At 35.3% G+C, this 72,089-nt stretch overlaps 1 protein-coding gene across 1 annotated transcript; it reads left to right on the forward strand.

Annotated features, from left to right (window-relative positions):
• The first annotated feature begins 3,301 nt into the window (after positions 1–3,301).
• Positions 3,302–9,124, forward strand: LOC106623831 (uncharacterized). The gene is made up of 3 exons (XM_014243450.3): positions 3,302–3,378; positions 4,037–5,285; positions 5,404–9,124. Exons 1-3 carry the CDS (start codon positions 3,303–3,305, stop codon positions 7,817–7,819), a joined length of 3,741 nt encoding a protein of 1,246 aa, XP_014098925.3. The 5' UTR covers position 3,302; the 3' UTR covers positions 7,820–9,124.
• The last annotated feature ends 62,965 nt before the right edge of the window (positions 9,125–72,089 follow it).

Here is a 72,089-nt window from a genome sequence, read left to right on the forward strand (position 1 = left end):
AAAAAGTTACAAAGAGAGATTAATATACTAAAAATTTTATATTTTAAGTACCACCTTTATGTGCCATATATTTAGAACTAATTTTATAGTGTGAACAAGACACATCAAAATACAAAAAATTGTTAAATTTTAAATTTCTATTACAAAAAAATTATTTTTAAGTGCCAACCTAATGTGTGCCATTTTTTAAATTAATCGCACCTTTCAGAGAAATAACCAAAATAGACTGAGCACATATAAAATTTTATTGAAAATTAAATTCTAGGTTTTTTGAGCGTCACCCTAATTTACTTTAATTTGAAACGAATTTTTTTATTTCGAAAGAGGCACTGAAAAAATTGCAAAAATTTGTTTATTATTAAAAAAAAAAATAGTACCGCCCTAATACACATGTGTATGCTTGTGCAACAATTTACTGTGTTTAGCTCTGCTGTCCATCAAATTGTGTTTAATTTTTCCGCATGTTGTGTACCCGTTATCTAGTTTGGCTAGTTGGTGCGCTTTGTTTTGCGCTTGCCATATTTCAATTTTTCGCATATTTTACTACTTTTGGGTGTTGCTAATATCGTCGTAGTTTGATTTTATTTCCATGTTTTATTTATTAACTATGTGCTGTTTTTTCTTGCATGCGTCTTGAATTTCAAACATTTTCAGTGAAAACTGATTGCAGCAATCAATCAAATAATTTTGTATGCAAACTGGATTTATGGCCTTTTAGCGGAAGATTTTGAAGAAGAAGGCGCTTGTAGTAATTAATTTTTAGAAAAGATTTCGTTTTGGTAATGAAGCGAAATTGTTTTGGAAATGATCGCTAATAGCGCTGTTTTTTGCTCAAATTATAATGAGCGCAGATTGTTGTGCAAATCAAAACAAAGTACGCCTTCAAATGGAGTTAGGCCTATTTGGAGGCGTAACCTTGAATGAATTTTTTGCAAATATTTTCTGTAAATTATGGAGGCAACATCAGTTTGCCTTCGAGTCGAAAAGTGAAACTGAAGTCTTTTCTAGCAAACCCAAGACAAGAGAGTTATACTTCCGATTATCATAAATTAAATTTGTGGATCAAATCGTCGGAGATTTTAACTTTTAACAATCAGTGGGAAAAATTATTGCATATAAGGAATTAAGGTAGTTTAGGCATTGGTTTGATCCTCTCACTAAGGTCACAAACGATCTTGTTTCGACAATTGTAAACTTTGTGATGTCCCAAACTCCCTGTTATGGATCACAAGACCATCATAATATAAGGAGTGGAGGACTGCGCTTAAAAAAACATGTAGCAAATGAAACTCCTATGGCAAGTCTCACTCGAGGATTTATTTATGGAACTCCTTCGAAGCAAACATTTACTAGAAAAAAAGGAAAAGTTCCGTTAGACCTTAAACACATGCCATTTTATAGAAAAACAAGAAAAAACGTTAACTTCTGTTGCACCGAAGCTTTAATTCGCTACAAAAGATTCCTTACAAGAACTTGATTTTGATCGGATAGTTTGTATAGTAGCTATATGCTATAGTGAATCGATCTGAATAGTTCCTTTGGAGATTGCTTTGGATAATAACCCGTGCAAATTTGGTGAAAATATCTAACAATCATCTTTGTCAGATCGTGTTAGACCATTGACCTTTTTGGATTTCAGTCTTGTCTTTGAACTCGCTTAAGAACTCACCTTTGTTACCCGAAACTAGTATCTGAATTTGATGAGCAATTACTCAGAATTCATCAAAGCGTTATTGGAACACGGTTTATGTATATCAACTTCGTTTTTTATAGCACACATTCCTTTACATTTTCTATCAAATAACTATTTTATAATAATTCAAAGGAAATTGACTCCCACACACTTCATTCACCCAGATTCCATGCAGGATTTTGAAAATGAATTTAAGACTTAAGAGATATTATATCCAAATCTGTAAATAACATATATTAAACACCTTAAACTATCCGGCCCCTAAGTTCCCTAAAGCAATATTTCCACTATTGCGGTATATTTTTAGGACAACAAATAGTGGCAAACAATCATCGAAGTTGACAGAAAACAAAAAAAGCATTACAAATAGCCTCACATGCAGAGACATAAGGCAACACATGTTTCAAAAATATAACTAAGGCTGTCTAAATTGAAAAGGACACGCAATTTATGAATGAAATGTTTCCTTTGGGAGTTGAGGCAGTAGTTTGAGGTAGACTAATAAAATTTATGCCGCTTTATTACCGTTATTATTTGTCGTTATAAATAATAGACAGATAGTTGCGTTTAGCTTGAAGCAAGTTTACGTATCGTAGCATTATGTAGCTAAGGCTATGCGCATTATGGAATGGCATGCTAATACTTTCATAAAGTGGCAGCTAAGACACCCAGCTAGGATAGAAGGAATTAAGCAGCTTGTGTTTTATTGAGTTTCGTAGAAGAAAAAGGTCCTTGATGAACTGTAAACTTCTTTTCAAAAGGCGCCTCAATTACCCTCTACAGCTCCATTACCTTACATTAGCAATCAAACAAGTAAGAATTACATATTTATACATCATACATAACGGTATATATTTGTACACATTACTACACAGGCATTAATTGCATACCTAATAACCTTACACTCGTAACCCAATCTGCAAATACCACAAATTGTTTACCACCCCCATTAGCTGGTTGATTGCCCCGGTCGCCGTTGGCAACGCAAACATTCCAACACAAAACAGAAAACGAGGTGAAGCAATAACAGGCAACTATGCCGACGCGCAAACGAAGGCTAAGGCGAAAAGTGTAAGGAGCAAGACAAAATAAAAAGTGTGACACGAAAGCTCCTGTCGTCTGCCGAGGGCTTGTTATCGAACACATGGCTCGGTCAATTGATTGCTGGCGCTTGTTTAGTTTGTTGTTGGGTTGACATGGCACTGACGGAATTTGCAGGAAACACGGAAAACTTTGTTAGTTCAGTGTGTAGGCGTTGGCACGCGGCCGCTAATATTTTTGGTGGTGATTAGATATGCCAAGCGAATTATGGATAAATTTAAGGAAGTCTTACATTTAGTGCGGAAGCGTATATTAAGGTGCAGAGCAGTGTGTATTTGAAAAAATAAAAATAAAATATTAAAAATGCGTTTTTGCCATGAAACTATCGAAAAGTGTTCCTGTTACTAAATATAAAACACAGTTAATTTTTGTTGTCAAGAAATTGCCAAATTCTCCGGCACTGTGCGGAGCTATGTGTGTAGATGTAAAGTATTTATAAATTTTCGCGTTATTAAATTATATTGAGCCAGCTGTTAGATTGTCTGATTGCGTGTAATTAATAATCGTTATGATAACTGGCGCCGAGGGTAGGCAAACGCACACACTGTTGGACTTAAAGAAGCAGCAATGGGCGAAGGAGCGTGGTAAGTGTTGTCTTATAAATAATTTATGTGATATATACTTTACTTTAGAATATACTTTGCACCTAAAATATAAGCTATTGGATAATGCCATTTTTCAATGTTATTCGTATTTAAATTACTTTAGTACCGTTGTTGAGTTTTAATATATAGTACTAATAACTGTGAGGTGATTAGACTACCGCTGAAATGTTCGAATTTAATTATATAATTGTATTGAAGATATGGTGTGATAATGCGGAAAATTTCCCATAAGTTTTGTGAAGGCTCAAAGCGCTTCCTCGATATATGAGGATCTTTCGATCCGTGCCTAAAAGTTTTTTGCATTAAAAAGTATGGGTATTTCAGCATGAATATTCCTGTGTACTCCGTCGCGCGGATAAGCCCCGTGATGAAACCAAACTACTGCAAATTTTATATACTTTCTACCTAGGTCTTACAATTCTCTAAATTGAAGTTTTTTGAGTTTTCTATTGTCAATTAAAATTCAGTTGCGAGGTTTAATCGAAAGTTTTAATAAATCAGAGGGCTCTATACGTCAAAACTGATATTTAGGGATCTTTTTTAATATTTAATTTTATTTATCTACTCTCACATTATTTTATGTTTGATTAAACGTCGTCAACGATTTCTAATAATTCAATATGTCTTATTATCTCAGAGGAAATCGCCCGCATGGACGAGCTTATCTCTTCCTCCCACCATCATCAGCACTCAACTATGGCATCGTCGCATCATTCGCACAAAATCGAACGCACCTCCATACGCACCTACTATTCGAATATGGATGTGAGTAAACAGCGCAGCTCGCGTCAGCAATTATTCCAACAACAGCAACAGCAACCACTACAACCGTACGCACCAGAACTGTTGCCACGTTATGCGCAACACAACGTCAATCCCTACGCCGTGCCGCTGACACAAAGCAATATGCCAGTGCAACATGTTGCACGACAGCAACAACAAATTTTACGCGGTGGCAACAACTATGACTATGAACTCGATCGATACGTAGATGTGGTCAATGATGAGCTGGGCGTTGATGGTGATTATGAAGATGACGATTGTGGCTACCAACGCATGCGACCGCTGGCACGACGTGCTACCTTCATGCCACATGCGACAGGACGTCGGAATCACACGACCAGCATGATGTCGCAAATACCAGGACAACGCAAATATGCCTACGACGAGATGACGTTGCCCGATGCGGGTCTACAGACGGCCAAAGCACGCATGCAACACGCACCCACACTGCCCCAGCAGCAGCAGCAACCGCCGCTTGCGCCACAAATGCGCATACGCAGCCCAAGTTTGCCGATAATACGCCACCAGGACTATATTAAACGACAGGCGCCACAGCAGCGAATGGCTGGTGGCATGCCGCAACAGAAAATGCCACCACAGGCAACACAGTTAGCGCCAGCGGGGGTATGCGCCATTGGCATTCCTGTGGGTGCACCTAGCAACGCGCCCCATCGATCTAACAATCCAAACAATCCAGTGAATCCTGGTTGCCAGGAGGAAGACACCTCGGGCTATCGCAGCGATTCGCCAAAGAACCCACACACGCCGGAAATCTGGTATAACGATGCCGCCAGTTTGCAACGCAGCGGCAGTAGCACAACGAATAGTGGTTTGCTTGGCGCTAATGGCAGTGGTGTGGAGGTTGGTGCGGTACCCGTTGCTGTTGGTGTGGGCGGCGTTGTTGAGGGAGCCAACGAGTTGGCGAGACGCGCTAAGCGTGCAATAACAGGTCAACAACTTGCGAAATGTCAGAAACAACAACAAATGCAACAGTATGCATGCGATGAAGTGCAACAGCAGCAGCAGCAACAACAACTTATGAATTCCACCTACGTTGTGGCGCGTTCATATAACAGTGGCATGGACGACAGTTGCCAGGGCAGGTGAGCGGGCGCGTTTGTTTTATCGAAGTGTCTGTCAAGACGACGGTTTCTATGTTCTACTGTGCAACGCTAATACAACTATTTAATATGCATAACTTTTGTTTTATTTTTCTTGCAGCTATTACATGACGCCGCTAAGTCCCTCAAATCTCAGCCCACGCGACATTTCCACCTCCAATACATATCCCATACATCCGGGCGATCAGCACGAGTACTATGCCAACACAACAACAGCTCAACAGACACATGACGAGCGCGAACGTGCTAAGTGGTCTAATTATAATAACAATAATGAGTACACAGGGAAACCGATTAACGGTCCGAACTGGTTGAATCGTGGCCTACACGAGCTGAAGGAAAGCGAAGACGACACACAATCGATGCACTCGTCTTACTTACGCGGTCAGAACGCGCCCGTTGATCCCGTCACTATGGCCGAACGTATCGATAAACGACGCAAGGCAGCCGAGTATCACAATGCGATCAAACAACAGCTGCACGAGCGCGAAATGTTGCGAAAGTGGGAGATGGAGCGCCACAAGCAAGAGGAAATGTTGGAAGAGGAGCGTTTGCATAGACAGAAACAAGTGGAGGAGGAACGTTTGGAATACGAACGGCGACAGCAAATGGAGCGTGAAACCGTGCAGAAGAAGAAGCAACAAGCCATGTTGGATGCGATTGCAAAGGCAGAAGACGCGGCTAAGCAAGAGAAGCAACGCAAGCGTAAGCAACGTGTCCCGCCAATGGAGAAGGAGCAACAAAAACAGGAAGCTGAATCGACACTTGAAACTGCAGAGGCAGTAGAAGTTAAGTTGATAAAGGCGAAAGGTACCACACGCAATCGCGCCAAGAGGAGTGTAACAGTTCAACAACGAGATGACAAAGCCGAGTATGAAAGGCAGCCTGATAAAAGAGAGAAAACTGAGCGGACTCACGAAGTACAAATAATGCGTCTGCAGAGTGTTGAGGAGCCTGTGAAGCCATCCGCAACGCCACCTCCTAAAGAAGAGGAAGCTCGATTGAATGAAAATTCAGCAATGGAAACTAAACCGCAAGCACTTGCTGCAGATACTAAAAATGAGGAACGCCTGGAAGAGGATGAAGAAGAAGAAAAGGTGCTCATAGGCACACCCATAAACTTACGACGAATTATTAAGAAAAAAACCGGGAACGCCGCCGAAAATACGAAAGAGCCGAAGAAGCTGCACGTTAAAGCCGACTTGCCGCCCGAGAATGTCGCTGTTATCATGCAGCCAGCCACGCTTATACCGCTGCCTGTGACGACCGATATATTTGGACTACAAAATGCTATAGGGAATCTACAGATCGCTACATATTGGATGCAGCAACAGCTCAAACCGAATACGGCTGCCTCGACGATGGATTTTTCCAAAACAACTGGTGATGGCACACAACGGACGGCAACTTCAATCTCCACGGAAGACGGCTATCAGATGGAGAGTGTGGTTGAAGACGAGCGAAAGAGTGTAGAGGAAAAAGTGGATGAGAAAATAGAAGCCAAGTCAATTAAAAATATAGGTGGAAATTCCCAACCCGAAGAGCTGGCACTCATCCCACTAGAAGCCGGGCCCGCAGTTGCAGGTGAGCAGCACTTAATCGAACAGCTAGCGCATCAGGATGTGGAGACACAAACAGAGTTGCCACTCAATTGTGATCTCTGTCTATTTCATGACAATTTCTATAAAGTGTTACTGAAGCGTGAAGTTTCCACCACAACAACAACGCAGACATCTAAGACAAAAGATAAACCAGCCAAAGAGGCGGATAAAGATCAAGAAACGACAACTACGACCACAACCACAACGACCACGACGTTTAAGGCGAAGGCCAAAGACAAAGATAAGGAAAAAGACAAGGACAAGGATAAAGATAAAGACAAGGAAAAGGAAAAAGAGAAAGAACGCGAACGCAATAAGCGTAATCAGAAGGATGGTGTGCCACACAATGCAAGTCTCACCGTAAGTACACACAGTAACCACAATCACAGTCACAACCACAAAGTGGACGACCGCCCTAAGTGGGGTGTCAATCGGCCTGTCGTGCAATATGTGAAGGCCAGCGAACGCGATCCTTTCTATTTGCGCAATAAGAAGAAGCATAATAATAATCATCACGTCAAAGCGCCACGTTCGCAATCGGTTGATGCGCGGCTCGATAGCGCCGCCGCTGATGCTGAAGATGGTGAGACGGATCGTGATGTCGATAGCGCTGATGAGCAGGAGAGCTCGTCAAATGTGGAGGAAGGCTTTTTGTTGAAGGCACGCAATGTCTGCACGGAAATTTTACCCATCAAAACGGATGAGAAGGGGCGCATATTTTTGAATTTCCGCGAAGCAAGCGCCATTATGAATGAGGATGAGATCAAAGATAAGTTAAGACAGCGTTACTTTAATTTCGGTCGCATACTACCACGTCGCAGTTGGGCTTCGGCCACACAGCAGGGTTTGCAATTTAGAGCAATGGCTACGACAGCGGTCGCAGCGCAACCCACAGCGCATTTAGCTGATGATTAGCTAACACCTTTTTCGAAGGCAATTTATAGTAGAGCAGGGTGTATGGGTGAAGTTTGGGCATAACTAATTCGAAATAACTACACTACGTTATAGTTTCTTTTTTTAATTTTTTTTGTAGCAGAGAAAACATAAGCGGAAAGTGTTTTTGCCAAGTTGAAAATCAAGCTACTGCAAATTGGCGTACCGATTGTCACATTCCATTACTTAAAAAGTCTTCTTAGAAGCACATTTTCATTGATTTTCACTTTTTATTTATTTATTTTTATTTTCCCTCAAGATTTTAATCATATGCATTTTGAGGTAGCCAACTTATTTTCTCAACGTCTGTCTAATAATTCGTATGTATACATATTAATCCACACTCGCTTTCAATATCTGCCTAAATCTGAAAGAAACCGTTTTTCTGGTACTAAATTTGATGGGTTTTGCTTGCTTTAACCTTCGATCAACCAAAGATTTAATAATAGTCTTTATAACAGAAAATCTGTTATCTGATCCCTATGCCCCTTTTTCGTAGTTTCTATGTATAGAAAGTGCGTTGAGGAATGTATGAGCTGTGTAATTTACACACCTTTTCAAGATTCTATCTCCATTTGGTGAAAATATTACTGAACTTTACTGAGGTTGTATACAAAATGCTACTACTAGCTACTGGCGAAATTCGGGCAAGCTCCTAGCGCATTTTATGACTTCCTCTGTTGAAGAACTACGAGTACTGATACTCAGCTAAGTTTACTTTGATAGTATTTTATACTTATATTCAAGCCTTTTAAAAGTTGAGCTTAAACTAGAAATGCTCAAATTCGAATTTTTACTTGAATGGAGGATTTCACAAGGATATCAAATCAAAAGTTAATAACTACCTATACCTTTTGTCTCAAAAAAAATTCCGGTTTTCTGGAAGAAATTTATATTTGAAGACTGACTACATATTACTTGTAGCTCAATGTATCCGATTTTATCGAAATAATATTGTCTTTTGGCTGATTCTGACAGTCTTTCATTATTTTACCATTAATTCATTAAATAGGTATTGCAAAATAGAAATGACTTATTCCTAGGTCTGAATAGGTTGCCATCCTTTCTACCCGAAGCCATCGTATTCCAGTGGCGAATGAAATTAAGGTTACCATAAATGACATTGGAACTTATAAAACTTTGTCCTTAGCAATTAAGGAAAACGATAAAGATATAAGAACTTTGTATTTGAATACTCGCATTTAAACGCTCATGCTTACATATAATCATACACACATACTTACATACCCCTAATACAAGTAAAATAAAGTCTTAAAAAATACTCACACACCACAAACAATGAAGTTTATTTAGTGACGTTCTTGCAAAATTAACTGTGTATTACTGTTGTTGGTGTGTCTGTAAGTACCGCCACACGGCTGAAGGCCAACAGCACAACAATAGCGACAGCTGGCCAGCGAGCGGGTGGTGGGCACGCCATTGTTCGGGCGCATGCATACTCACATAATTTTCGCACCCCGATTCGCATGACATTGGCTTTCGGCATTTAGTGGTAAGTAAAATCGAAAAAAAAAACTAAACGAACACAAACTTTTAATTTATTTTATGTGGCATGCAACCTTTGTCATAGCACAACTATTACATGTGCTGCAAATAACTGCGCTTACGTGCAACATGTGTGTGCTTACAACTATATGTAAATATTATATACAGCAAGTTGATGTTTGGCAAGTTGTGTGTGTTGCAACCCCAAAACTAGAACAGTCATGTGACTTTATTTTCAATTGTTAAGTGAGTTTCGTATTTAATCTACCACGAACCAATGCCTAAGGTCAACATTATTATATTGCATTGAACTTGCCAACGCCACATTTGCGCAATATTTTATGTGTGGCAATGTGGCATATACATATAATGCTCAGCACGTTGCCGCCAAAGTCTCATTGCGTTTAACGGCGTAAATTTGAGTTGTTTGTCGCGATTTTCAGCACTGCTTTGACGTTGAATTATGCATAATTCCCGTAATAATTTCAGTTGCGAAAGATTACTTGCAACTAACTACCAATGAGCTTTGTTTGTGAAATTGCGCAAATGTTGCAGATTATGAAATTAGTATTCGAGGTTGAGTTACAATTTTTTTTTTTTTAAATAGATTTTAATAAAATATTGAAAAGTTAGCTTGAAGCGAACACTTGTGCATTATATTTAGTCTTGTAATACTACACTCGTCGGGTGCTTTTAGCAAACTTACTTACAAAATAATATTTTAACAAACTCTCTTTATTACTACAATATGTCTGTACAATGTACATATATATATAGAGTTCAAATAAGCATTTACTTAACTGCATAAAAGAAAATGTATAAACCTTTATAGTCGCACTAAACTCTGGAGGACAGCGCAACCCAAGTGTCGCTTATCATTTAACATTTGCTGGTCATTCGCTTGATTACCGTTGTTTTTTCCACCACCTTAATTATTGAATGTTTTTTTGTTTTATATCTTTTTGATGATGACGAAACTATTTTTATTGCAGTTTTATGGCTGCACACGTGATTTTGCAGAATTTCAGCATTCAGCGCAACTAAATGATCGTGCAATATACACATGTTATTGCAGGCAACAGCTAAAATGGCAACTAAACGGCAGCTTGAATTACATATGACAATAATGAGAGCCAATCATCGGACTACACTTGACTCTACTGCCATTAACTGGATGCATTAAACTGTATTTATATGACAAACAATTTTCTAAATCATCACAGCGCTGCATAACCGCTGAGTTGAAAGTTAAAACTGTGCAACATGACTTAACTAATTACATGGATTTTGCTGAAGAAGCAGTGGAAATGATGCACACTTTATTTGAATTCTGAGTTATTTTTCTAGTTAGCGGTCGGGGAGAAGCTGTAGTATACCTTGAATGTTGAAAATGTTGGCGATCAATCTCATTCTGCGGCTCCCTCCATATAATTTTTTACTGCTAGGTAGACTTTCTGTGGTGTATTTAGCAGGCAATATTCCCCAACTCTGCCCCAATGGATTCAAGTCTAGACTTATAGACGACGAATCGGCTGCAGCTACGAACCAGGAATAATGTTTTTAAGCCACTGCTTGGTGGTTTTTGTCTTGTGTGTGAGCTGAATCTTACTGGAAGGTCTAACACTCACCAACGAAGAGAGTATTGCTTAACTGCCTTACGACGCCTTTCAAAATATCCTGTTGGTACACTTTTGCTTATTTTTATTTGGCAAGTTATCTTCACAAAATTTAACATGAATTAGTACTCAAGACAATGCTACAGTCTTCGAACATATTGTTCAGATCAGATCACTGTAGCATATACTATATATGTATTATATGCCATACAAATTGGCTGATCAAAATAAAGATAAAGATCTTTTTTCCCTATTTATCCTATAAGAAATGCTGCTGTGATAACTTTGCCTCGGCGCGCAAGGTATGACTCATAAACCGTCATCCTCTAACATAGGTATATACACCAATATGTCTGCGCACGCGCACCTTCACAACCAGCTTAGTAAAATACTTGCATGCAAGTCACTAAAAAATTCAGCATAATTCGTGATCTCGAGGCGCAAAAAAGAGATCACGTCGCGCAGAAGGCGGAAGAGCGCCCAAACACACACCCCCTCAAAGGCACACACAGGTTAGTGTCATATAAAGGCTGGCATCATATTTGCATGCCGTTCGCATAATTCACACGATTTCGCTGGAAAGAATGATTTTTCGCGCATTAATAAGTCACACACGGTGTCTAGCATGTATATATGTGTATGCGTGTATGTATAAGCATGCGCGCTGAATACTCCCGCCTAGCAAATAGCCATAAAGTGCCCCACAATTGTGGCATGCCAGCAAGCGGAGTAGGTGTGCGAGTGTGTGTCGGTGCTGTTGCCAACAGGCGCCTGACCAGGCCAAACTGATCACACGATCATCAGCGAAATCACCACCAACAGCATCGGCGGCAACGATCAGTATGCAAAGCTGAACGATCGCTATCAACGAAAATGATGCAGCTACAAATGTGTATGGCGCACAGCAACGACAACAACAGCAATATAGACATGGGTATCATAAAAGTAGCAGAACACGGTCTTGAGCCTTTACATGTGCTGCGCCTCGCTGCAGGAAAATAATTTCCATACGACACACGCTTGTGCGCGAGCTTCTCGCCATTCGTCGCAGGCATGTGGAGACAGTAGCTGCCACTGTTGCGTTGGGCTGCCACAAATATTACACGCTGCATGTTGCACGCTTTCCATGGTGTATTGTCCATGAATATGGCGTACAACAACAAAAAAGGTGAGCCTTTATGTTGTTGGCTGTGCGTGTGTGTGTGCATGCTTGTGTGAGACCAGTCGATTTCGTGATAATCCATTATTAATGCCAATCAGCATATAAATTTTGTATACCGCCTGCAATAACAACAACACCACCAACAGCGACTCAAAATGTTCTTACGCTATTGTCTATGACCGTTGTAAGTATGCGTGTATGTGTGTATGTATAATTTCAATATTTTTTCGGTGGCTATTCGCGATTATCCGCTTGCTGCCCATTATGCTGCTGGTGTTTCGCCTATTATACCAAGCGCCGTAAAGCGAAAAGGTATTTTTTCGTTGGTATTGGCCAAATTTCTTTAAAAATTTCTGCATGTATCGAATATATAGTCAACTAGTAGACGCACACCATTTTATATGAAATCTAGAATAGGTCTTGGAGCTATCTTATACCCTTATGTCCTTTTATATATAAGAAAACTATATTTAATGGTAATTCCAGTTGAATTCAATTCCCTCAGCTTTATTCGGAAAACGGTTTTTGTAACTATTTTTGAACTCGAAAATAGCTTTAGAAGGTTATGTCAGGAAGGTCTTTGACTGCCAAAGTTAAAACTTTATTCAGATCAATAGCTTTACTTTAACAAAGCGCGGGTTCAAGGTATTGGTCGAGAGACTGGACTTCGAATAGCTTAAACCAAGTAGATTAGCTAATATTTATATTAGGGTTTAACTCAAGATAATAGATCTATCTTAAGTGCCTAGCGTTGAGGTATGGGTTCTAATTCGACCTCTCAAAACCGATTCAAACTAAAGAAGACGTTAGAGCTGTACTTTTTTTTTCGTCTTAGATCAATAAGTCAACCAGTTAGACCGCATAACTATTTTCAATCTTCTTCAAAAACATATACGCTTGGTACAACTTTATGCCGCTATAATAGATTTTTGTCCATAATGTTCTAATAATTACATACACACTTTCATTGTGTGTGTGTGCGTGCGTGTGCTTATGTGTGACTTGAGATTGTTATCGTATGGCGCTTATCGTGCGCACAATATCGGCGGAAATAACAGTAGCAGTACATATTTGTTTGCAGTGTGGCGATAGAAATCACAACAACAAAAACAGTAATAATATATACAACAACAACAACCGAAATATTTACAACAACGTTCAAATTCAGCCTGCTCAGCGTTTGGCGTCATGAGCAATTCGTCCGCTTGTCGCCTATTGGCGTGTAGTGTTCATGCCACGAATGCGCCAAAATAAAAATTTGCATGTCGCCAAAACTCGGCTATTGCTAGGCAGTGGCAGCACGGTGCACCGCTTGCCAACAGAACACGCAGCCAGTCAACTGTTAGATTTACAACAACTACATCATATGGCTTGAAAAAATCGATTTTGTGGCAAATTCACACACTCATACGGGCCATTTGTGGTGCACGAATTACGCGCAACAACTTCCTGCTACCGTTGTGCGGCTTTTACGGTGCAGCCAATGAGCTAACTGGGTGGCCGGCGTACGAAACTGCACCGAATTGCGGCGCAAACAATTTATGCGGCATTTATGCTTTATTCCGCATTACTTTGAATTTTTGTTTTCGCCGTGTAAGTATGTGCCTGTGTGAACATCTCATTGCTGTTGCTACTTGCATTTTATGGCACTTTGTGGTTTGCGGTTGCACCATTTGCCTTGCTTGCATTTGTAGCAGCAACAGCCGCTCGGCGTCCAGGTTTCGCTACATTATTCCACGCGTGTAAGCGGTGAGACCTCCCAAATCGTCGAATTGGTATATCGGATTAGCGTCAGCTTCTGTAGCGCAGATATGCAAAATTGTTGCACTGACCTTTGGCGGCATTTGCCTTTAAAGTTACCATAACTAGAGTGCTTTCTTTTCAATATTTTCAATTTTTTTTTTGTCAATTTGCTGTCAGTTTTTTGCTTGCTTCTATTCTTTTAGGTATATTTGTTTACTGGTCATAATTGCATGACATTTAGTTTGCATTTATGTCATTCAGTGATGCCTTAATTGGAGTGTACGAATGCCACAATTCTATCGATACCGAGACAATGAAGTATATGTACTAGGGACTCTTTGAGTTAGCAGTTTCAGCCGAGTTGTTTAATATTACAACAAATGCGTGCACGAGCCAAATATAGCTGGAATGAAAGCTTATGAAAATGGCCTGAAAAAGAATGACGTAAGCTTTCGAAGATTCGGAAGTAAAATCATATCGTCATCAAGTCTTTTTAAGTGAAGTCAAATGTTATTTTAAATAAATAATTTGAAGTTATAATATTATATATTTAATAGATCATGGAAATTTGTATATTTAAGGTAAGATTTCAGTTATAACAAAGGTAGTGATATCTTTCTTAATGCTGAATAAAAGGGGAAATAAAATTAAAAATAGTTGAATATATAAGATTAAATTATTAGGTTTCACTAAATTTCCACTTACCTTCTACAACAATAATTTACTGCTAGACAGTTTTTCTCCGCGCAAAAGTTAAACAGAGTAAACTTTCGGTAATAAATTATTCTCGAGAAAACATATATTTAATTCTCTGTAAAGACTTTCTTTATCAGCTGTTGAAAATATTCTCCGACGTGAGCCTATACACGAACCCAATAGCAGGATCATGTGCTTTCGAACTTGGTAAAGTAACTCGTTTGTTCTAGCAACCAATTACTAGGAGGGAAGTCAAATCGGCTGTATTCTCTAGTTCCAATCATTTTTATTTTAGCAGAAATTCAAAACACTAAGAACTATATTACTAAGACTACATATATAGCACACGAAGAAACAGCTAGGAAAACAATCTGCACCTCAGATCAGAAAAAAAACCAAATATCTAAACAAAGCAACAAAAACTAAAGCAACATCTTCAATTGACGAGAACAATGGTGACAGTGATCGAAATGTGTCCACCGCTTAACAATTGTGTGACAAGCCGAATGCTGCCGCAGTTAGTTGTATGCTAAAAACAACAATGCCTGACTGCTTAAGCTACAACAAAAACAACACCAGAAGCCATGAAAGCAACAGCAGCCAATGCCTTAATAAGAAGAAAATTGCAGTAATTTTTCTGCGTGAATTTTTATGCAATTTTGTTGCTGTTTTTGTAATATTGCTGCCACCACAACTAACTGCCCCAAATACGAGTAGCGTCCTACACTTGGGCGTTCTGCGTGCAAACGTGTGCTTATTGCCAACAGCCAGTTTCCCATGCTCTTTATCGTTTTATCGGCGAAGCAGACTTTTTACTGCCTCATTTGCCTACGTACGCGCAAGCGTATATGTGTGTTTGTATGCGTGTGATATGTGGGTTTAACGCCGACGCCAGCAACCTTAGCGGCGCGCTGTTGCATGTGATGCTCTTGTTAGCTGCGCTCTTTGCTTTATTACGAGCACTTTGTGGCCCATAAATTTAGCCGCTTCTACGTATGTTTTTGCTGTTGTTGTTATTGCCCAAAAGTGTAGTAAATTGTGTGGCACTTAAGTCAGCTGTCGCCGACAATGCTATCGCTGCTGCTATCACCGCCGCCGCCGCTGCTGCGGCTGTCACTCCTTTGCGGTCGCTCATGTAATGCGACAATTTGCATATGAGCGTATCGTTAAGCGTACAACAACAACAATAAAAAAAGTTTTTTTGGTTCGCATATGCCATTGCGCTGACTTTGATGAATGTTGGCGCGTTAGTTTTGTCAATTTTCCGCGAAAATCGCGCGCATGCGCATTCGCCTCGGCTCATACAATATTGTCGCAGCGTCACAGAGCATCACTTAGCTGGGCGCAACAGTTCCTGTTATGTCAACAACGAGTGCAGCATGCGAAATCTTCCGCCTAATAATGTGTATGTGTGTTTCCATATGCCTGCTACGCCGGCATATATATGTGTCTGTGCTAGTTGCATGCAGTAAATTGCACTCGAAGATGCAAAAGGGCCGATTATGTTTATTTACGGTCACAATATGTGAAATTAATGCGTCTCCTTTCTAGGCCAACCGACAAACGTCAATTGTGGGCTCGTTGAGTTGTTGCTCTTGTGCAATTACATACACACGCACACAAGTGCAACTTTTTTTCGCATATCGGCGTGTGTGTTATTGCTGTTGTTATGCTTATTATTGTTTAAACTATGAGCCGAAGTATTTTTGTGGGCGTTTATATAGAGCTAATTGCTAACTGCCGGCGAGTTCGTTGCCTAAGTCTTTTGCTAGTGAAGTCAAAACGATTTTAGTGTAGTCAAGTTGGACAAATGGGAACGCATTCTAAAAATTGAGATGAGAAAAATTTAGGTGGTACCGCACCTAAAGTTCATAAAAGTCCTTATTAACTTAAAACTAAAATGGTGACCTTCAAGTTTAATGGTTATAATAAGGTAATAAATAAGAAAATAAAGAACTAAATAATTTTAGAAATTAAAACCGAAAATTCGTTGTTGCTGTAGCAACTTAAAAAAATATAAACTATTTATGTTAATTATATAATTATGTTTACATATAAGAAACATTTTCAATATAACATATAATATATAATACGTTTTCAATGTCACATATATAAAAGGTTTTTTATATGGCTAATTTTTTATGAAATGACTAATCCACTAGCCTTCAGTGATAAATATGGGAAGAGAAAATGTTGAAATCATGTTTAATTTCCATGACGACACATATCTGCATACACTGTCTTCAAACGACCGTTATAAGTGCACTCAAAGATATCACAAAGAGAGAAATTACAACAAAAAATTTCACAAAAAGGTTTTATATATATGTAGTTGTATATACATTATTTATTATAACATCCCTCCCCTTCAGCACTTAAGTGGTATAAATAGTACGTTAAACGCGACGCTCGCAAATGTAGAAAAATCAGTGCAAAAACGTAAAAGTGAATGTGGCAAACAGCAACAATAACAATTCATGTAGCAAGCAAAATTAAGCGCATGAATTAAGCGGCAGATAAAAAGTGCGAGCGCAACAGAACGAGCGACATCATTACGCCACCTGATGACGGTCATTTGACACTTGCGGCACAATTTAAGTGATTTACTTACAAGTTGTCGCGCTACACGCGGATTTTGTTGTTGTTGTATTTTTTGCTTCTACGATCACTAGACTGCCAGTGCTACAGTTTGTCGCTTAATGCGGTTACACTTAAGGCTGCAAGTATGCGTGTTGTTTTTGCGCATGCGCCGCGCAATCACCCAAGGCGACAGAAAGCACATTCAATTTAGCCAGGTTTCACGCCTGCCACGACGCGGCCACCAGGCGCGCTTCTCACAACTCACACATCTGCGCCCAACCCAAGCAAATGTGTCTCATTAATAGTGCGGCATGCGTAAGCGCTTGTGGCTACGAACGCGTTTATGCGAATCAATTAGGCGTTGTGGTAAGGACATTTATATGTAGACACTAAGTTGACGTACTTCTTCGTGTGTTTAGTTATTTGTACTCTAATTGCTTAATAATTATTTTATTTTGCACTGCGTTCCATCACTTGGAAGGGACTGTGCCAAATGCAGCATAAAAACACCACATTAAATGAGCGGTCAATTTGTGTGCCGCAGGAATTAATATGTTGAAGTAAAGCACTGTTTTTATTGTTGTTGGCTTTGGGCTCGCCTTCCGTATTTCTGAAAACTCAAAACACTTAATTAATGGCCAGCATTTCCGCGCTCTTATGTTTTTAAAGATTTTGCAGACGGTTTTGAGAACAACTTGTACAGTCTCAGCTTAGAGTCAAACCCTGGGTTAGCAAGCGGTGGGTATCACCAGTATACTCTAGGTGGTTCAAAAACTATATCCTCATCCGTCAAGAAATTGTGCTGTTTGTTTTTAGTTTTCTTTGTCGATTAGTGATTAGCGACAGCTTTGCTCGGTCCTTTGCGAACTCATCATTATTAGACTGCTTCTCAACGTATTTCATTTAACTATCGTTGGTGCTACTAAAGCCGTCTCAAAACATTTGAGTCCAGTTTCATTTTACATATGTTACCATATTTATACTCATACCATTTCGAAATATTAATCATGCAGTTCCGGTTATATTCTAATCGTGAAACTATTACAAAAAAAAAAATACTACTGCAAAAAAAATTGCAGCCACATATGAAAATTTCATGTATAAAAATATGATCATAGCACTAAACAGCCACTGGCAAGATCCATGCAATGAAAACATTTCATTTATATGTATTTTTAATAAACACATGTCCACGCTTTATGAGCGCCCTTCAGCAGCAAGCACAGCGCATATGTGTATGTATGTATATTATTACTAGTCGTGTTATGATTTCCTCATTAGTTCAAATGTTCGCATGTAACAAATAATGGAGGCTGGGACTGCCGCTGCGGGGGCAAGTCCAGTTTCGAATGGCTGCCGGTTTGTCTAGACAATGAGCTCGCCAACTAACAATAAGGAAGTCAAGCGGCAAGCGATGCAACAATGTTTTTGCAATGTGCTGTCAAGTATATATAATTATATGTAGGTATATATATATTTACTCACTTTGCATACATTTTTTGCAATTACTACCATTTTAACAATCAAAATGCCTCTTCTCCCTTCTTTAACAAATTATGAGTTTATAATATTCGTGTTGATTTAAATAAATTCAGCTTTTGTTGTCGTGTTAATTATTTTCATAGTGCTTGCTATGCGCTTGTTAAATTGAAGTTTTAAATGAGTCTGCGTTGAATAGTTTCATATTTGCATATTTACAGCGCATGCGCATAAATTAAGTTTGCAGTCACCCATTAGCGGTGGAAAAATCAACTGGCGTTCAAATTAAGGCGGTGATGTCAGTTCACTGTGTGTGTAATTATGCATAATTCTTGCTTGCAAATTAAATATATATTTCACATGCAATTAGTCGGCGCAGACTTGTTGGCGAATTGTGAGAAGTTTCAGCAATTCTTTTTATATATTTTATGAAAAATATTGCGTCAAGTGTGAAACTTTTACTGCAATATATTGCAGTAATAGCAAAATCTATGGGATTGCCTAACAATATTGTTCAATAATATGCTTTCAATCCGGAACTTATGTCAGCTGTTGTGATAAGCAGTTGGTATTGGATATATTGGATAAAACGCGTTACTAGTTGCTAATACTTTATACTTTTTTGCTCACAGTTGCTCTGGCGAGTTCCACTAATTGGTATTTATATCCTTACTGGATATTTGGCTAAGCTTTTCATATTATTTTATGGTGCTGTTTAAGATATTGTTCATCAATTAGAGGCTTCTATGGTCCCTGAAAATCCAGTAAATTTTGTATTAACATTTAAAATACTGATTATCTCGAACTTAATCATGCCAATTTGGAAAATATAAAAATCTAAAACGCAGCTTTGAATCAATTCATTAATAACGAAATATTAAACGCACGAACGTCGCGCTGGAAACTCTAAGCTGCTTCTTAAGTATTTATAATTTCCAAAACGCATGTTGTTGTTGCAGTTTTTGGCACCTTTTAATTGTCAATTACTTTGGCTTTTCATGCAGCTGGAGGTCGCAGAGTCAGCTGGTTGCCATCAGGTGTTGCGACAGCCGTCAGAGATACCACCAAGTGGCCGCGCAGATACTAAATATGCTGGCAAATCACTGAGGAACGCTTAGAAAAAACATTTGCTGCTGCTGTTGCCATTCGATTTTCGCGCAAAACTCTATATTCTCTCGGTAACTACACAAGCACGCTGTGGCACAAGGGCAGTTATATTTACTTGTTGTTGCTGTTAATTTTTTTCTGCATTCTTTTTTAAGTATTTTTAGTTAGTGTGAATATCGAACTGCCTGTGCTGCTGTTGCTTAATAAGTAGCAAGGTTGTTGATTGTATGATTGCGGTTGTTATTCTTAGTGTTTTTCTGTTTTGTCGGTGGCATCATTATTGGCATTTAGCACATTTCAAATGAGCGCGATAAGAATTTAACATTTATCATTGCAGTTGAACGTTCAGATCTTATTATTTGTGTCTTCTTCTTTTGTATGTCACTCACACTAAAGACTTAAGCAACGAACCTGCTCTCCACTAACGTTGCTTTAAGTAAATATAAGCATTTAGATTTTGTATTTTTGTTTATAACTTCAACACCATTAGTTAGAAATTGTTATTTAATTTTTTATTTTTATCGAACATCGTTTGCTTTGCAAAATAAGTAACCGCAAATGCACTCTAGCTGGCACCACAGGCGGTCCAAACAATAGCAATATAATTATGATTGAGTTGTGTGTATTGATATCAATTAAGTATACTTAAATACTTTTTATTTTCCTTCTTAATAGACTGGAGTTTAATTTTATATGTGCAGGTTCCCTTTAACATGCGCAAATATAAATATTTATGTATATCGAAATGTGTGCATAAATGCAGAAGGCGCAAAATTCCGCTTCCACTTTTAAAAAGTTGTCATTCGATTTATGTTGCAGAGATGGCTTGCCATAAAAAAATTTTACATATAGCGATTTGCTTTTTATCGTTCAGCTTGTATGGCAGTTTAATGCTATAGTGGTCGATATCGGCGGTTCAGCCACTTCTTGGTGAGAAAAGAACGTATACAAAAATTCAGATTGATATCTTAAAAACTCGCGAACCAGTTTGCCTATGTACAGACAGACGGACATGGCTAAATTGGCTCAGCTCGTCATTCTTCATATTTAAATTCATACATATATAAATTTATTGGGCCTCCGACGTTTCTTTCTAGATATTGCAAACTTCTTAGCAAACTTAATATACACCGTTTAGCGTATACTACGTATAAAGAATTACTCTTTACCTCATATATCTGGTTATATTGAGGAGTTAAAGCGAAAGGGTAACATCTTATAGTGAAGAATATTAAAAAATTAAGCTTTTGCCTGTGACGGCAGACTCTTCAGCCAAAATATTACTTAAACTAAGAAAAAGCAATTTTCAACTATTTGGTCAGTTGGATTGCGACCGAATAAGTCTATAAAAATTTACTTTGCTCCTGTTTTCTATCTGGGTATCACAAATAGCTTCTAGTGCTAGTTGAATTGTTTTTTCAGCGACAAGCATTTCATTTTAGACTTTCTAAGAAAGTCTTAGAAAGTAAAATAATATATACAGTTTTAATTACTATTATTGGAAATTCTTGTTACCTAGTTGTTACTTGAAATACGAAAAAAAAACTCAGGCCGACAAAAGAATATTGTAAAGCAAAACTTTGCTCACAAAAATACTTTTCCAAAACTGTAGTCTCTTATCAATCTACCTGTAGACTAGTGTATTTTACCTCTTTCATTTCTATAAAAAAAAAACTTACTGGTTCACAAGGCAGAAATTCCGGACAGGTAGCCACTTAGTCCAGTTAGACTATCCCAACTAAGCGATTGGGTTATTAAATGTGATTTAGGAAAATAATAAATTATGATTAAAACAAATGAGATTGTGGAAAATTTATATACATACTTGTGGCCATATATTTATCAGATATACATCAAATATTTGTTAGATGTATCCATTTAGCTATGGTGTATGCTGCTTGTAATAAAGAGATCTAGTCTAGGTTGTACTAAGGTGCATATATGGGTGCATGTACACACACAGCCATACATATGTATATTAATACAAAAACAACAAGAATAGCGCAGCTACTGCTCAAAGATTTATGCGGTCGATTTGTTAATTTAAACATCTAATAATATAATCAAAGATACGCAACTTGATTTATGGCGAAATAAAATGGGCTGGCGACATTTATAAGCCATCAAAGCACACATACAAACAAACAGCTGTGTAATGGATTTAAAGAAGCATTGTCAGTCACACCAAGCGCGGTTAAATAGTGAAATTCTTTCACTCGTATGGATTACCTAATTAAAAACGCAAGCCAAAAGTATAAACTGAAATATTCAAACAATACGGTAACGCTTTCAACAAGCGGCCACAAATGACAATGAAAGCATTCATACTGCTTTCGGAGCAAAGCAAGCCACAGATACTTAGACAAACAAGCTGTAAGCCCAGTTGAAAGGCAGATTCAGATCAGCCACAGCAAACGAGGTGACAAAACTGGTGAGCTCACATAGTTGAACACGTAGAAAAAAAAAAATATATAGTAGTTCAACAATACGAATAGGGAGCTGGAGAAATGAAATCATCTAGCTGGCCGGTCAACTGTTACAGTATACTGTATACAACAACAACAACTAACGCGACATTTCAATTTTAATTAAGCATGATAAATGAGCTCAACTGTGGGCATAAATCTTCGCGCTTAAAAAATAAAGCATTCAACGCAAATACAAAGTGATATTCAATAAACAAGAAACACACACATGCGCATGCCTACAATGCAGCGAGTTACCTTTGTTCAGCCATAAATAAACTAAAAATGCTTAACAATAGACTAACAGCTAAGTGGCTAACCGAACTGAGTAACATTTATGCTTTATTTTTGTGTCTTTTATCAAAAACGCTGGTGACTTTTTTAAATTTCTCGTTCGATGAGCTATTTGATAAGGTATTTGGTAAAAAAACGCGAAACAAACAAAGCAAAAAAAATGTAGAAAACCAGCTACAGCATTAAGGTAGACAATGGCAAGTGTTAAGGCGTTAAGCTGTGGAGAAAATTGATTAGAAATTTATGCAAGAATTTTTTGCTGTGAGTTTTTGTATAACTTATGTTTATTAAAATACACAGAAACGTGCTTTATTGACATCATAATTTAGGTATTTGTGTTGGTGATTAACAATAATATTGTTAAAATGATTTAATGAAATTTGACAATTTTGATCATTTTTGTGTTATTATTATTGTAATTTAATTTTTTTAAATATATTGTATAGTTGATTTTTTTTTTCATAATTTAACTTATTAATAAAATTTAAATTTCTTAACTTTATAATCAAAATTGATACTTTGTTGTAGTTTTTTACCAAATAATCACTTTATACCAGTTCTTCGATGTGATTTGACACTAATGCGACTTCTTTATAAACAGATGACTTTAAAAAGAGTTAGGTACATAGAAATTTCCATATATGTGATGTGATAATATGTTCAAGTAATGTGCTGTCGTTGCGGTAGTCACTTGTAAAAAATTGCAAGTTAAAATTTCTTTTTATTTAATCATATCACCAAATAAATAGCGATAATCTATAAATAAAGCTATAAACCAGTTCTGTGGCGTGATTAGGCGCAAACGTGATTTGATTATGCAATAAAATCTTGAACAAAACTTAATAAAATATTATAATTTGTATGTAAAAATGTCATACTCTGCCGAAAAAATCGATTTTCATCAATATATGATGTGATAATATATTGAAGTGATGTGTTGATGTGATGTTGCGATTATCACAAGTATTAAATTGCAGATTAAATTTTTTTAACACCTCAGTAAATAAATAATATAATCTAGACATAAAGCTGTAAACCGGTTCTTTGGTGTTTATGTGGAATTTCGATTGTTAATAAAAGGAAGACTTAAGCAAAAATTTAATAAATTACGTTTACCAACTCTTAAAAATATTAAGATTTTCCGCAAAAATCTATTAGCGTGAACATATGATGTGTCATAAAATTGCACGGATGTGTTGATGTGATCTTGCGATAATCAGATGCATTAAAATTTATTTTGTAGACGATACACACACGTTATGTGATTATGTGACAATGTGATTTGCCCATTGATTTGAATTAAAACAAAAAAAAACATTTATGAGTGTGTATTTCTATAGTAAAAAAAATACTTAGTGATAGTTATTAAAAGATGTGTTTATAGTTGCATATTGATGATTGAATAAGCATGTAGGACTCAACACAGTCATTGTTAAGAACCAAAAGACTTTTGTTACGTGACAAACGCTTAAAACTTGAATATTCTTCGCCATATAACAATCCAATACTACTTTTGTTGAGGTAGTGATGCTGCCGATGAGTTGATGAAAAATATTAACAGGTCAGCTTTATAACTCTCATTGAAAGTTGATATATTTTATGTGACTTCTTTTATTGCATGTTATTGAGATTTTTATTGTATAAAATGTTGTTGATGCTATGATGTAAAATCTTGATATGATGTGATATCGTGGTTGCCATTACATGATATGATTATTTTTAGTTTGTTGTGCTAGTAAAAAATTACAATGTTATGTGCTGATGTGATGTACTCAGGCGATGTACCATATTTTTATCTTAGATTACCTTGGATTTTATTGTTATGCGACTGTATATTTATATATCATTGACTATTTTTAATATAGCTCAACACAACAACTATGATATGAGTATATACATACATATAAAAAAAATTATAACACATTGCATTTACGTCTATAATCTCGAAATTTCCCTACCTAAATATTTTCAGCACAGCATAATTGCAATTTTTTATATTTTAACCCTTTTATAAATTAAAAAATTCTAAAGTCACAATTTCTTAGATGACGCATTATCTTTACCTCTCTTAGTTTTATCCATCTATAAAGTTTTTACAAAGACATAAAACTAATTCATTATGCATTACATATGTTGTTAATTAAATAAAATATTTCTTACATTTTCAAATATTTTTTTTCAATATTTTCACTAATCTTTCAGCTCCACTGCGTTTTCTGCTCTTTGCGATGTCCTTGAAAACTGCGCGCGCAGCACCATTAGCCACTAAGTTCCCACGCCTCCGCAATGGCACACATTTTCAATCAAAACCAATAACAACAAAAAACAAAATTCAGATAAAAAGCAGATGTTTTCAAAAAGTAACACTGAAAAAATTCAAAAAAAAAAATTATAAAAATTGTACAAAAGCAAATATGAATCGGTAATCGCATGAAATGGAAAAAAAATTACAACACAGAAATGAGGCTGCCACATTGTAACAACCAACACGACAGCGATAAAAGATGACTTATAGCTGCAAACGCAGAAATTCATAAGCAGTTCCATTCAATAAACTTAATCATTGTTAAATTTGCTCAATGACTCGCCAACATTATTGCGCACAGTGGTATAAAACTTAAACTTTTTTTTTGTTTTAATTTAAAAAAATCATAAAAACAGCAATGAGCAGTACTTGAATGTCTTTGTTTTCCGCAAGTGCGCGACGCCTTTTGTGCTGACTCTTAGAGAGCACCCGCACAAATTACACACACACACATACAATAACATATTTGTCTATCGTCGTCTTCAGCAGCTGCATAAAGCGCGATGATTTTTATAAACCCCAAGCTACCTCCCTGCAACTCCCTTGGACTTAACTCAACACATCTTAAATACTTCGTGTGTTTTTGTTGGTATGTGCGCCTGCAGTGCTGAGCACTCATCATCCATAAACGGATGCGCTTTTGTAAGGCTTTTGTTCCATCAGTGCTTTGTTGCTACTTTATTGTTGGCGACTCATTTAAAGTGGTAGCAAAGCAGCAACAGCAACAGTTGTCGTCACTGCGATTGATATTGCGTTTTTTGAGTTGTCTCTGCACAATTTTTGCATATTTTACGTTTTTGGTAATGTTGTTGTTGTATTTTTTTGGCAGTAGATGTTCAACTTGTTTTACTATTCTTTCAAGAATAGTCCACTGATTTGGATTTTACAAAATTTGCTACAATAAAATCGTGCTTAACCTGAATTTGTGCGGCTACTGTACTAAGAAAGTGGCACGCTGAGAAAAAAATAAGAATACTGTGTGTGTTAAGTGGGCAATACAATGGCTAAATAGCACAGTTGGGCATGTTTACAAAAAGAATTTACTAGAAATGCACAAATTTTGGATAACCTGGACGCCAAAGACAAAATGATTGAATATAGGAGGAAAATAAGGTCCGGCACAACTATATAAACGCGAATCATCTTTTCTTTAAATTGGTAGCCTGCAATTTCGTAAAGTACGTTATCGATATATGGATTTTATCGATTACTTAGGGTACATATAGACGACATGAAAGACAAAACTAAGTAGACCCTCTGCTATATTGCTCCGGCTCAATTTTACTTCGCTCATATTATTTATTCGTAAAAAAACTAGATTAGTGCGTTAAATATGTATTTTCATCCTGCCTATCGATATGTTATATTTGCATAGTTTCAAAGAGCAGTACTGAGTTTTGATTCAATAATTGATTTTAAGCTTTTCAATTACATTTTAATAGCTCGTTTGTCTAATAAATCAATTTGAAATATTATTTAGGTTATATTATCCAGTTTTTTTTTATTATGCATGGAATACAGGAATCAAGTTTGTGACTTACGTCTTTTGTTTGCTTAGAGTATTTTATTGTAAACACTATTAATTTAGTTAAAAATTTCTATTCCTAGACCTATATTATTTATTCTCGAAATCAAATTTATATTGATCCCGAAATTTCGGGATTCACTTATACTGGTATTTGTTGCAAATAAAATTAAAATCATATCAATGTTCATTTATAAAAATCGCTGCACCTTTCATTTACTATTTTAAAATCCCGAACACTCAAACTTTTAAAACTGATTTGAAATTTTTGTTAATGCATTATTATACTGTTCGGTAATAAAAAGAAGATCAATGTCATGTATATATACGTGTTTTTACATTATCTGCTTGTATTAATTAGTCCCGAAATTAGTTTTATAAGGATCCCGGGATTTCGGGATTTCAGTTGAATTCGTTTTTGTTACAGAATATGTCAAAACTCCCCAATTTTGAGAGCGCTACTAGTGTAACCTCATTGTCCATTTGAGTGGCCACCATCTTTCGATGTGCTATTTTTCCAAACTATTTCAATGCAAACATTCCTTACAAAATATGACGTGATTTACTTTAAATAAAAACAAATGAACTCAACTGCTAGGAATTTGTTAACATATGGACATTGGTCAGCAATATATTGTCCAAAATAAGTACGCTTCGTTACGCCAGGGACATCATTTACAATAGCTAATATGAGCCAAAACGGAGCACTAGGCCAATCGGTATGCGCTGCACGTAGCGGCTGGCAGAAAACAATGATTTGTAAATATCATAATTTATAATAGTTTTAAACTACAAAAACGAAATACTAATAGCATTATATGCATATTTGTTTTCGCGTTCGTGTCAATCAAATCGCCATTTTTGGTGGGAATATGCGCGTGCGCAGAGACTTTTATGCCGCGCGAATGGAGTACGTGTGCGCGTAAATGGGGCGCGAATGAAATAAATAAATTTAATTAAACGCAAGAAATTAATAAACTAGATAATAGAAAAACAAAATAAAGTGTTGTGCGTGTCAATTATGTTGGCAGTGTGTTTGTGTGCCTGTGCACAGCAGCAGCCGATTTGTTGTGCCGCTGAGGTGCTAAAGTATGTCGTAGTGGCAATAACAATAAGGCTCAGTTTATTGTGGCAGACAAATTTGGATGTGTAACAGGTCATTGTCTCAATATGCAACGACAACCTGACTGCTTAGCCTACCTGTCCGTCTGCTGCCCATACCTTAAAGTGTTGACCATAACGACTTTGAAATAGTTGTCGGAGCAATACCATGTAGCACCATGTGCTGTTTAACGAATAAAACTTAAAAAATTAAAAATCACAATTAAAAAATTAAAATTATATATTAAAGAAAATTTAATAATAAAATTTAAATAAATTAACGTAGAAGAACGTTTAAAAATTTAAAAAAATTTATATAAATCGTAGTTAAATAAATTCAGAAAAATTTAAAATTTAAAAATATGTAAAAAATTTTTATCAATACAAATTAATATAATTAATAGATTACAATTACTCATATATTATTATAAATACTAAAAAAAATATTTATAAATATTTGGAATATAAAATTTAATTAAACACATCTGAAAATATTTAAAAAAAAGTTTAATAAAAAAAATTTTGAAAAATTAAAAAATTTAGAAAATTAAGAAATAATTTCAAAAATCTATTAAAAAAGGTTTTGAATAAAATTTAATTAAAACAAATAAAAAAAATAAGAATAAACGAAAATTTTAAATAATTAAAAAAATTTTAAAAAATAAAATGAATTAGAAAAAGTAAATAAGTAGAAAAATTTAACAAAAAAAAATTTTAACTATATAAACATTAAATAAATAACATTAAAAAAAATAAAAAATAATAATTATACATGTACACAAAAAATTTAAAAACAAAATTAAATAAAAAAATTATAGACAATAGAAAAAAATTATGAAGATAAAAAAAAATTTAAACACGGAAAATTACAAATAAAAAAATTAAAAACAAGAGAGGTATTGAAAATAAATTAAATAAAAAGTAATAATTTATTAATATCTAGAAACTTCTTAAAATGTAAAATTTAATTTAATTTGGAAAATAAAAGAAGACTAAAAAAACATTGAAAAATTAAAAGACAATAACGGCAGCCAAAAGCAACATGCCATAGCAATAACAAAAGCTGCAAAAACATAAACGCTCTACTCCGTTTCCCGTGTGCGCAAAGTGCGTAAGCGCAGTAGAGCCAATTATGGATCTTAAAAATTAAATGCGCTCCGCATACATAATAGATACCGAGGCGCATAAAACACATACATACACAAGAGTGCGCACTCAGTTGCTATGTATCTATTTAAGCCATGTGGCAAGCAACAACGCTCCACACCAACTCTTTACTTCGCCTGTGGCAATAAATTAAAAAATGATTTACTTTTGTTTCGTGTGGAATTATTTTATATCATTTTATGTATTGCTCTTTCAAGGCGGTTAAGCATTTTTTTACGCTTTTACATTTTTGGGACTGCCAATAAAAATGCGTTGAAAAGCAGCATAAAAAATCCTTTTGGTACGACAGCCCAAAGGAAATGTGGCAGACAGTTGAGCAGTAAAGTAAAAAATAAAAAGAAGAAAAAACCAAAAACAAAAACAACATATGCCTGTATGCGTGCTACTAATATAATTTATATTTACGCAAAACTGCCATCATTTCTATAACATTTAAGCTTCATTGCTTGGCAGTTGTCATTTTGTAGATGTGTAGTAGTAGTTGTTGTTGTTGAACGTTGAGCGTATTTTATATGGCATACCGCAGCAGTGAGCGGAATTTTAAAACGAGTGCAGTCAGGCAGTCAGTGCCCTCGTATGACGTTTGTGACACTACTGTTGTTGTTGCCAATATTGTTGTTGTCTTACTAAGCCACTTAATGCTTATAACAATTTTATTTGTTTTTTTACGCTTTTGTCTTTAGTTTTATTACATTGTCCGCTTTGATATAAATCGCACTCACCTGCTGACTGCTCGGATCAACGTTTGCTACAATTTTTGTTTGTTAATTCAAAAATCAAATCAAATCCAATCAGCGGTTACAATCTTGAAATGTGTCAGGCATAACTCATACGTTTTGCTGTATTATATATGCACACTCACACATGCACAAGAATGTAGTAGAGTAGGATAAAAAACTATCATTTACATAACATTTGCAGACCACATTATGTAGTAAGGCATGGAAATTTCTAGCCCTCATGTTTAGAATATATCATACGATTTTTGCAGTACTTGACATTTTTTATTAAATGTTTAAAAATATTTTTTTTTAATCTGCTTTGACTTGTTTTGAGATAATTAAATAAATAATAAGCGCTTTTATTTCAGACAAATTGATTTTGTAAGCGAATTTGGCAGCAAAGCTGGTACAACGTTGTTGTTGATTTTACTTTAAGGAGGTTTTGGAAATCCCGCAATACCCTATCACCTGCTTTATTAACCTTCTTATAATATTTCACATTAGGCTCGGCGTATTCAGCAGGTTAAGTATCGCACGTTTCGTCGATAGCTGTGAGAAAATTTAAAAAATTGTATGCAAGAAACGATTATTTCATAAGCATCTTTAGTGATAACTTGAGATACTACAATTTATGTAAAAAAGTCTACATTTGGACCAAAATAAATTGGTAGTGAATTGTTTTTAAAATATTTACAATAAATAATAACAAATAAATGCTATTTAATTTATTAGATAATATTACAGTCAATCATCGTCAGCTTTAAAAAATACTGTTCCGAGAAAAACGTGATTAAAGTTTTGTTGAATCTGGCTGGACCAAAAATTTCAAAGGTATATAGGATTTGTCAGGAAATTTTGCTTGTTTTACTATTTTACCAAATTTCTCTTTAGGAGCCTAGAGTGTAGATACTGTATATATAATATTGTCATTTTAAAATCTCCAACTCGCCGTGTTCATTATAGGTTACTATTGTTACGAGAAGGAAGATTATTTGATGGTTGGAGTACATTCTTGTCATTCTATATTTATATTGGCAATAACATATGAAATGGAAATCTTGCGGCCATACTTATTGTAAACAAATATGAAGTGATCACATAAAAATTTATTTTTGGCAAATAAAATATATAATGTATTATTATTTAACTGAAATAATATTGTTTTGAGCAATGAAAATTTTGCATAAAATGAGATCAGCAAATGTTTCATCTAATATAGTTAAAGTTAAAGTGGTAGATCTTAAGCAAATTAAACATATTTAATTTTTAACTATTATTTCGGCATGAAATAGGAAACAATAATATGCTAACAACATGTACCAATTAAGCTATCTCAATCAAGTAAATTTGTACTAAGCACAAGCGCAAATTTTGTACAAATTAATTATCAAAGCGAAAAAAAATTAAAAACCGTCACACCGCCCAACAGTCGTTGACTCACCCGCACCCAATTCGTTTCAACTAAAAAATGCTAATTTTGGTCATTTCCTGTCGCTTAAATGGGCTTATTAAAAAAGCACAAAAAAAAATTTAATTCACAAAATATCTTACTTCCAAATTGTCATGCCACTGCAACTGCAACTGAATAATAAACACCGATGTAATTGCTATAAAAAGTATTAAAAAGTTCAATAACACGTCGCAAGCTAAATAAGCGCTTGGGCAATATTTTACCACCGAATTCTATAGACATGCTCCAAAGTAAGCGTTTTAACTGCATTTAAATGCATAAAATAGAAAATAAATAAATAATCGAACAAAAATAATATATACTAATCACTGCATATTTACCGTTAGCCACCAAAAATTAATATTAAATCGAAACACCGACATGTAAGCGAGTAATAAGGCCGCGCAGCGCATTTTGTTGCAAGACAAGCTATGTGCGGTGCATGCGCTTGCGTTGTAGCCCTTTGCACAACAACGGAACAGAAAAGCAACAAAACACGTGCTTTGAAGCGGTCAACTTCAAACAGCAAGCTTAAATATTTTTTGAAGTTTTTTTAAATATATTTTTTTATATTAAAATTGTTAAATTTTTTTTTTGCTTATTTCCACCTGACACGCTTGTGTGTGTGTGTCAATTCATTACGACGAATTGACTTCTTTCAATGTTTGATAAATGTGCAAAACAAGTTTTGCATAAAATTTTCGAATAATCACTAAACATTCTAGCCGTCAGTATCACTCAGCACACTCATTCACCCGCTTGCAAGCGCATTTCATTTTTTATTATTTATTTTTGTGGAAAATATATAAATTTGTATTTGTAAGACGCCGCATTAATTTCTTATGAAACGTTCTTTGTTGGAATTCTTAATTCGCCTTGTCCATCACTCATTCACCATTCACAAAATGCGGCGCGGCAAATGCACCCGCAAGCGACTAGTATAACTGGCCTCTGGGCTATTGAGCGTTTGACCAACTTGTAAAGCTGAGGCACAAGAGTTGACCAAAGCTATGCGGCCTATCGTCTTTTAGTCCGTAAAGAGTTCGGCATTTATGCGTCAATTTGTTGTTGTCGTATGCGTTTTTTGTTTGTCAGTTTGATGAGCTTTTAAAGTTTGCGCCATTTAAGCCAATTTCATACATTAAAGTATGACGATGACACGTCGGACAAGTGGACAGTGTTTCAAGATTGGTTAATATTTAGGAAAAAACACTTTTGGTACTGAGTGTTAGAAGAAAAATTTATATACATTTCTAAAGATATACAAATTCGAAAAAAACTTTAATGGAATATTAGAAAATGGAAATGAAACGAACGTAAAGTAAACTTCCTTCATTTTAAACGAGCTAATTCAGTTAAAATGAAAACCATATTTTAAGTGTCGATTTATATAAATTTGATGCAATTAAATTAAATAGAAGTTAATTAGTCTAATAAATCATATAAATAGTAGCTAATATTTCCTAAACGAATATGTGTAGGCTAACAGACTGCCTTAATTTAAAAGCTAAGTTAAGAGCCTATTCAGAATGTTTAAAATTGTTTAATAATGCAGTTAAACTATTCTCCTAATAATTTAATTTAGTTTATTAGTAAACTTTCACAATATTTCAACCATTTTTTAATTGACTGAATTGAAAAGCTTAGTAAAGAGCCTCTTCGAAATGATTTAAGTAGCTCAATCAATTCAGTTAATTTCAATTCAATATCTCAACAATTTTCCAATTGACTCAATTTAAAGGGCAATTCAATATCTCAACAATTTTCCAATTGACTCAATTTAAAGGGCTTTTTCTAAATTGAGTTAATCTATTTTTTTTATATTTTCCAACTATGTATCTTTGGGTATTTCTAAAAAATCCAATAGAACCCACTTTGGTTGAAGGTGTAGAACCTTTTCGAAACACTGTAACTCTCACATACAGCTTAGAGTTACACTATGAGCGATAAGTACGCGTACATATCGCCTCACCACCGACTCATTTTACAATGTTTGTATATGTTTGCGCATGTAAATTACACATCCACCAAATTATAACGGCCGGCACTGCGCGTTTGATCGGCCAAATGAATTTTCGCTGCTTCGTTTGTACATTCACCTATTCAAAAGCGCTTTCCTTGCCGCGCCACCAGCGCGTTACCACATCACCCAAGTCAGTCGTTCATCCGCTTTTATTCGGCTGTCAGCCGCTATTGACAGCTTGTAATAACGTGACTTTATTGAGTGGTAATGAACCTATTAGTTTTGCATTTATGTGCGCGCCCGACGCTTATCCTCCAAGCATAGCTACTCAAAAGCGCAGAGCCAGCGACTGAATTGAATTAAGCGCAACAGTGAGCGTCGCGCATGCGGGTGGGTAGCTTTTTACCTTTTCGCAGCTACTCTTTGGTAATTTTAATTCAATTTCGTTTGATGTGGTTCTTCTAAGTTTTGGCTTAGTTGTTTTCTTTTTCCATAACTCAATACAAGTATATATTCTTATGCATTTTTTATGCAGTTCTGTCACCGTTATTTTATATGCTCCACAACGGTGTCCAATTATTAAATTTATGACAGGAAATGCCTACAGAAAGTCAGTACACATGACTATATAAATATGTATTACTTGCCCTCTTCGTTTTATACTCTGCATTTTTTTTCCTCTAAAATGCCGAAGTTACTCTGAAAAATGTTAGCAAAGCCATGCCTTTTTAGTTTAAAATTCGTACTGCTTAACATTTTTATTTGGGTTAATGTTAATAAAAACTTATTTAGTTAAATTGTAATAAACTATTTATGACCCTCATGTGTTGACACGCATACTGTCTGCTGCGGGCTTTGGTTAACCAATTTTCGCTTTCGGGGTGGAAAATATAGTGAAATAAGTCAGTATGGCCTTTTTGAGTGGTCCCAAAGCGTTATTTATTAATGTTTTATAGCCAAAACGTGATTTGTTGCTTAATAGTAAGCCATTTAAGCGCATGAATAAAAATAATTTATGTTTCAGTTTACAGTTTCGTAAAGCTAATTTAGTGAGATAAAGTTTCGAGTTGCGCATATGAATTGGATTGTATATTTACTTAATATATATTTATTTGAAAAAATTTTAACTCAAAATTTAAATTTCGTTCGTCGTCTCAAAATTAGTTTAACGAGTTTCAACGTGATGGCATAATAAGAGACTTCTAGTTGCCCGAAAACGATTACCTTAGCCTACCGCTTGAAGGTGTGAGGGCTTGCTGAGATAGTTAGCATCTCAAAAGACCGCATGAGTAATATCCTGCATGAAATATTATTTATAAGAAAGTTAGCGAGGCGAAGGGTAACGCATTGGCTTACTATGAAGAAATAGTGCAACTGTGGCACCACTTCGCAGCAGTGTTTGACTCTGTTCAAGAAAGAGGTTTCTGTGTCATTTTGACGAAACACGAATGCATATACACTGGAGAAAAATAATCAGTCAACTTCACCAGGTGAATTTTCTCGGCCGGAAAGAAGTCCATTTTCTGGAACCTGGACAAAGTTTGATCTATAACGACTTGCTCAAGAAGGACAAAATGTGCACTACATTCGAATATGCCAAATATTGGGTCAGCATCATTTGAAGAAAAAAGAGCACTTTTCCATCATAACAACGCACCATCTCTAACTTCATCATTGCAATCGCCAAGTGTGTTGAATTAGGCCACGTACTGTGCTGTGCCTTCTTATTTAGTACTATTGCAAACCAGCTGAACCCAAATAGGAATCCAGAAACTAAGGCTGAGCTGCTTACGTAACGATGCATCCCGTTTACCAAAGCAACAACTAATTACGGCAGATTTTCATAAACACAAAATTTTATTATAGAAAATTTCCCAGCACCTAAGTAATTGGCCTTAGCAATTTTATAGTCCAAAGCTCACACGGACATACAACATAGTCAGAAGCCGGTATTTTCACACAGCTTTTCACACTTGCCACAATACATCAAATGCACAACACGCACACCAAATTGTCAGTTGCGCCGAGTCAAGTGTACAGTGTTTGAAACGACCTAGAAATCACAGCATCTGCGTGATTTCGACCAATTTTACGTTCACAAATCACTCATCCACAGCAGACTAGCTGACCGGCTGTGTCTGGTTGGAAGCCTAGTAGGTTGATGAGCAGTGTGATGTGTCTCACTGCAACGCTGGACACTATAAAATAACAATAACAACAATCAGTGGCATTAGCACAGGCAGCTACTTGCTTTCTACTCAAGGTGGCAGCCACAAACGTCAACGGAAGTGAATGAGTGAATTAAATTCGTTTGGCTAGCTGAGATTTTCCTCTATTTTATTTGTAGCTATTTAATTTTATTATTTCGCAGCAATAAAAATTAAAGCTAAGTGACTGAGTGAATGAGGTATGAATGAGAGTTGAAATTGGACTGTAGTTTGACTTGAGTATAAGAATTAAAATTATTTTCTTTGTTATTGCGTTTTTTTTTCATGCGGAAATTGTAACAGCTACCGTGGGAGCTTTCTATATTGAATGTTTATGCGGTACGTGTGCACATTAGGGTGGTTTATAGAATGTGAATTACAGAATTTTCTGGAAAATATTTCGTTCAATTGATGATATATGTAAATGACAAATATTTTACTGCTTTGTACATTTTCGCTTTGGTAAAAAGCATTGAAGCTATGTTTACCTGGCTGTAAAGTTCAACATTTTCTATGACGGTTATTAAAAAGAATCCAAAATCGGTACTGATGCCAACATCACCTATATATGTGTTATAAATATTGATTAATTTACATTAGGGTGAACCTAACTCTGTGTGACCGACTTAAATGCCTCCTATCGAAATATTAAGGATACCACAAAAAATCTGTTGTAATAAGGTTTTTCATACATTTAGCCACCCCCCTAATGTATATTCAAAACATATATATTAATAGATTTAAGGGAAAAGGCACCCTAAATCTTATGTAATAAATTATATTTTTGTAATTAATCGCATACCAAATATTTGATGTATTTTTTCAAACATTTAAATGTCACTTACGCTATTTTTGGCATGTACAAGTGGGATAAATATAAAGTAGCATGTGCTTCTATATTTCAGGGCCACCCTAATGTGTTTAAAATATACAAATTATATATGTACTAACTTTTTTCTTCCCACATTTAAGACTCGCCCTAATACATACACAATATACATACATATAAATGCATGCTGCCAAGAACTGCCTCACCTGAACGTCCCCTTCAACCGTAAAATGGCAAGCAACTCGCCAGTGTATACTGTAAGTGTGTGAACAGCTGAGATCATTTTTACATGATTGCCAGAACCGTATAGTTGTCATTGTTATTGTTATTGTTTAAATACTCGCATCTAAGTGATGAGTGTGACACTCAGAGTTGCATTTATTCTATTTTATTTTGTTTTTTCGGTGTCGCACAGCTGGTCACCATAATTGTTGTTATTGTTCTGCCAACATATGTTGTGACATGGCGAGACCACATGTGTTGCACCACACCAAACAACACCACAATGCCCGGCGGCTGGCTGCGTCGCAATGCGCGCACTTGCACTAAATATCACAAATAATGTTGGTTATGATTTGCGATAAAAAGCTGTACATTATTGTTTTTGTTCTACTATGTTGTTGTTGCTGGTTGTTGTAGCCTACCACTGCGCGAATTCGCCTTAAATGCGTCCAACACTTTTGCTGCCACATTTTCACCGCAAACTTATTTTCTATATAGTTTTATTTTATTCGCCGCTGTGTGTTGCTTTTTTTGTTGTTTATTTTGCTTTTGTGTATGTTTTCGTGGCTGATCCGAATCGCATTTTGTGCGAATTTTCATTGCTGTCTGCTGCAACGCTGGGTAATTGTTGCAAGCGCTTGGCGTGAAAAGAATTATGGCTGTCATCGATGTGTGGTGCGACAAAAACAACAACAGCAGTCCAGTCGCGCATTTTGACAGAAAACTCAGTGGTGGGCCCAGCAGCAGGAGGTCAAAAGTTGTGCTGTGATAAGGTGCTCAGTCACAAAAGCTGCTCGTTGCTGGTGAAAAGGCTGCGGAAAACCAATCAGACATAATCTTACTAAGTCTACATGTATGAATATATACACTTTACTACTGCAACTAATATGTATTTATTGGTGCTAAAATCGTCACAAGTGCATTTCTTGATAGAAGCCACAGTTTGCGCTTATTTTCGTGTGTGACTTTGAAGTGGATTTTTTTTTCGAAAAACTTTCCAATATATTTAGCTTTTAGTTGAAAATTCATTGTAAGGTCTTACAAATGAATTAATTTTTTTAGATTTTTTTATAGAAGAGTTGCCACATGTTTACAATTACCAACACTTTTCTTTAAGATGACGAAATAAAATAATTTTGTGATTTGTATATAAACTTATGCAGGTTTAAGAAACAAATACCATTACAAGCCTTGCCACCTGCTTAAATTTTCGAATCAAAATTTTTCCAATATAAACAGAATATCAGTAAAATCTACTGATAAAAATTACTGAAGACTTACACTTGAAAAAATTGCGGAGAAGGGTTGCCACCTGTGTAAATTTATTAATTTTTTTTCCATGAAAAGACCCAAATTGAAAAAATATCGCGATACTTCGAACCAGCACATAAAAATTAAAAAGCAAATTATTTTAAACATATTTTTCAAAATTGTTGCCGTCTGTTAGAAAACTTTAATTAATTTTAATACGCGATTTGGCCCCAGTAATAACTAAATTTGCTAAAAAAAAATGTCTATAGTCTCTGAGTTCGATAATCTCATAATTAATATGATCTATAATAATATTCAAGCCCTCCTAATCGATATGTTTAGGGTTGATCCAAAAAGATCCATCTTTTGAAAAATCCGTATTCTTCTTCAAACCGGGAACATATCTTGACCTCCTACGATAATTTTTCAAGCAGTTGTTGAATAAAATTAAACTTTTTCCACAACAATTTTTTCAACAACTTTTCACTCACAATCAGGTCCATAGGTTCCGTGCCAGAATGCAGGAGGACAAAGAAGATCGAGCTCGTGCCTAATCCGTTGTAATCGGTACAAGAGCGTCGCTCGTCATCCCGCTATGACCAAAAGCCCCTAACTAGTCTTACTATTATGGAATTAATTAATGACAACACGAGGTGTCTCAACACGGAAATAAGAGTTAATTACTAATTTTTCAACAAGCAAACACTTAAAAGCGGATCTAAAGCAAAACTTTCCAGCCAGACGCCATATAATTGATTAATAAACCCTCGCGTGTTTAAAGCCTGTAAATCATTCTTGAGTACTAGAAGTATTTAAAGCAAATAACAAGTTCATTTTCGTTGACAACTGTGGACACAGTGTGAATAAAATCACGACATAAATCAAAAAATTAATCGCCATGACATAAGCGCTTTACAATAATACAAAATCTAGATATCATGTTACAAAGTACAAAAAAAAAAACAGCAACAAATTGTTCATACTTATTTAAGAACCACTGGGGATAACAAACACCACATTGCATATCAACTATCAACGCCACCAAAAGTGTTGGACGCAAATCGGTTGCATGTAAATCGATCTAGCTGCCAAGCGCAGGCACCTAGCTGACAACATGGTCACCTAAGCTGCCACAAAAACACTTCAAACGCAGACTTCAAACACCACATAAATATACTAAATGCAAATAAAAACAATAAAATGCAAAAAGCAACAAACAACAACAACAAAAATAATGTAAATTAAATTAGAAAAGCGCGCAACTCAATTTACGTAAAATGTGCGCCGCTGTCGGTGATTTATCACCATAAATCTAAAATGCATTCATATAGATATATATATACATATATGTATGGCAACAAAAATAAGTTATGAGCGCAACAAATTTGTTACCGCAAAATGATGCAGAGTAGTCGAGTCACATATGTACCATATGTGTGCGGGTGTGTGTGCTTTGGACGTAGGCAAATTGGCTAACAAAGTGTTGAGGCGTTGGTGAATAAGTTAATAACAGTAACAACAACAAATAAGTCAAATAAAAAATACATAAATAAAGCACAATAAATAACAACACCAGCGCAAAATTGGTGCAATGGTTGGACGGCAGCAGTTGCAAAGCGAGCGTGTTTGTGTCTCAATGTAGGCAGCTGCAGTGACAACATCTATGCAAGTGATCTGCAACAATTTGAACAAATAATCGAGTTACGCGCAGCGGGGCGCGCTTTTTCTTACCACTTTGCATCAAATATGCATTTATTAGAGGTAAAAAATTGGAAAACTTGGAATTGGTTTGGAAAATTTGCATAGCATTTGAAAAATATTAAAGAATAAATTTTGAAAAAGTATTTGTACACAAATCTCATAGCTAAAATATAAAAAAATGTCCAACAAAGTTAGTAATTTTTAGAGAAAAACTGTGCGTTAAAGTAAAATAAAATATACAAAGAGGTGGCAATCCCTCACAAAAATTTCACTAAAAGGATTTTCTTCCTAACCAGTACAAGGTATTAAAGGCAGTAGAAATCCGATCGGAGATAGATTATGTATGAAGTGAATGCAGTTCTAACAACTGTTGGCTAAGTAAATATGGGATCTCTGTGTTTCGGATCCAGCAACGAGATGGAAATAACTAAGAACAAGGCAAAGGACGCTCTCATCAAAATAATGCATGTAGGTCGGTTGACGGGATTAGGTTTCAGTTATAATATTTGGAGGTCATAAAAAACAGTACAGAAAATATATAAGAGTAAAAAAAATCAATTTAAATATCAAATATAGAAAATTAAAAACCAGCAGAAGAAGAAGGTTTAAATTTTTTCTTCTTTACAAAAATTTATAATAATATGAAAAACAAACAATTGTGAAGAATCAAAAAATAAAAAATCATTCAAAAAATCTTGTATGCAGCAAATAAAAATTCTCACACACATTCTCTCGCTGGTGTTAGTTTTTGCAATGTATAGATATATATATAAATCAGTGTATACCTATGTATATGTGTATACTTCAACCTTTTGTACGCCACCAGAAAAGATAAATGACAACAGGTGCTCTAAATTGTTGCAACAAACACATTTCAGTCCCAGCTTATGCCACATAGCGCCGCCGACTGTGCGAATGTAAAATAAAAAGAAAGAGAAATATCAACAAATAATGGGCAGAAAGTGAAAAATTGGGCAATTTAGCTGAATTGCAACACAGAATGTCCGAAACAGTGCCAAACATGAGAAGCAAAAACAAAAAATATACGAAAGAAAATTAAAAAAATTAAAATAAAAACATCACTCAAATCATCATGCTCAAAAAAGGTGGAAGCTATGAAAACAGTCTGACCGGCGGCGCTACGGCAAAATGCCACACAAGACGCTAGTGAGGCTGGCCAGTTGCAAAGACCATAACCGAGACAGTCAGTCGGTTAGTCAAGCGGCTTGGCAGTGAGGTCGCTCTGGCATTAGAGTGACTGACTTCTGTCGGCCAGCAGAGACAGAGTAACACCTACTCTTGCCACAAATTGATCATTCTTGCTACACACTTTCGCAAGCCGCCTCGCAGGCATTTCGCTACTTACTAACGACTACTGTCGCATAACTCATGTGTGGCTCGGAGCACCACAGACTGACTAAGACACATATATATATATATATATATATTGTATAATATATATTTATAGTCTCTAGAAGTGCTCAGTTGAGGATTAGTATCGTACACTCTATAATTATATTATTTAACCGTGCAAATTTTCGGCTGCGCAATAGTTCTTATTGCCTTAACTCTACTTAACTGCCACGCATTTGTGCTACAAAACAATTAAGTACAAAAAGTTTGCTCTCTTCAGTGAACTGCGGCTGCCTATGTGTGTGGCATGCTTTATTTCCGGCGGAATTATACGATTTCGTTGTGTAAAAAATGACTTTATTAGAGAAGAATTGAGTAAGGAGAAAAGGCCTAATCCTGCGAAGTGACACCTTTTTCTAAATGGTAAGAATTCCTAATTGAGACATCCTCATTTTTATTTGTATATAACTTGCAACAAATTACTTTCCTTTACTTTCGCATTCTCGCAGACTTTCTCTTGGCTTTGTTTTTATTAATTTTTTACTTTTTCTACCCTCGGTAGCGGAAGTGCACACGATATGCCTTTAAATGTGCCGCTGATTTGTGTCTAATTGAAATATTAATGTCAGCTTAGTGGCGCTGCTTTGTGAGTTGACCCGTGATGGATGCGCCGTCCACTTATTTAAGGATTACATGATTTAAAAGAGCATGTGAACTCACTTTTTATAACTGCCTTTTATTTTTTTTATTATATATTGTATAAAATTAATAAATATCAAATGACAGCTGCAATTATGGCAATACTTAACAAAAATTTCCTCTTTTGGTAACTTTAGAGCGTTTTGGACGGTATAGCCTTCTTTAATTAATGGACCCTAGAGGAACACCTCATTTGTTGGAACACAAGCAGCTCAGGCCATACTACAAAGTTACTTTGGGGTAGTGTTGATGGTGGACAGATCAGAAAGCTTCTACTTTTAGGCAACCGGGCGCAGAGCATGTGCGGAGGATGATAAGGCGCTAGAACATTATTTTTACGAATGCCTAGCCTACAGCCAGATGAGAGGAGACTTATTACACGGCTCCCTATACTACAACTTCAGAAAAATTGAGCACCTGGGGTGGAAAATAATCAAATTTTTTTCACGAAATCCACAGAGTTGCTGGATACGTTTTAAATTAGTTACCACTCGGGAACACAATGAGTCTAACGATGATCTAAATGCGGCCGCCTACGGTCCGGGGCTCAGGCGCCTGCATAATCAACCAAGCATAAAGATATGTAGAAACAGAAACACCGGAAAGCCTCACAGTTTCCTTAGAGAATGAATAGGAATCAAGTCCATATATGGGAAAATTTTTTATATTAATTTTGCTTACCAAATCGCTATGCAAGTTAATTTTTCAAATAAATCGCCTTAAAAATTGACGGAGAGTGTTTATGAGGCTCAATATATTTATATAATATTTTTACTTATCATGAAGGTATCCTTAAAGCCGTTCTTGACATACGACCAATTAATAGTCAAGTACAATATGGCGCTACACTAACCCATAGCTGCTTCAACAAAAATCTAGAGACTGCTTCAAACAAAAGCATCATGAAAGTGATTGCATCAATTTTATTCTGATTTATATATCAATGGGTATACCACTAACCGAAAGTGTGTGATTGATTTGTTGCTCCACTGGTGCTATTAATATTCTTGGAAGAAATTCGAAATGTGAAATAGTACAGCGTTTTTCTGTAACTATTCGCCCAGAAAGAATTTCGAGCATGATAATCCAAGAATATCCATCCAACGAAAAAGTCAAAGAGCTCACTCACACTACATCCTTTTGTGAGACAGCCGCTTTCTCCTAATCTTCACAGAAATTTCGTCGTTGCACAAGCTTGTTAGAAAAGGCGAATACAAATCAGGCATCAAGTATGATGAAGACATATGGCATTATCTCTGGCAATGATCAAGGCGTTGTTTTTTCGACATTACCTTATAGAAATTGGCTTGCACGCTAAAAATGCTGTTAACGCTAAAATTAATGAACATTTAAAATATTTATTTTTGTAATTTCTAGACTACAATTTCGCTGCGCTCCACTTTCCCACCCCATACTCACTCAACTTACACCTGAAATTCTCCCACACTTTTGGATAATGGTAATTTGCTCCTCACCGCACAATAAACTTGTTCCACGCTGTTTTCTTTCTCAAAAAATAAAAAACAACAAAAATATACCAGTAGCAATTCAATGCTCACGATATTGGTGAAGCAAAGATGAAAACTCAGCAACAAACTTTCATCAATACAACAAAGCCGACAGCATGCAAGGCGATGCGATTACTTCTTAAGCGTGGATGCACATACATACATATATACCAGCTATTTTTTCAAACTTATTCGCGTAAGTACTTAAAACAAATTTTAAAATTCAGTAGCAAATTGTTGCATTTATCGACAACCACAACAATGGCACGCTGCAGCGGCAGAACATTACGCGAAAGTGCCACCACGCTTTGGTGGCAAGCAAAAAGACCAAATGAGCCAAAGAATAAGGTCTACCCCTACTGCAAAAAAGGAAAATTAATAAAAAAGTAGCGAAAATCGCAAATAAAATTACAGCAGCAACAATTTCGTGATGTTATTGTTCTTTTACTTAAGCGCTGTTTCGGTTTGCCATTAAGGCTTTTTGCGCCTTTTACATGCCGAGTACTTTTTTCGTGGCACGGAGATGCCTACATTGTATGGCGATTGCGTAGCGCGGGAGTTGCGCTTGTGCTGGCAGGCAGCCTCACCACTGGTGGTGAGAGGGGAGGGTTGGCGCTACAATGTAGTCAGCTCAACATTGATTTGTTCGCAATGGCAATTCAATTGCAGCGCCTGCCAGCAAAATCACTGCCACTGTCAGCAGCAGCGAGTGGCAAATGAATAACAACAAAAACACGCACGAGCTGCAATTGTGGCAGCATAAAAAAGTAGACAAAAGTCAAAATTAAATAGCAATTCATTGAGCGAGCGTGCGGCTGTTGGCTTTGCTGGCACTGGAAGCGTCGGTCAAAGGATGCCACCTGATAGTGTTTTTAGATTTTTTTTTTTTTGCATTTCTCGTTGGTTTTATTTGCTGCTTGCCTGCCACTGTCACAGTAGTAATTGCTTGCTATTATTGTTTTTGCTATTGTTGCTTAACTACTGTGCCAAATGCGCGAGCAATTTGATTTCGACTTTTATTCTTATTCAGTGTTGTTGTTTGGCAAATTTTATGCGTTACATTAACATAAAACAAATTATTCCAACGTGACTCTGCCATAAATGAATGCTGCAATTGTTTAACTGCTGCTAAATGACTTTTTTTGCTTCAGCGATTTTGAAATTTATTTTCAGTCAGATTTTGGTAAAAGTCTTCATTTGGGCTTTCGGGCGAGATGCGCAGTAAAGTTAGTTTATATTTATATCTATATCCATATCTATATCTATATCTATATCTATATCTATATCTATATCTATATCTATATCTATATCTATATCTATATCTATATCTATATCTATATCTATATCTATATCTATATCTATATCTATATCTATATCTATATCTATATCTATATCTATATCTATATCTATATCTATATCTATATCTATATCTATATCTATATATATATCTATATCTATATCTATATCTATATCTATATCTATATCTATATCTATATATATATCTATATCTATATCTATATCTATATCTATATCTATATCTATATCTATATCTATATCTATATCTATATCTATATCTATATCTATATCTAGTATTAAATGCTAATGGGTTTCATAAAGAGAATAATGGAAGGGGGACCGTTAGCAGAAAATGCTTTGTACGGATCGTTGTATATATACATCACAATCAAGTTTTAGTAGTTTTTCTAAGGAAATATAAGAGAGTTGTGTATTTTTCTAGCGATACTGAAATACTTTTTGCCTTCTTAAGCCGATTATAATTCAAATAGTTTAATTTTTAAATTCCGCACTAAAAATAAATCCATATTGAATTAGTATTCAGGTGAAAACTAAATTCCTTCTGTCACTAAACCTTTATCGTATTCATATTTCACCATTCCAGCACTTCAACTTAATACAAATTCCATGCAAATAGCGGCAAGAGAAAAACCCTCGTCTAGCTGACTAAACCAATTGTAATTAAATGCACGCATTCAAAGAATTTTACAAAGTAAAAAGCCGGTGAATTAAATCGAATCAATGTTTACATTTAATGCGGCAATCCGCTTTAATTAAATTGAATTAGACGCCTTGTGGTTTTTCAACTCGAGACCGCTTATATAAAAGCAGCAAAAGCTGCATGAGTGATGAGCGCAAAGCTGAGTTTTAGTTGCCACATGCGCTTAATGTCGCCGCTGACAACGCAAGTGATTTACGATCAGCTACCGATCAGCAGATATTAAGCGAGCAATTAATGGATGATTCATGCGTGCAAACGAACATACATTCAAAGAAACGTTCGTAACTTATTTTTGCTTGTAGACTTGTGCACCACATTGTCGAGAACTATTTCACCGTCGCTCAGTGTCATTGTCAATTGTTTATTACACATTTAGACGATGCAATCGAGGCGTTAATTGCTGATGACTTGTTGCTGTTATTTTTGTTGTAGCTGTTGTTGACTACTGCCGCTGCGCTCAAATTAATTACCAGCGGAAACAATAATAAAGCGCTTTAAATGCATTCAATGCAACAACAATGAGGCTAGAATTTGCAGTTAGCTGCCTTAATTGGTAATCGGGGTTTTTGCAACAATTACACACTTACAACATTTCATCACTTCAGCCAGCAACGACAACGCTAAGCCACATATATATGAGTCTAAGCCAGCAAACTTTGCACACTCGGTGACTACATGAGAAAATCGCATTGATTGACTACACTGATTGCATAGCCGATTGCCAGACTGACTGAATAACTAACTGTCAGCGGAGTGGGCTCGGCGGTGCCACATATAACACTAGCAGTGCTGACTGCTCCCCATTCCTTGTGGTGAACAACATTGAACAAGTGCAACACACAGTTGCAAGTAAATAAGTAAATGAGTACCCGTTTTTTATGTGCGAATGAAACCTATGTTATAGGTTTGTATGTGTGTAGGTAGTACCGCCTGCCGCCCTCCAATAATGCGAGGCAAATTGAAATTGTGCAGCAGTCCGAAAGCAATTTCACAGCTAATAATAATTTTTCACAGAAGCATGAATAATTCACTAAATCAGCTGCACTCAAATACTAACACACACACACATATGCATGTGCATACATTTGTATATGTGTTATTGGTATGCTAGCTGCTAATGCGCTGAAAAATATGAAAAATTCGCTACAATGTGTTTTTGCACTAAATTTCGTAGTTGCCAGCCACTCATGAACTGCAGCTCAACTAGTTCATTGGACGCTCTCATTAGCAGATTTTCTGCGCTTGTATATGGCTTGGCGGTACATTTTCAAATCTTAACGAGTTGTTGCAATATTCTTTAAAAGCGGCACAATTCGCTGCTGCAAAATCTAATTATTAATGTGTCCAACTAGCTTGTCAATATCACGCTATAAGCAAGCTTAGTCGATTTTTTTTATCTACGAAAGCTACGAAGATTTCAGGCTATGCACATTTGGCGTGCTTTTCCTTCCGCCATACCTTAAGCGGTTACATCCACTTGCAAGTCAGACAACACGCATTTTTTGTGAATTGTTCATGAAGTGGCCATTTATTTAACTAATAAATAAACAAAAAATATGTTAACTTCGGTTTCACACTCCATACAATAACTTGATTTTGAACGGTCTGTTAGTATGGCAGCTATATGCTATAGTGGTCCAATATCGGCCGTTCCGACAAATGAGTAGCTTTTTAGGGAGTAAAGGACATTTTCGAAATTTCAGATCGATATTTCAAAAACGGAGAGACTAGCAAAATCAATCTCTGATAATATACGATTAAAAATTCGACTTTCAAGGCTCCGTTTGGAAAAGATTACGAAGTTTATGGAAATAAGTTTTTAAATCGATTTTTTAGCAATGATATGTTGGGTGACTCACCTGAAGATGACTCACTAATTGAGGCATTGCGATTGGCATTCACTTCCACCACTTGCTATTAAGAGTAGCTGTGCAGAAGAGCCACATAAAGGTATTTGTACAAGAACGTTTGTTGAACTGCGAAAATCAACCAAACGCGCGCACACACAGACACTATAACAACAACAACTAAGCACCAACAATTGTAGATGGAGTTGAATCAATGCTAAGCGCACATAAAAGTACACGAAGCAAATATGTGCAATATGTATGTATGTCTAGAATCTATAATAAATAGTAAATAAATGCACATGAAAGGCCAAAAGCCGCCACGGTTGCCACATCATGCTGCCAACGCCACTGTTTGCTCATAAGTGCCTCAAACCCACACACACAAACACACACACACTTAAACACATTTAGCACAACACGGCGTACTCTAGTGGCGCATTCTTGCCACGCCGCCAAAGTGTCAACGATTGAAAAAACAAAAAAAAAATCAGAAATTGCTGATGGGTTGCTGGCCGCAAAGTGTCAACAAATCGTTTTTTCCCAAACACCGAAGTGCCACTACACATTTGCTTCCTTTTCCTTACAAATTCTTCAACAACGGCTTTCTTTCTACGCTTTTGCTTCCTTTTCTAAGCTACCGCACACACTTTGGTGGCAATTGTTGTTGTTGTATTGTTTTAGCAACGCACCAACTAATATTTACACAATTATTAGGCAGCGCAGCCGGTAAGGGCCTCGGTGTCACTTGTGTGTGGCATGCACACTTTACGCTAAGTTCTTGTTGTTGTTGGCCATGGTGCTAACACTTTTGTGCCGGCAACTTTTGCCACCGTGAAGCTGCTTGGCTTGTCGCTGTTGTTGTTGCTGTATGTTTGCGCAAACTTGGCGGCCTACAATGACACTTGCAACAGCTGCCACATTGCTGTCATTCGCACTGCTAATGTTTTCAGCTTTTCAGTTAGCCGCTTCGATTGCTATTCAATGTCATTGCCGTCACTTTAGTGCCGCGAGTTGCTGCCGTTGCTTGCTACTTAGGTGGCAAGTGTTACTAAGTGTTTAACTGTTGCTGCTGCATTGTTGCCACCACCACCAAGGCTGTCACGAGCAGTAGTTTGGATTACTTAGAATGTGTGCACTTTTGTATGTAAAGGGTTAAGGAAAAAAATGTGATGATTTATGTAAGTATGAGAATTCAGGTGTTTAAATATAAGTATGAATATGAATCTCAAAATTCAATAATATTTTACTTACTTACTGCGTCTACCAATAAGGTATGACGTCATTTTGACAGCTCGTGGCGGCCATGTTTGTTACAGATTTGTGTCAAATTTTGTCAGTGTGTACAGTAAGGTTTGCCATTTCACCATGTCATGTTTCAACGCTTGGAAATTTTCAAAGATTATTACGCAAATCCACGTTCTCCGGTGCCTACTATTTGTTTTTTTTTTCCTTTGAAAAATCATCTTCCCATGGGTCTCGTCTTCTGGTGTAATGGCTTCGTCAACAAAAGGAATTGACCCTATTGAGGTGAGTCAAATACTCGTGTGGTTCAGAAAACTCAAATATATCCCCCGAAATTGACACTGTTGACCGACTATTTTTTTCCCCGAAGTTTGATGAAATTGACGCGATGATCTCTATTTCCAAAAGGGATATAGATATGTTAATGAATAAAAAACTATAGTGGTCCGATATCGGCACTTCCGACAAATGAGCCGCTTCTTGCTGAGAAAATAACGAAATTTCTGATCGATATCTCAACAATTGAGGATCTTATTCGCGTTTATACATTCAGATAGACGATGGCGTAGAAGCTCGGCACGCTGATCATTTATATATTTTTATATTATATAGGGTTTCCGACGTTTCCTACTGGGTGCTACAAACATCATGGCAAACTTAATATCCTCTGTTGAATACGAGTATGAGTATTAATATTGATATGAGTTTAAGTACCAGTATGAGTATGAGTCTTGTTGACTATGAATATGAGTTTATGTGCTTTATCATGAGTAAAAATATTTTCCGTATTTAGAGTACAATTATAGATATTTATATGAATATGTGCAAGAGAATGAGTATAATTATTTTGGTATGAATCCGAGACGACTAAAACCAGTGTGAGTATAAACAGAGTAACTGATACGTATATTCTTCGTGTTTAAAGGACATAAGCGCCGCACACTAACACACTCACACCAGTAGGCACAGACTTTGGCAAATATGTAGCAAAAAACGGTTCTTTATTTAATAATTAGTGGCAGCAACTACTTATATTTGCACATTAAACATTATACAATTATGTGCTTATTTGTATTTACAGTTAAGCTACAAACGTTTAATTTCTTTCTACCGCGACGAAGTTAAAACCTTTTTTTTTTTCGGCCATCAATTTATGCACGAATGTGCAACTAATTCCAATTGGTTAAACAAACGAGAAACGGTTGTGCTTTAAGAGCCATTAGGCCATGCTGGTAAACAAATACACACAAACAACCGCACACACATGCACATATAACAGTTGAATAGGGATACCACACGTAGGGCAGCTGCCGTTGAACTGCCTCATCACATTGTGCCTGTCAATAGGAAGTGCTCGTAGTTTCAGATACATATATGTATACACAATATATATACGTATGTTTATGTACATGCATATATACATTAGTATATGTTTGTGTCTAAAAACAGTTATGATTATTATGCAGCAGCCGCAATAACCATTTTACCGCAAACTAGTCAGCAATGAGCACGGCCAGCAGTCAACTGAGGTGACCGGGTCACTCTCGAAAAACAACAGTTACTACACATGTACTCGTACTTGTTTTCTTCCTCATTTGATTTTCTATAGGCCACATGACATTTATTTGCTATGCATTTTATTGAAAATGCAGCAGTAATATTTTTTTTTTTTGTTTGTCTCCCTCAGCAAAAATTAATAAATATTCGTTTGACGTATTTGCATTACAGTGCCACCATTTGTTGCATGCCATATATGCTCGTATTGAAATATTTATACACGCGCATATTGCTGTATCCGCACATACTTTCCGTTGTTGCAATCGTGACGTACGTGCTGTCGGTTAATGTGTCGCAAGGTGATATAACAGTGATCAGAGAGACATGATCTTGCGGCGCATGCAATTTTTTGCTCTCATTGTTTCGTTAATTCATTTATGTATTTATATTATTTCCTGCCGTCGATTTTTAAGTGGTCTCTTCTGGTAGCGAAGGTTAGATACATGTCGCGCCAGAGAGACGCTTATGCATTGACTTTGCCTAAATACAATAAAACTTACGGAAATGCTTAATAAACAAGCTGAAGTCATTTCTCTGTTTCGGTAATATATTTAACGAATAGGTTTTGATCTGAATTTGTTCAAATAAATGCGAAAATTTTAAAAAAAAAAAGTAATAAATAGTTGGATGATATAATTGTTTCCAAGTTTTGAAAACTAAAAAAATTAAACTGATTACAGAATACCTAAATATTCATTAAAAATAGATCAGAAACTTTGCTTTGATATTTGTAGAGTGTCAGCAATACGATGAATTTGTCGATAGGTCCAACCTTAGAGCGCAAAACGACAGCAAAATACCGACTCGTTGTCGATCTGAAGGAATTGGGGTAAGGATATCCTCTCAAAACAAGCATTGCAACTCTGTTTTCGAAGTGAACCCACCCTTCTGAAGCGCCTACATATCCTTTACAGGTAATTGCGCAGGCAGGTAACTCCCTAAAATAACAACAAAGGTCCTCTTAATAAAAGTTCCAATTGCTTCATCGACGAAATTATCTAAGACCAGAGAATTATCTGAGCTGAAACAGTCCAGTTGGAAATTGTAAAGTCCTCTGTAGCTTGAATTAAACTCGGTTATCTAGATTGGTAGTGTGGTGCTTTAATATTACCAGATTTAAAACTAGGGACTAAAGTCAAAAAATTTAAATTCTTTCATTGCCATTTTTGTAGATCTATAGAGCAACTTACCTCACACAAACAATTACCGTTGGCAATTTCCCAATTTAGTTCTAAACAACCTAGTAACCAAACACCAAAAGTGAACACGATGTTTCAATTGTTTTTGTTGGACGCAAATAAAATAGAATATATTCCACTTTCGAAAACCCGATACATGAAATAAATTTTTTCCCAAAGTTGAGATTTTCAATATAAGAAATATTAAACTATTAGAAAATTAATGGGAAAATTTTGGAAAAAAAAGGTTCCGCTGCTTAGTTAGTGCATAATAAAGAACACTTTTTTTCTTCTTTAAGAATGTTTGAAGTGTTTGTATAAATATGATATAAAAACGTGTGTTTCTTTCGCCGACCTGAGCGCCATACTTCTTGAAGTATCTTTCCTACAACTTCTGCCTTTTTTGTTGTATCGGTTTTTGATACTGTTCATAACTAATTTCATTTCTAGATCCGGCTCGAACGATGCACACAAGACTCTCTACATTTATCAGTATAACGAAGCGTATTAGTGTGGCTTCGAATTAACTGAATACTGTTGTTGTTGCTACTACTATTGCATTTATAATAATAACGCTACAATATCAGCCTTTCAACAAGCTTTGCCGCATTTCGCTACACTCTTCTAATTATCCCCTGCACTTTTGTTTTGCAACTGAGTTTTCTATCGAAATGAATATATCTATAGATATACATATATCTATATAAAAAAAAACAAATATATTTATATATATATGTATCACAATTTTCATGCCAACATTTGCTTTACACTTATTTTTTATTTTTCGTCATATTCAAATGAATGTATGCTATTATTAGATGATGAGCTCCATAACGCAGTGATGAAGTAACGAGACAAAAACATAGCAGCAGTCGCACTTGCTGCCAAAACAAAAACAACAAATAGTATAAAAATTGCGGTTTCTAAAATTATTAAAATGAAAACAAAAAAAAAATATTTAATTTACTAGTTGACTTGGGATGCAAAGCAAGCGGAACAGAGAATCGTCACTGAGCAGATGAGTGCATGCAAATTCATATTTCAATGCAACTCACATATACACACACAACCATACATTTTACTATTTTTCATGTGTTTAACTGCGCATCTTTACAGAAATTGCATATTCATGAGCTTTGAAAATCTTCACGGCGTTCATGAATTTCATAAGCATCGAGTTCGATTTCTAGTTTATGACGCCGAGTAATTAAAAGCTGATGACTAATGCTAGTAGTGTATAAATTTATACAGTAAAAGCAAATACAAAGAAAACATTAATTAATTGCATGTCGTTGTATAATTTAAAGTGCAATGGTCAAGTATATCACAGCTAGAAATGACCTTTCACCCAGTAAACAAAAAGTTTGGAGATTGAATAAAATCAAATAAAACATTTTAATATAATATCATGAAATTATTTATTAGAAATTTTTCAAAAATATTTAAAAAGTATTTATCGAATTTAATGCTAAAAACTCTTAATTCAAAATGACTAGAAACGTAAAAATTATTATGAGAAATTATAAAATAATATTTTTAATAAATGCAAAAATTCACTAATAAATTCAAAAAAAATTTTTTTTAAATTTTAATTATGAAATTGAACAATCGAACTAATTTCTTGTTTCTGAAATTCACATTTCCATTTTCACAATTTTTTAATGAAAAAATACTTTATATATTGTTTTGAAATCTTTAAAAATGAAAATTTGTAATTTTTTATACTAAAAATTGATAATTCAAAGTTCTAAAAAAATCGTAAAAATTTAGATTACTTTAATTTATTTTTTAAGTTTAATTTTTCTTTCAAAATTTAACATAAAAAATATTTTTGTTTGGAACAGTATTTTCAATTTACATATTTGTTTTCTAAAAAATTTGGTATTAGAAATCTTAAAATTTGCAAAAATTCATAAAAGTGTTAAAACCCTTAATTTTGAAAATTGTAATAAGAAAATTAAAAAATCAAGTAATTTTTTTGTAAATTAAAATTAAATTAAATTAAAAAATCAATAATGGTTATATTACCAGTGGTACAAAATTATATTTGAAGTTTTTTTTTAATAATAAAAGAAAATATATATATATATATTTAAGTTTTTATGTACATTTTAAAAGTTTTTTTAATGATAAGTGCAAACTTTTTGGTTTTTTTTTCGTAGTACAAAGTTAAGCTAAGACTCAGATATTGGTTCAGGGATATGAGACAAAAGTAGTTGCAGACCTGGATAGAATTTTTTATAGGAAGTAAGAGCCATTTCCGGCGGGATTTTTAACGTGTATTTAGGAAATTTGAGTTATTGTAATGCTGATATGCACACAAAAAGGTGATCAATTTTTTTCAAAATATTGAAAATACTAATTTGAATAATAATTATAATTTAAAAATTTCCAAACCAATTAATATCTTCGCTCATCTTGAACTGACATTTGTTGAGATCTGATCGCTGTGCTCACTACATGTACATTTAATTGGCGCTCGTATTTACTTAATCATCCACATCAGCTGGTCATTAAAGCTCATTTGGTTTTTCTGCGGTTTTCGGACAACACCGCAAAGCAATTGACACTTCCGCCTGGACTCCGCTAACGTCCACCAGCATCGCGTGAATTTACATATGTACTGCAACACGCACAAAAATCATGTAGAATCACTTGTACTTACATATTAATAAATTATGATTACTTTTTTAAATTCATTAATAAATAAAATTTTCCCCGCTGATTGCGATGATTTCTCAATAAAAATAGAATTCTTGCAAATTTGAATAATTCTGCTTGGCACCGAAGCCTCACGGTTTGCCACTGCAGTTGCAGTGATTGTTGTTGCTGCTGTTGTTGTATTATTGCTATTTATTTGTATTGCGTTTGCAGCGATTTCCGGCTGCGGCGTTCTCGCCGTGTACGCGACGCATGCACAGTGACGTCGTCGACGATGTCATTCGTCGCTGCAATTGTTGTTGTTGTGGTAATTATTGAAGGTATTGCCATTACAACAGCGGCGGCGATGTGATTATTTCATTCACGCTGCCAACAACTTAATGGGTCTGTGTGTATGTGTGTGTATGCGCCTGTATGAAGCATTATAAAATTGTAAAATTAAGCGTGAGAAAATGCATTATTGGCATTAACTGCATAGCATTGAACTTGCCAATGTCTTCTACCCGACATGCCCTGGGCCTGAGCTCGGCCGCCGTCTCAGCCTCCGTCTCAACTTCAGCTCCAACTCATTTGCTGTCGCAGTGACGATTGTAATTATTTTCGTTTCTTGATCCAATCGCTGAAATAAAACAAAATCGAAAACAAAAATCAAATGGGCAGCTAAGCATCTGCGGTTGTTAGTCGTGCGCTGATGGAGATTTTGGGGCGCAAGGGTGGGGCCAATTGCAATGTGGCAGCGTTAGACGGAACTAAGTTAATCAGCTGGGTAACGATCGAGTCATCAATTAGTTGCACTGCAACAAAAAAAATATATACTATTTAATTGCACTGAAGTAATGAAAGTAATAAGCGATGGTTTTTTCAGCTTGCGAATGCAATCAGAAATTTTTAAAATACTTGCAAATTACTGACATATTTTACTCACTCACATAGTCATTATAGATTTATGGAGACATATGAGTATAAAATATTTTTTTAGGAATTTGTGGGAATTTTTAATTGGAATGAGGTTAAGTTAGAGCTGTTATCAACATTTGATGAATTTTCACACAAAAAATTTGTAATTTTAAAACGCAGATAAAATATAAATATGGATAATAAAAAGTATTTAAAAATACAAATGTTAGAAATACTATTTTCAATCTTAAACAGTTTAGTATGAAATTGGCAGTACTTTTACTTCGACCACTTCTAAGAAGTTACTACTTTCAGTGAAAAACCAAACACCTTTCTACTTCTAACTCGAAAAAAAACCTCAGAAGTGAATTTAATATTTATCAACCTTACCTTAAACAAGATATCTTGCAGAGTATGAAAGTTCGCATTATATGTCAATCAACAAGTGAAATGAACCAATACAATACTTTATGAGCTCACGCACAGAGCACATTACTTATAAAATTCGATCACAGTGCAGCTACTTTTTTGATGTAATGTAATGACACTTATCGATTACTTTCGCGTACATAAATAATATTTAGATATCGGAATATATAAATAATAAATAATAGTGCTGACACCGGAATGCTCATCGGCAAGAAATGGCAAGAAATGCCAATGAGCAGATTATCCTCGAGATTGAAATCGATTTGGAAGTAAAAAGCTAATCGTATTAAAAAATGTTGGAAGATCGCTTCAAATTTGTGTAATAATAAATTCGACTTTTATCCAAATTTTTTTTCTTCGAAATTATATGAGTTTTTTAGACCATTTGTTCACTAAACCTTTAATAAGCGCGATAGAACACAATTAATACTCGATATGGCCTACAATTAATTCAAGGTCAATATAAAATATATTTACATATTTCTATCATAAAAAAAAATGCAAAATTTTAGCTTATAAGAAAGTAATTTGAGAAATATTACGTTTATAAACTATAAAATAGACTAAAAAGCATATATGCCGCTGACTAATCATCAACTACATCATTGTAACCATCAAGTATGGCTAATAGCTATGGTACTCTTATGATAAATACAGCAACTAACTTAAGCCAATACACTCATACCTATACACAAACTAACACGAATTAGTACCGCAAACACTCATACACTCAAACAACAATTCGCTACCCTCGAGACGCGCATAACCATTTATGTCCATTAAAGTCAGCTTTTCGGCTCTGCCGCCACACTAAGCGCATATTTGCAGCAATAATTTTTCAATTTATTTTAATTTTATTTCCTTACTCCTTCTAGCTGCCCACTTACCACATTGACTCTGTGTTATGGTTGATGATTTTACTCGTTCAATTGTCGTTTGGTCTGACCTGAAAGTCAAGATGAAATTGTTTTTTAAAAGCCCTCATTTTTATTGCGCACTGATAAGTAATCTCAGCAGTCGCAGTAACTGCGAAGGTTGACAATTTTAATAGGTTCGCGACGGGAAAGCACTTGGGTGAGCAAAATATGCGCTTATGTGTTGGATGTTGTGAGAAAAAATATAAATACACAGTGCCAAATGTGTTGGGCTTATTTATAACAATTTCTTAGTGCTATCTTTCGGTGAAATTCTGTGAATGCAGTATTTACATATAGCGCTTTTTTTCTCGCTTCTGTTCTACTTAATCTTTCGAAGTAAATTATCGGAGATAACTAATGAATACAGTACTCAAACATATACATATAAAAATAATTGGTATAATCCCCTAACAATTTTGTGCATCGTACCATACTGGTGGTTAAATGGCTTAAGCCTTTTTAGTTCTTTGATAACGATATAGCGAGTGTTCACTCTTTCCTCATCAGAAATTCCCACCTTCCTTCGGTATTTCAAGCACAAAATCAGTACAGTTTAACTAAAAAATAAGAGTAAGTGAAGATGGACCAATCAAACACTACCTAACTGTCTTTTCTCAATTTAATTTCAAAATTTAGAAAATAATATCGTTGACGGTTTTAGAAAAAGTCGAGGTTTTGATTAAATCTTATTTTATTGAGTATAAAAGTATCAATTTTCTTTTCAAATAAGTTCTCTTTCCCTAGTCTTACACCTAGTTCAAGTCACGTGTTCTAATAAGTTCGAATCCGTTTATAATCATATATTTAATACTAGAATTTACCAGGTTCCTAGAAGCTTTTGATGATTCAATAAGCTATATACTAGACTCGGATTTTGGTATGCTGAGCACTACAACACCTTCCAGGCCTTAGCGAGCAGCATATAAAAGCTGTTGGGATAGGAATATATATTTGACCATAAACTGGAGTGTCCCTCACTCAAAGGACTTTATTCGACGATTGTGAAGCATCGAGAGATGTATAAAAATATAAATTTACTTCTTTTTAACAATTGGCATTTAATGGAGTATATATATTTCTCGATATTACAAACATATATATTTTTTTTTGTTTTTGTGAGTGTAATATCGTTACTCCTACATGTTAACACGCGGACACTCTTCCGCACACTTATGCAGCTATCATTAACCTTCTCCGCCAAAATATCTAGTTAAGTGTTGCTTTCCAACAACGACACTAATACCGCTTTTGTTGTTACTGATATACTCAACAACCAAACTAAATGTTGCATACCACATTCTGTTTGCCGATATAATGCAACACTGCAAGCAGCCTCATAATCCGTGCCACCATAATTCTATGTGAGTGTGTGTGTGTGCTGCTTGCCGAGCGCTAATAAAAATGCATTAAATCGCATTTGAATTGCCTTGGGCGCATTTATTGTCGCCAAACAGCAACAACAAAAACTAAATGAATTTAGTAGTGCGCCCAGTGGTGCATGCCACGGTGGTCTGAGTCGGAAAATATTGCACCAGCTGGCTGTTGTTGAGCGCTTGGTGCGAAATGTTGCTGGTCGGTCTTTGGGCGCATTAGTTTGCGCGATTCTCCTCATCACTTGTCCGCCGGCCGGTCACATTATTAATAATGCAAAATGTTGCAAATGTTGCACGGCACATTTGTCAGTGTGGTTTTACGGCGAGCTTAGAATGTGCTCTGACTGCTTGCTGTTGTTGTTGTTGCTGCTATCAGTGCACAACAAATGCTGTTCATGTTTCATAGGTCACAGACAAAATGTTGCCAATAAAACGGATAAATTCATTTTTTTTGATTATACTTGTTTGTGGCAACCACTTGCTGCAACACATTTTGTGGCATGTTGCATGTTAGGTGCGCGCAAAACCGCTAAAGTTATCAGCGCAGTGCTTTTATTATTGCAAAGTGACAAAGTGTATTGTTGTTGTTGTTGCCCGCAGCGACATCTGCTGCAATTTGTCATTGCAAAAGGAAAGAGAGGTAAGCGAGGAAAAGCTGCAACCACCCGCTTAAGTCGCTTTGTATTCGAACGCACGGTAAGCGCTGTAAGACAGCCGGGTATCAGGTGTGTGCCACAGTCAAATTCATGAATGCCCATTTTCTGGGGGATCTTCATTGTGTTGTTGCTTCGAATTTTGCTGTGTGACTGCCTACTTTTAACTGCACTTAGCGCAAATGGTGTTAATCTGTTATGACAAATTTGTCAAATTGTTGCAAAGCCAAAAATATTACAAATATTAATGGGGGGCGCTTTGGCGTTGGTTTTGGGTAATACTCAGCTCATTCAGAGAGGAATGAGCACTTCATAGCAGAAGTAACCTAACTTATGTCTTATAATAATTGGGTAGTGTTAAAGTTAAGCTAAATATTCAATAGTGTTAGTTTCTTCAACTCTTGCACAGTCAACAATGGGGTTCCTAAGTGGTTTTGCAAAATTTACCGGTTATTTTCATTCATAATATTTTTCATGAAACTAAAAATATTGAAGAAGTGGTTTAGTGACATGCAAAGCAAGCAACAGCAAGAATATGATTCAAATAGTCAGTGAAAGCCTGCCAAGGAATCAGTTTATATTCTTGAAAAAAAGTTACATAAAAGACAAACCTCATAATCTCATAATTTTGAGTGCTTATGCGATTGAATTAGATAGGCATAACCATTCGTTTAAATAAAGATGTTTATCTTTAATCAATTACCGTTAGTAAATGCTAAATCTATCACCTAAAGTACAGTTTATACGCCTGATTGGCTCGATAATGTATAGTGTATATGTATTAGGAAGATAAAATTTCTGAACCGTGAAGCTAATTGCGTTGTAGATACCAAAAAAATAAAAATTAAGCGTAGTTGACAACTAGAGGATAAGCTGTTTATAAAGGCACAAAACTTACTTTAAAATTTCCATGCGAGGGTAATATAGTGACCCGCCTGAGAAGGTTTTAAGAGAATATTTTTAAATTCTTTTCGGAATTTTCTCAAGTTGAGATTTCAATATTAACGGTATGAAACCGGTATGGAGAGGAATAAAAATATAAACGCCAATAAAGATAATTTCCTTAAACTAATTTTCATAAAAACTGAAGTCCAAATACGGTTAAACCCGCATTAATTTCGCAAATGCATGTAAATGTTATGCACTCACTTAAATACAATGCAGCTCAGCAGCGCATGCGCTCATTTGATGAATAATTTATAAATGTTTTTCTTTATTCGCCTGATCTCATTCAAATGGCATAAATTTTATTTTCAATTGCATTTCTCTAACTAAATAATTTTACAAATCGTATAGCGCTAATATGCTAGCAATTAATTTATAGACGTTGTGAATATTGACATAAATGTTGGATATATATGGTCTTTAATTTATGCACATAGAAAATTTGTAATGCAAAATTATTAGATAAATTTTAGTAATAAATCTGTTTTTAAACGAAAATGGAAAGGTGAGAAATCTCATTGCATTTACGAACGATTCTGAAACAAAAATAAATATATTCTTCGATTTTGCATTAAATATGCATAAATCACTGAATTTGAATTGTTAATATATTGAAATAAATTAAAATAAATTAAAATATGGTGCTATATGGCTTGTAAATAACTGCCGCCTAGCATTTGAGCTTATAATTATAAGTTGAAAATATATTTATTATTTTTACAATAGATCGCTTTAGTAACCTGCATCTGCGTTGTACGAGTGCGATCTTTATACATTATGTGGTGTATGGCGTTAAAAGATATGTTTCATCTTAACAATATATAAATAACAAGCCGTCAAAACTCTACGTTACAACTGCAAACCTTTGACTCTGCGATAGGACGGTAAAAAACATTATAAGGGAATATATATATGTGTATATATATATATATATAATATTTGTGTGATGGAGAGCTTACGGTTACAGTTCATAAGAAGGAGCCAAATATTAAATAAAAAAATTTGAAAACCCAGAAAATTTTGTTTAGCAACAAAAGAGAGTTCTTTGGTGAAATATACAAGACTTTGAAAACGTATCGGGAAGAGAGAGCCCAGTTTATGCCAATCTATTAATAGAAAAATATATGGGTAAAAATTTAAAATTTCTTTAAATTTTGCAAACCACTTTTTTCGTCTGCTACTACCCATAAGATGACCAGAACTTTATTTCTTATTTATGAAGATTAAAGTTCCGGAAGATGATAAACCTGACTGGATCTCTCGCAGGTTGTTAAGCAACAGGAGACACAAATGCCTGTTTTTTTTGCATTTTAACTGATACTAAGAACACTCTCTGAAGTTGAGTGACGAATAGAACAAATTTCAATTATTTTTGAGTTTCAAGAAAGTGCTCTACATCGCTGCATGAACATATAGTGCTATTATGCACGCACGCACACTACTCAGAAAAAAAGATTAAATATATACTTAAAACTTGATATACTTAAAAATATAAAAAAATAATAATTTAAAATTCTTGCGAAACCATTTATGTACTTAGCGATTCTTATAATCAGAGGAATGATTTCTATCAAATAATGAATGAAAAATATGTATGAGCAACAGCAAGCAAAGGAAATGTTGTCAGTTGGCAGTATCAGCCTGTCAGTGACCGGAAATCGAGCATAATTCAGCAAAGGAAATGCGTATCCTTTCTAAAGGCAATACCTTTCCTTCACACAAGCACAGCATGTTGCTATTGCGTGCGGCTGCGTGCAACGTTTTCATAATTCAATAAATTCGTGCACGACTACTGCCACATAAAACATAACTGCTGCATAAAATACAAGCGGTGACTGCACTCACGTACACGCGCAGCTACTGCATACTCATTTTATTGAGTTCAAATAAAATATTTGTTGAGGCAAGTTGTTGTTGTTTTTTGCTTCATTTTTTTAACTTTTTAGTTATCTTCCTTATAATAGCTTTGCTGCATTTCATCATAAATTTGATTTATCCGCCAAGTGAATTGGAGTTGCCACCGCTGACGACTGCCACAAAATGCCACTGGTTTCCTTTCACGCAGTTGGCGCACGTGATTAGCATGCAAGGTACAGTTTCAGTTACATATTTATACAGATATATATGTAGCAGTATGCTTGTTGTTGCTGGTGGTTGTATAATATGCCACAGTGCTCGTATTCCGCTGCTTCTTATTTATCTTGCTTTCATATTAAATTTGTTTTATGCTCGCTGCTGCTACAATAATTTCTACCTTTTGTTATTATTTTTTATGCACGTTGACTTGTCAATTGGATTTAGCGTTCTCCTTTTTGCTTTCTTTCTACAATGCATATCCTTTCAACCCACACACACACACACACCCACACATACCTATCTAAGTGACTATTTCGCTATTTGCTACTTTGATATGCTTCGACACGTTCTTCCTTCGGTTTATATCTGCGCATGCGCATGTGCGTGCGTGTATGTGCGCTGATATCTTGATTTCATTTGTGATTTGTACTGTGGCACATGCATGCAGTGCTTGTGGCAAGTGGCACTTGTTGCTTGCCATTTAACTTTCAAAGTGCTCGTATGCGCGCATAAATCACAATTGCATGTTGCTGGCAACAATTGGGTGCAAGGAATGCGTTTGGCGTGCAGCAGTGCATTGAAATTATTTACATATACATACTCACATACACATACATTTACTCATATGTACCTAAATGGTTAGTTATTGCGCTGTCGTTTCATATGAGTTTGATTTTTATTGTCATTTCTGTTGCAAGTTTTATACGCTGTTGCGGCATTCATGTTGCATACCAATTGCCAGGCTCTTCCGCTGTTATTTGCGCTCATTGAGGCAGTGCAAAGCACCCACGTTGATGCGAAGGATATACTTTGGTTCATGAATACCAAATATATCTGAGTTTATCAACGGATGCATGCGATAATCTTCTGTTGGTTGACGGATTTCTGGAAAAAAATCAAATGGAAATAGAGAATTAACACTAAGTTCGGAACAGGGCAAGATGGAATGCCTAAAGGACATGTAAGATCGCCAAGACCATGTGGACGAACCCCAAAAGAAAACACGCAGACTTTTTACTCGGTGTGGAAAGGCCTGCAGAGCGGTTTTTGGTCTAATGACAGCTTATAGTAGATGATTCCCTGCCAACCTCATCAAACACACAGTAAAACTTTCGTGAACCGGGCTTGGCATGATTTGCGCCAGCTCACTGCGGTTCCAGCACGACTATTTCTTGACATTTTAGTAATTGACCCACTCGGACTCCCAATTTCCACTATTTGACCGATATTTTCGACAACTGGCCTTTCAGAGCGTGGTATAATAATTGGATGTTATAGTGTTAGAACCATAAACATACAACGAGAGAGAACGAGATACAGATTACTAAAACAATCTACAGGGAAAGTACTGGATTTCTAGATTTATATTTATATTTCTAGGCTAATGTGGAATCTAACATTATTTTCATTTCGAAAAACTACCATTTGCGATGAAGCAATAATGAATTAAACTTACTCAGCGATTAATGATTAAGAAAGCATAAGTCTGAGTAACTTGAAATGTTTCTTGCGCTCTTGTTATTTACTCTCAGAAAATAATCTTTGTAATAAAATCACAGAACTAGCGCCCTTATAACTCACCCTTTGTCAAATTTTTATTGGATTATAAATGTTATGGTATTTTTATTGTAGCAGTGCAAATAGCTGTTTTTTCAGTCATAATGAGTTTTGGGTATAGATCATGAAGTGTATTTTCCCTTTTTCACAAAACTACAATCTTAAGAATTCCCGCAAAATTCTTTGAAAAAAGCATTCTTTGTACGTATATTAAAATGAATTTATAAATAATTATATCAGTTTTAGTGATATTAACATACACCTGTTCCAAAACCACGTAATTTCCAATATTTTAAGCGATTTTCAGAGAACTTATTTTGCCGCAGAATAAAGCAGCAAAGCTATTATGGGCTTAGCGCACGACAAGTATAAATATACATATATACACGTATGTATATACTATATGTATTTAAGTGAGTTATTTTCGCATGCGATCTGTTTGTTATTTAATTTCAGCTTCAAACAACAGTATAATCATATCGAATGCGATCTTGTTCTCAAGTGTATCATTAAATTGCAATGCTCTGGCAATTTTCAACAACAACAACAGCAATGACAACTTTAATTTTCAATGATCTAACAATAATAGGATTTTTTCATTTCCCGCAAGCAGACACAATTCTTAGCTTCATCGCACATAACCTTAAAATTGTGCTGCTCGGAAATTAAAAATATAAAAAAAATACAAATAAAAAAAAAAGTTTAAAAATAGAAAAAAATAAATTTAGTGAATGAAAAATTTATGAATGTATGCATATTCAATTTTATTTATGTATTTACTATTGTTCATATGCCGCATATAATTGTTTGCTACAGCCATACATACATACACACGTTATTATACTCATACTGGTGCAGTTAAGCAGCCAGCTAAGCTTCAAACAATATATCTACTCGTACATATACACACATGCACACATCTAAATGCCATTAACTTTGCACTTACTTCAATTTTATTTCTATTCATTTGTTTTTCCAATTTGCAGCGTCTCAAACAATTACTGAAGCGCAGCGCCGCTCTACTGCTGCCGGCAGTTAATTCAAACTTAACGCAACACTGCGAACTTCTACTGTCGCTTTTGACCTTGAATATTTATGTGCGGGGGAGCAGATAATCATTTTCATTCAGCCAACATGCTGACACACAAACACACACATTTAAATATTTTTTATATAAATGAAAAAGCTGACGATTTGCCCGCGAGTAGGGAAAATTCAGCGCAGAAAAAAAGTTGCTACAAAAGTAACAATAAATATGAATTACTTATAATGGTAGCGGCAACAACTTTAACTAACAGCAATTGCAGTTTCTGTGTCAACGTAATTCACAGACAAATTACCGCGGCAATGACTACGTAATAAATTAGCGATTCACCGAGAATATGGTGTGCTATGTGTAAGAATGTGTAAAATATTACAACTATTTGGAGTCACCGATTGCAAATGGAGTTTTGTGGCTCAATTTATGCGAGCTTGGCTCTAGAAGCCTAAAGTTATTTTAAATTTTTGTGGAAGCTATAGTAGGTACCAATACCTCGAAATTTGGAGGATATTCTATAAGATTATTTATCAGCCTTAGCTCTCGGAGACCACCACTGTGTACTAAATACCGAGTCTAATATAGAATATATTTCAATATCAACCCAAGTAGCTAAGTAAGAAGACGAACAATTACAACTTGAAGCATACACAGCATATTATTTTATGAGTTTATGACTCGAATTTTCTCATACTAACAAGATTTTTGTCATTGTTTTAGTGCTTGAAGTGCGACGATTTTCCGCGCATTGACAGCAGCAAAAAATGTTTGAAAACAAAAAATCCAAGCATATGCTTAACATCCACCTTTTCTGGGTTGCCATAGATGGGTTTCAAGTATTGTTTCTGCCACTAATTTGCAATGGCGCACTTCAGCGTGCTACATGCTCGTGTAATCGCTTATGAGCTTGCGCTGTCTTTTCGGCCATTATGTGCAGCAGCGTGCACGTATTTTGCTGTCAAGGTTAGAATAATTTCTAAAATCAAATCACAAGCAAACAATTGTAGAAAAACACACCAACACACACACATACACATGTATTCAAATTAAATAAATGAAAAACTACAAAAAAGAAATTACAGTTTGCCAAGCAAAGTTAGCGGAAAATTAATGTGATACACGCATGAGCGCCACTTGCAGCCCTGACGCGGCTTGGGGGCGATTGCGAAATCGCAATGAAACAATGCAGCGCATATGACGATGTAAAGCGAAATAATTGTGTTTGAAACAAAAGACTGAAGCAGCGAACCTCACAGCATATGTGGGGGTGTATGGTTACAAATTGTGAGCAATAACAGAAAAAATAATTTGAAATTTAAAAATAACCCAAAAAGCGAAAAACAACAAAAACCACATCTATACAGCAAAATTTTACAATATATGAGCATTTGTGTATTCTTTGAAATTAAGTACAATGACAAGTTTTATTTTTTACTTTTTGTTGTTGCTTCTGCTACTGCCTGCTTATGCAACATGGAACATTTATTCTACAAGCATACATAATGTAGCACACATGCACTGCTTCAACATTTATCGTGGCATTTTCCAATTCGCAGAATTATTATTTCGTCTTCATTGCCATTGTTCAACGCCTACAAAAAATGCGTGCGTTGTTGTTGTCTATTTTTTTTAGCATTGCCTTGCAACGACAAAATCATGACACACACTGTTTATTGTCTCTATTTGTAACCACAGCGCTGTCAAACACTCACAGTGGCATGCCACACATTTCTTTATTACGTTTACAATATGATTTCAATGAGTGGCGCCACCGGCATGTCTGTCGGCCGTGCAACAATTATTTGTATGCACGCACATTTCTGTGTTTATATGTGTGTGTGTTTGCATAGAGGGCACATCGCATGCGGGAGCTGTTCGTGGACAAATAAGGCCACACACTCGCCGCTGAGACGTGACCTACATCAAACTTTCGGTTGGTAAATAACTGAAGGGCTGGTTTAGGGCTCGAAATATATGTGGCATGTATGTGTGTGTGTGCGCTGGTGCGTTTATTCGCAAGTGCGTACGCCGTCAAATCATTGGCTGTGTATTGACATTGATTTTTGCGATTGATTTTTCACTTATTTAATTCTTTGGAAATAATTTTCATTTTCCCATGACTTCTTCGGTGGTCAAGCGTTCTTTAGAAATAAGGTGTGATAATGGTAACTTCAATGCAACAAAATTTGTTTTATGTGTGTAAATTAATGAGGAATAATTGTGTTTGAGTTTTTTGTAAGCGACTTTAATATATACAGATCTTGTTTCTTTTCATAAATATTCCACTTTTAGTTACGGAATTTCTCACTTATCATATATTGGCTGTGATAACGGGTAGTCTCTATACAGAAAGGAATATATAAGCATACTGGGAAAATATTTGTTGCCAGGTCGGCATTAATTTTGAAAAGCGGAAGATCAGAGATGTTAAGATTTAAGTGATTATATCGCCTTGCAAGTAAAAAAATTATCTTCAATAAATTAATAAAAAATGTTTATAAACAGAATTTAAAAAACTCTAAAAACCGGTTATTTATTTTGAATAAACCTCGGATCGCTTGATCACGTAAACGACTTCCTGGGAGAACCTCTTTAAAAATAGCTCGAATCAAAACCAAAAACTATTACGGATTAGATTAATACAGATAATGTTCGAATATCTAGTCAAAATTTTTCATGTTGACGTGTTTTATTTTTGTGAAAAATTTACTCTTTCGAATGACTTTAAAACTCTAAGTTGTTATCAGATATCCTATTCCTTCGATCTGGAATTCTGATAAATCTATCCAAGAATGCCGCGTGAAAATTTCAAGTCGAACCTTTCGAAAAAATTAGATTTTTCTCACCGATTCAGAAACGCGAGTTTCAGGAGCGGATTAAACTAAGTTAAAAAATCGACTTTTTGAAATTCACATTTAAAAAAATATTTTAATTTCTTATATAAATATACCCGGTGGTATCACAATGGGCCTCCTATAGACCTAGGTGCGTCATTGGACAGCCACTCTACCTACCTACCTACCCTATATAAATATTTAGGTAGAGTTAATGAGCTTAATATACTTATTATACTTTAATTATCAATACAATCATGCTGCCGCATTTAAAAGTGTTCAAAACCTATTTTGTGTGTGAATTGTGTTTTCTTAGAAATAAAAACCATATTTTGACCTCATATTATATAATTAAAGCATTTTAAAGTATGGAATCCCGTCAATTCAGTACGCATGCTTCTTACTCTAGAGATAAGAAAAGAGAGCAGCCGAATTTTCAGTGAAATTTGTAACTGATCAAATAAATGATAAAACCGTTTTCACTCAGTGCCAAGCACAATGATACGCACACTCCCATACAAACACACATGCACACTAATAAAGCAAGCGCGGAAGTGACCAACGCTCGACAGCAATTAGCAGCAACACCAAGCGCAACATCCGCTGGCGTGCAATTGTAGCCAACGGTACGACGAGATGCTGTTATGCGGCTACTGTGTTACGGTTAAAGGCATTGTTGTTGTTGTTGCGCTACGCTGTGTGTTGTTGCTTTTAATTGTGCGACATTAACATTGTTACTCTCTCGCCTCTTCCGCCGGCCTATCAACAGTTTCCCTATGTTTTTGTTGCTTTTGCACTGCTAATGATGAGAAAATTCATCGCTTCAAAGCAGTCAGTCTGATTTTGAAAACAATTAGATCTTGATATCGGTCAAGTGTTCGGTTATGTTACTTATTTTGGGTTTTTTTATTGTTTTATTGAAACAGTTTGCTTATCAGCGAAGAGCTGTTGCTTCAGAAAGTCTCTGGAAAATTGGAGAAATGGACTAATTGAAATGTTAGTTACAGCATGTTGTTGTTTAAAGTTTTGCAGCAGCTGGGGTAATTAGTTTGTCAAAAATACAAATAAACTGTTAAAACAATAACTAGAAGCTGGAGCCAAACAAAGCAATACAATTTTAATAAAGATCTTTTAATAAAGATCTAACTTCATTCACGAAACTTCACTAAAAGTTTAGACCTCAAGTATAATATTAGTACTTAAGTTTGAGTAAAAAACAGTACGCAGTTGTAGATAAACCTGCACATTACAAAGACAATACACGTAAATTCATCTAAACCGATTTTTCTTCACAAAAATTCAGTGCACGCGCAAGTTTTTTCCAAGTGCCTTATATGTGTTTTCTAAATGTCAACGACTTCCTTTGAACTACGCTCCCCCCTTTCTACAGCACGCTTACCCCTTCCGTGTTGGCGCTTTCCCACATTTAAACTGGGCATTTCAATGCTAATTAGCTCAGCCTAGAGGCGCCACTCCAAACGCCAACGCCACCAAACAACACCAAAACAAACGAAAGCAACAAAAGCAGAAAGCGCAAATCCACACGAACTTTAGCTTACGGTAACACATCTGTCGCATTCACTTGTCCACACACATTCTGCTTTTACTGCAACGCAAATGTGTTATTGCTGTACTTGCTACTAGCTGTTGGCGTCTGCTGCGGGTGGTTGCCGGCCGTTTGCCGCTGCTGTTGATTTTGCCCATAAATGTCGCAACGGAAACGTGCCACAGCGCCGGGCGCATACAACACCACTTTTATTGGCTGCAGTTATGTTGCTGCTTATTGTTGTTGTTTATTTAGTTGATTTTTGGCCTTTTATAGATTTCCTCAATTTCGTTTGCGCGCTAAGCTTTTGCTTTAAGTTTTCATAGTATCTTCTGCCCTTCTGCGATTGCACTTTTATGGCGGTGTATTTGCGGCGCTTAGTGTTGTTGTCTAGAACAATTAAAACGTGATCAATGTGAATAATTTGTTGCAAGCAATTTGTTCGGCACGCACATTCAAATTTCGGCATGTTGCACGGTGGACCAAGCAAATACTGCTTCTACACAACTTTGTGGCTTGGAAGTTGGCTTGGCAGTTGGATATGGTGGTGGCAAGTTGTTGCAGCATACTTTGTTATATGTAGATTAGGAAGTTTTGCTTGGAAACGATATATTTTAACTACTGCGACTTCATTCAGCTTTGAACACTATGGAGTAGCTATGGTACAAGCTTATCGAATTCATTCCTCGCCCTTCAAAATAAAGTTCGTCGATTAGAAAACAAAGTCCACATTGTACAAGTAACTCCAGAGAAATTTATAAAATTATCTTTATAAAATGGTATAAAGTTAAAAACAAAAAAATTTTACTTTTTTAAATAAAAAAAAATTTATATTTTTTTTTACAGTTCTTAAATTCGCTCTATGATCCATAATATTTGTACGAGTTCGTAACAAAAAAATAAAGAAAAGCAACATTAAATACAGCTACTACTTATATTGCAACATGAAAAAAATGCAAAAAAAAATTCTCTGTTTCAAGCAGTCACCTTCAAGACGGTCACTAAGAATTATAAAATTTAAAATTACACCCAAACATATATACACGCATAATAGTGTGAAGTACTTTTGACGAAACTGTTGGCGCTTAAAAATTTCAAGTCATTCGAAAAACAGTTCGGCTGGCTACCGTTTTACCCACAGCAGCCCAAAATAAACAAACTTTAAAGGCAATCGACAATACAATTCAACACTTGACTTAAGCGAAATTCAGCAGAACAGGGGAATTCTCAAACCTCGCGCTTTCCGTTAAGTAGCAGCAATTATAACGAACTTCAACAACTCGTTATAGAAACGCTGAAATGTAAACCACAAATGCTTGTGAAAAAACGAAATTATTCTGAAAAGCAAAAGTAAGAAAAAAAACAAAATTATAAACTTAAGTTTTAACGTCGCTCAGCTGCGCTCTCTGCTGTACCCCAACACATACGCTTGTTAAAGTCAACAAATGGCTAAAGTCGCCCGCAATTTGAGTTATTTTTGCGTCTTTCAACCGACTCAACGACCACTTGTGCTAGCCACAATATTTACTTAGCAATTTATTTGACCCTCCCTTTTCTGCGGTCATCGTTATTCAATGCCGGCGTGAAAATGATCTAATTTGTTGAACGTATTTATTATTATTGCCGCCACTTATCAGCGCTTCTGAGCTATAATTGAAATCAATTCAGTTTTTGCGGTCAACACGCAGCACCACTTCAAGTCAAGTCGGCGGCCAGCGCGCTTAGGCGGGCATTACTCAAGCTAAGTATAAGCGCTGAGGCCAAGCGAACGGTAGCAGCAGTCACTCGTTTAATGGGTTGGGTGCGCGAAAAATTTGCATACTCATTGGTTGAACAATTGCTGATGCATATGAGTAAATCACAAACGAAAATATGCTATTAGTAATTCCTAAATAAATAAATAAATAGAGCAGCGATACAATTGTGAAAAGAAATTCGGTAGCAGCTAAAAATAGCGCATTACTGCTGAGCAAGTTGCTCAGCGGCATGAGCGAGTTTGTGGCTTGATTCTATAGACTTTATGTTAGTGTGGGCTTCTAAGCAGGTAAGTCAGTAATTTCATTCAGTCATGCGATTTTCACACATAGATACATTAGAAGTATGGTAAACAGCAAATATGAGCAAAAATTATTTTTTTTACAGCTTCAGCTAATATCTGCAGTCTGCATTAGATCACCTAGAATTGGATGCAGAAGACGTAGTGTCTACTTCTATAAGATAGTGTGTCAATATTAAAATATTAATAGCATTCATCTACAAATTTTTAATCCTAAATTAATACGTTGACTCAAATTTATTTCTTGAAACTGAAAAATGTCTGCTTACATGCAACAAGTTTTGAATATATTTATCAAATATTAATTTAACTATTTCATTTCTCCAACAAAACCTGGCACTACTTGCATTCTTTTCTACTCTCAAATACTTTACTGCACGATTTCGTTTTAGTCTTCATTTAACATACATATATTTAATAGGTATGAGCTCAGCCATTCACTAGCTGCTTGAGTCATTGTCTGCACCAGTTTGGCATACAAAATCAGTCAATGACTGCACTACTTCCTCTACGCATTACATAAGCAACAGCGCATACACACTCAAACATATACACTTGCTCGTTCCATAAAAATATTCTAATACACTACTGTTCTGTCTAATATGTCTGCGTTGATGCTAACGTTGTGTGCGACAAATATTGAATGAATGACGGCGAGTGGCGTCAGCAATCGGACAGCAAATAAAAAAAGCAGAAATTTGAATAAATTGAAATGATAAAAAAGTGCGCTACTGCGAAGACGACAGGTTGTTTATGTAAATATTTATGTAATAAAGTAAAAAGCATAGTTTTTGGGTTTGTTGCCGCAATCAAAATTTATGTGAATAAACGAAAATAAATATTAAAAATATTTTTTCTTTACAAAGCACAAGTTGTTGTAAATAAAAATGGAAAATAAACGTTTTCGTATTTGTGAAGTATGAATTAATTTAAAAAAATCACAAAAGCATAAAATGAAAAATAATATATTTTGCTTTATTTATTTCTTCTATTACTTTTTTTTAATATTATTACAAAGCGTGAATTAATATACTTTAAGTTTCTAATTTTTTATTAATTCTTGTTAAAAATTATGTAATAATCTTTAAAAAATTTTTTTAAAGAAATTTAATTATATCATAAAAGCTTGTTAGAGACCCAAAAAATATTATAAAGTATTGCAAATATAGTAGATAAAGTAAAAAGTTCGTTCGGTTTTTTATCGATTTTTCAAAAGATGATAACTTTCCGATTTAAGTCAAATAAATAAATAAAATAAAAACCGAACAAACTTTTTACTTGACCTAATATTATAAAACCATAAAATAAAAATTTATATTTTTCGTTATTATTTTTTTACATTTAACCGTATATAAGCTAGAATAAATTGTTTTATTTTACGTTTATATTTTAATTTTTACCGTATATTATTGAATGTAGATATATATATATATATAAGAATATAAATTACTTTGTATTGATAAATATAATTATATTTTTTTTTTTTTTTTTTTATTTATTATAATTTCTTTTTTCCAAATTACTAAAAACCAACATCATGAAAATTATTCAGAAAAAAGTACAAGGAAAAGTAAAATTTAAGTAAATCATAAAAGATAATTATTAAAAAAAAATGTATTTATTTATTTTTTTGAATTGGTTTTATTAATTTTATTAGTATTTCAAAATCATAAAAAACCTATTTTTTTGCTAAGATATTTTTTTTAATATTACTAAAAAGCATGAACTTATATTTTCTACGTTTCTATAATTATATTTTTTTATTTATTTTACAATGAAAAAATATGGAATACAAAATTTTATATCGTTTTAGTTTTTAATTCGGGTTTTTTTTCAAAATTTATATGAAATAAGTCTAAATGAAATTTAAAAATTAATGATTTCGAATACCAAAAACTGTCAACAATTCTTTATTAAAAATTATTTTTATTTTTCAGAATTAATATTTCTTAATAATTGCTAAAAAGCAGGAATTTATATTTTGAAATTCACTTTGCTTTTATTTATTTTTATTAAAAAGCACGAAGTTTATTTTTGTCGTATTTTTTAATTTTTGGAATTTTATTTTTTATTTTTTTGAAAGCATAAACATACCGCATACAATTACTTAGGAGTAACAAATTCATATTGGTTAACCCAGAACGCTTGTTAACTCTTCTAAATTTGATAAATAAATACTTATATATATTTGTATAGCTGTAGAACATAAGTAGCTTACGTGCACTTTATGCTAAGCATTTACGATATGTACCTGCGCATTGCGCTTACTATTTATTTTATATGCATTTCATTTCTATTAGTTTTATTGCCAGCAATATTAGTGCCGCCAGTTAGCTTAACAGCTAAGCGGAGCTGCCAAGCAGAAGACCACAGTCAAAAAAAAACAATTTTTTCCATCAGCCGGTTAAGCTAACTCACTAACATGCCTGTCAGCAAGTGTGGTGCTTGGGCCAAACCCGTTCCCGTCGTTCTCATTTGTGGCCGCTTCAATGCAACGCGTCTGCTGCCCGTGCGTCTTCGTATGTCTCCGTTTAATGTCCGTCCAAATGTCACAACATCCGGTTCTGTGACTCTGTTTGGTGCAGTTGTTACCATGTCTGCCCCACGGCATACAGTCAACCACGCTCAGCACCTTGGCTGCGTGATTGCCGCAACTGCCAAGCGAGTGCTCCATTCATCGAGCGCGTCAATCTGTTCTCAATAAACTGCAATTGAATTAGTATTCTAAAGCAAAAGCGATGAGTGTGCAGCGTCAATATGCATTTGACATTTGT

This window comes from Bactrocera oleae, chromosome 6 (assembly GCF_042242935.1).
Source record: "Bactrocera oleae isolate idBacOlea1 chromosome 6, idBacOlea1, whole genome shotgun sequence".
Lineage (NCBI taxonomy): Eukaryota > Metazoa > Arthropoda > Insecta > Diptera > Tephritidae > Bactrocera > Bactrocera oleae.

Bases quoted from the DNA above. Each gene is read 5' to 3' on its own strand.
- LOC106623831 (XM_014243450.3), top strand. From the start codon at position 3,303: ATGATAACTGGCGCCGAGGGTAGGCAAACGCACACACTGTTGGACTTA. The intron at 3,379-4,036 runs GTAAGTGTTGTC...TTATTATCTCAG, and splicing joins GCAATGGGCGAAGGAGCGTG to AGGAAATCGCCCGCATGGAC. The intron at 5,286-5,403 runs GTGAGCGGGCGC...TTTTTCTTGCAG, and splicing joins GACGACAGTTGCCAGGGCAG to CTATTACATGACGCCGCTAA.